The 67888-nt window shown below is 63.6% G+C and overlaps 3 protein-coding genes across 4 annotated transcripts in view; 2 read left to right on the forward strand and 1 right to left on the reverse strand.

The window, feature by feature from the left end:
• Positions 1 to 10198, forward strand: part of LOC122101656 (voltage-dependent L-type calcium channel subunit alpha-1C-like) — a gene marked incomplete at its 5' end in the record, with an annotated part of 12845 nt that extends 2647 nt beyond the window's left edge. Inside the window, 10 exon segments of the mRNA XM_042672121.1 lie at positions 558 to 649; positions 1717 to 1818; positions 2114 to 2215; positions 4045 to 4172; positions 4354 to 4488; positions 4644 to 5377; positions 6207 to 6313; positions 7399 to 7502; positions 9444 to 9779; positions 9896 to 10198. Coding sequence (XP_042528055.1) covers positions 558 to 649; positions 1717 to 1818; positions 2114 to 2215; positions 4045 to 4172; positions 4354 to 4488; positions 4644 to 5377; positions 6207 to 6313; positions 7399 to 7502; positions 9444 to 9779; positions 9896 to 10198 — 2143 coding nt within the window.
• A 10765-nt stretch (positions 10199 to 20963) lies between these two features.
• On the forward strand, positions 20964 to 39287 carry Il17ra (interleukin 17 receptor A). The gene is made up of 13 exons (XM_042672168.1): positions 20964 to 21101; positions 25746 to 25770; positions 27039 to 27185; positions 27675 to 27787; positions 28961 to 29087; positions 30362 to 30409; positions 31068 to 31231; positions 32367 to 32450; positions 33620 to 33704; positions 35194 to 35205; positions 35294 to 35395; positions 36738 to 36779; positions 37760 to 39287. Exons 1-13 carry the CDS (start codon positions 20964 to 20966, stop codon positions 39196 to 39198), a joined length of 2526 nt encoding a protein of 841 aa, XP_042528102.1. The 3' UTR covers positions 39199 to 39287.
• Positions 39288 to 48947: 9660 nt separating this feature from the next.
• Hdhd5 (haloacid dehalogenase like hydrolase domain containing 5) lies at positions 48948 to 60378 on the reverse strand. Of its 2 annotated transcripts, XM_042672169.1 has the most exons (9): positions 60241 to 60378; positions 57609 to 57812; positions 56990 to 57102; positions 55622 to 55715; positions 54365 to 54439; positions 53936 to 53969; positions 51055 to 51229; positions 49721 to 49909; positions 48948 to 49551 (listed from the first exon to the last, which is right to left on the reverse strand). In XM_042672169.1, the coding sequence occupies exons 1-9, from the start codon at positions 60376 to 60378 to the stop codon at positions 49221 to 49223; spliced, it is 1353 nt and encodes a 450-aa protein (XP_042528103.1). In that variant the 3' UTR covers positions 48948 to 49220. The 2 variants fall into 2 exon arrangements, with proteins under 2 accessions (XP_042528103.1, XP_042528104.1); XM_042672170.1 differs by lacking the exon at positions 54365 to 54439.
• Positions 60379 to 67888: the final 7510 nt, after the last annotated feature.

The following is a 67888-nucleotide window of genomic DNA, read 5'->3' on the forward strand; positions in this document are numbered from 1 at the left end:
CCACGCTGAGGGAGGACGGAGGGACAGACCCCACGCTGAGGGAGGACGGAGGGACAGACCCCACGCTGAGGGAGGACGGAGGGACAGACCCCACGCTGAGAGAGGACGGAGGGACAGACCCCACACTGAGGGAGGACGGAGGGACAGACCCCACGCTGAGGGGAGGACGGAGGGACAGACCCCACGCTGAGAGAGGACGGAGGGACAGACCCCACACTGAGGGAGGACGGAGGGACAGACCCCACACAGAGAGAGGACGGAGGGACAGACCCCATGCTGAGGGAGGACGGAGGGACAGACCCCACACTGAGGGAGGACGGAGGGACCACAGGTCCCAGAGGGGCCGGTTTGGGTCAGCCAGCTGGAGCCCTGGACCGCACAAGCCCAGGGTGGGGGTGCTGTACTCTGAGCCATTCCCCCGTCCCGCCCCACGATTGAGGACGTCCCGAGGGAGGGGGTGGGGTGCTGTCCTCTGAGCCATTCCCCTGTCCGCCCCACGATTGAGGACGTCCCGAGGGAGGGGCGGGAGACCACCGTGGCCTCTGCCCGTCCCCCAGGGGCCGGATCAAGCACCTGGACGTGGTGGCCCTCCTCCGGAGGATCCAGCCTCCGCTGGGCTTCGGGAAGCTGTGCCCTCACCGCGTGGCCTGCAAGGTGAGGCTGCCCACGCTGCGGAGGAAGAGGAGGAGGAGGAGGAGGAAGAGGGGGAGGAAGAGGAGGAGGAGTGGAGGAGGAAGAGGAGGAGGAGGAGGGGGAGGAAGAGGAGGAGGAGTGGGGAGGAGGAAGAGGAGGAGGAGCAGGAGCAGGAGGAGGAAGAGGAGGAGGAGCAGGAGGAGGGAGGAGGGGGGGAGGAGGGGAAGGAAGAGGGGGGAGGAGGGGGAGGAGGAGGGGAAGGAAGGAGGGAGGGGGAGGGGGGGAGGGGGGAGGGGGAGAAGGCGGGAGGAGGAGGAGGAGGGGGAGGAGGAGGGAGGGCTGCGGGCGGTGGGGCCCCCGTGGACAGCGCACTCGCGTGTGGACCATCCGCTCACGCGTGTGGACCATCCGCTCACGCGTGTGGACCATCCTCTCCCGTGGACCGTCCTCCTCCCGTGGACCGTCCATTCATGGAAGCAGAGAATGGGGGGAATGCAGGACGCCGCACCCACGGCTCTGTTTTACTCAGGCTTCTCTAACTCGGACCCCTCTCGCTTTATTCCACTTCCACAAGCGATTTTTCAGGTGCTTTCCAGGGTACAGGGAAATGTAAACGGGCTTTCTGATGGCACCGGGGTTTGAACTCAGGACCCCGTGCTCCCGAGGCTGGAGGGCAGAGCAGCCTGAGCTGGCTGTGGGAAAGGTTGAGAAGAGGCCGTGCTGGCCCAGGATTCCTCCTGGGGCGGGGCGGGGGGAACCCCACCGCAGGGCCCAGGGCTCAGCTACCCGGGAGGCAGAGATGGGGGACCCTGTCTCGAGGCCAGCCCAGGCCTAAAAGCTCATGAGATGCCATTTCCACAATGGCTGGACGCCTAACTTTCTAGAGACAAAGGGAAGACACAAACCAAGGCCCTCTCTCAAAGATCACCAACACAAAAAGGGATTGGAGGGGGGGAATGCATACATCAAGTGGTAGAGCACCCAGTCTGGCAAGCCCGAGGCCCTGAGTTCAAATCCCAGCACTGCCAGAAAAGAGAACAAAGAAAGAAGCAACGGCCTGCTGTCATCTCTCCCTCCCGCCAGCGCTGGTCTCCATGAACATGCCCTTGAACAGCGACGGCACCGTCATGTTCAACGCCACCCTGTTTGCCCTGGTCCGAACGGCCCTGAGGATCAAGACCGAAGGTAGGCCCAGCCCTCCTGGGGCCGCAGGGTGGAAGGGAGAGCTGGCCGGCGGTCGGGGGGTGCGTTGGCGTCCACCGAGCTGGGCTTGACCCCTCCCTGCTGCTGGCCCCAGGTGGTTGGGCCGGGCGGTCAGCCGGTCAGTGGTCAGCTGGCGGTTCCCTTCCCAGCCTCTGCGGTCCTTCAGCCTGCCAGGGAGGCGGAGGGGGAATTTGTGGGGCCAAGCCCCACCCCCGTGACCCACCCCTGGGACTGAGGCCGCCAGTGTCAACCACCCTCCCTCCCTCCCTCTCCTCAGGAAACCTAGAACAAGCTAATGAGGAGCTGCGGGCCATCATCAAAAAGATCTGGAAGCGGACCAGCATGAAGCTGCTGGACCAGGTGGTGCCCCCTGCCGGCGGTGAGTGCCGGCCGCACACCACGGTCCCGGTTCCCCAGCCGCCCAGCCGGCCGGGCCTGTGGGGTCTTCTCCTCCCCCACTCCCTGGGCCCTGAGACCTGGGTGGCACAGAGCCTGCTTCCTCCAGACCCCACTGTGGGTCCAGGGACCAGGGCCGCGTGGCCCACACAGGCCGGAGGCAGGGGCTTAGGGTTGGAAATCGGGTCCTGGGAAGCACATTCCAGTTGCCCTGGAATTGCTCTAGAAAAGAGGGAGAGCCGGGGCACCGGTGGCTCCTGAGATCTGAGGATCGCGGTTCAAAGCCAGCTGGGGAAGAAAGTCCACGAGACTCTGATCTCCAAGGAACCACCAGAAAACCAGAAGTGGCGCTGTGGCTCAAGCGGTAGAGCACCAGCCCTAAGCTGAAGAGCTGAGGGACAGCGTCCAGGCCCCGAGTTCAAACCCCATGACTGACTAAATAAATGAATGAATGAATAAATAAATAAAAGCAGGGACTCTTCACGCAGGGTCCTGAACTTTGATCACAGAATAGGAATTTCTGGACAAGTCTCAAGGATTAAGAAAACTGGGTGGAGCGATACTAAATAGGCAAATGAGCCAGCCGGCAAGCGAGCTTGCGTGCAGACACAGCTGCCGCCGCAGGGCAGAGCGAGGCTCTGACGGGGCTGGGGCTCTAACCGGGCTGGGGCTCTAACCAGGCTGGGGCTCTGACTGGCCTGGGGCTCTGACCGGGCTGGGGCTCTGACCGGGCTGGGGCTCTAATCAGGCTGGGGCTACAAAGGAGGGTCCCTGGGCTCTCCGGTATTTGCGTGTTAGAGACCAAGGGCTTGACTGTAAAGGGATTTGAAGCACGGTGTTTTATCTGTGCTCTAATGGTTCTCGGGGAGTGCTTTCTGGTTTCGGGTGTTGGGCCTCCTCTTCCTGGTCCGCACGCCTCCGGCCTTGAGATACGGAAAGCCTCGGTCGTCTGCGGTGGGGCCTGGAGGTGGCTTACGTGTTGGGGGCGCGTTTCTCTCCGGAAGGCCCCCATCCCGCCAGACACGTGCTCATTCTTGGGGGTGAGAGCGTGCATCTCTGGGGAAGGAACGCGTCCGGTGGCTTTTCTTGGGAGCACAGAGGGCGCTTCTGTTTTTAACTACCTGGTTTCCGAATTGCCTTCACCGGCGCCTCGGTTTCCCTAACTGATCCTACCACCCACCTCCCCCCTTCATCCCCCAACCCACCCTCCTCGGCCTCCAGCCCCTTGCCCTCCCTCCTTGCCCGCCCTCCTCTGGGCTTCTCGGAGGAACCTGCCACTGGAGGCTGGAAGAGAGTAAGAGTCAGGAGGAGATGGGTGGGGAATTTTGGGGGAGGTCTGTCATGGGTCTTGAACTCTGGGCCTGGGTGCTGTCCCTCAGCTCTTCAGCTCAAGGTGAGCACTCTGCCACTTGAGCCACAGTGCCACTTCTGGTTTTCTGGTGGTTCATTGGAGATCAGAGTCTCACAGACTTTGCTGCCCGGGCTGGCTTAGAACCACGATCCTCAGATCTCAGCCTCCTGAGTCGCTGGGATGACAGGCGTGAGCACCGGTGCCCAGCTAGGGAGATAATTTTAAAGAGCCCCTTTTTCTGTGGGAGGAGGGGAACAGCCAAGCATGGTGACACCTCACAGACGCCAGCCCCTCAGGAGGCTGGGGGGGCGCGCCCAGGCCGTGAGTTCAAGCCCCACCACCCCTAAGTCAATAACAAATGAACCAATAAATAAATAAGATAGAGGTTGAGGGGCTCAGTCGCAGTAAGGAAGCTGACCCCGGGCCTGCTCGGGCTCTTCTTCCCTCCGTGTGTGTCTCAGATGACGAGGTGACCGTTGGCAAGTTCTACGCCACCTTCCTGATCCAGGAGTACTTCCGGAAGTTCAAGAAGCGCAAGGAGCAGGGCCTGGTGGGCAAGCCCTCGCAGCGGAACGCGCTGTCGCTGCAGGTGAGGCCCGGGGCGACGGGAGGCGAGGGGGGCGGGGGGCGCTCGCCGTCCATCCTTCCATCCGCCTGCTTTCCCGGCCTTCCATGGCAACCCAGGTCCCCGCCCCTGCTCCTCTGGAGCCCAGGCCTGGCCTCGGGGCTTGGGGGTCGGGGGCCCGTCCTCACGCGCTCCCTGGTTCCAGGCTGGCTTGAGGACCCTCCACGACATCGGGCCTGAGATCCGACGGGCCATCTCCGGAGACCTGACGGCCGAGGAGGAGCTGGACAAGGCCGTGAAGGAGGCTGTGTCCGCCGCGTCCGAGGATGACATCTTCAGGGTAGGCCCGGCCCCTGGCACCCCCCGGCTGTGGCCCGTCGGAGCCCCCCCTCCCACCGCCGGCTTCCCGGCCACTCCAGCCCCCCCCCCCCCGCTCGGGGAAGGCCCCCCCACGCCGGGGGCCTCTCCTCCACCCATCCCTCCCTCCTGCTGCAGAGGGCCGGCGGCCTGTTTGGCAATCACGTCACCGCCTACTACCCAAGCGACAGCCGCAGCCCCTTCCCGCAGACCTTCACCGCACAGCGCCCGCTGCACATCAGCAAGACCGCTGGCGCCCCGGGGGACACCGAGTCCCCGTCCCACGAGAAGCTGGTGGACTCCACGTTCACCCCCAGCAGCTACTCCTCTGCAGGCTCCAACGCCAACATCAACAACGCCAACAACACGGCGCTGGGCCTCCTCCCGCGCCCCGGCGGCCACCCCGGCGCCCTGAGCACGGTGGAGAGCCACGGCGGCGGCGACCCCCTGGCTCCCGCCGGCCCCGGGCAGGACGCGGCCTGGACGCTGCTCCGCTCCAGGAGGTGAGCGGAGGTGTGGCCCGGGAAAGGGGGCAGGGAGGCTGGTGGCCCGGCTGTCCCGCGCCCCGACCCCGTCCAGTTTCACAGAGGGGGAAACTGAGGCGCAGCCGGGCTGAGGACATGCAGGTCACAGCGTGGGTCCCGCCCCTCAGAGCCCAGTGTGTCTGTGGTTCCGCGGAGGGCTGGATGGCCAGGCGGGCAGCCCGCAGCTCCTGATCGGTTTCTCCATCTTGGATGTGGCAGGAGTCGTTCTGGAGACAGCCAGCTGGCCATGGCCTGCCAGGAGGAGGCCGCCCAGGACACGGCCTACGACCGTCTGCGGACGCGCAACGTGGAGTACGGCAGCGAGCCCAGCCTGCTGGCCACAGAGATGTGCGTTCTGTGGGCCAGGCAGGGAGGAGGGCGTGGGGGCGGTGGGGGCCGAAGGGGGAGCCGTGGGCCCAGCCAGGGCCGCTGAGCTTCCCTGCACAGAATGTGCCGATCCGCTACGACCATGGCTCTGGGCGTGTGCACGCACACGCATGTGCCTGTCCTGGGGTTTGAACTCAGGGCCTAGGCGCTGTCCCTGAGCTTGATTTTCCCCTCTCAAGGCTAGCGCTCCACCACGTGAGCCACAGCTCCTTTGCTAGCTTCTTGGCGGTTCATTGGAGGTTAGAGTCCCATGGACGCTTTTCTGCCCGGGGCTGGCTTTGAACCGTGATCTTCAGATCGCACTCTCCTGAGTAGCTGGGGTGACAGGCGTTAGCTACTGGCGCCCTGCTGACCGTGACTTGTCACAAGATAAATAAATAAATGGAATGAAAACATAAGAAACCCTATGGAAAAGTAACTAAAAGCAAAACCAACAGAAGGCGTAGCACGGCTGACTGGTGATAAACAGCATGGGTGTGTGCAAAGATCGGGACCTTGCTGGTTCTTGAGTCTGAGGCCTAGGATTCTCCCACCTTCCTGTGTGCTTTGCAACGCCTCAGCTCAGAAGTGCCGGGCTGGGGCCGGGCACGGTGTAGCCTGGGTGGTTGAAACCAGCCTGGGCAGCACCCGAGGCAGCTGGGCGTGGGGGTTTCCGTCTGGGGGTCCTGACGCCCACGCGGCAGGGCGCCTTGGGCGGGAGGGCAGGCCCCTCCTCCTGGCGGCGGCAGGCTCGGCTTTCCCGGGGTGGCCCGTGCGGGTCTCAGGGACAAGCCCCGGCTCTCTGTCACAGCCTGCCCTCCCAGGATGACGAAAATCGACAACTCACACCCCCAGAGGAGGAGAAGAGGGACTTCCGGCAATCCCCGAAGAGAGGCTTCCTCCGCTCTGCCTCCCTGGGTAAGGGGCGCCTTGTTCCCTGATTCCCCGTGGACCGGGGCGGGAAGGTGGCCAACCGGGCGGATCCGAGCTCGGAAGGCCTCCGCGCACCGGCATTGCCACCCGACGGGGCTCCGGGGGAAGCCCAGTGCGCCGTCTGTCCTGCAGCTTTCCCACACGATGCCAAAATTGCCTTGGGGCAGTCACGTTTAAAAAGGGAGCCGAGAAACCGATTTTAACACCTGCCCAAAGGAGAGACAGAGGCTCCAGCCCCCAGTCCCCCGCGAGGCGGTGCCCGGGGCCTCAGGCTTCCCACCGGCCTCACCTCCTAAAGCGCCTGCCGCGTCCCAGTCCCCAACGCCGCACAGGGACCGGGCCTCGGGGCGGCAGCTGTGGCCGGGACAGGGCAACCGCGCGGGGACCGGGCCTCGGGGTGGTGGGGACGGGGCAGCCGCGCAGGGACCGGGCCTCGGGGTGGTGGGGACGGGGCAGCCGCGCGGGGACCGGGCCTCGGGGCGGCGGGGACGGGGCAGCCGCGCAGGGACCAGGCCCCGGGGCGGTGGGGACGGGGCAGCCGCGCAGGGACCGGGCCTCGGGGCAGCGGGGACGGGGCAGCCGCGCAGGGACCGGGCCTCGGGGCAGCAGGGACGGGGCAGCCGCGCAGGGACCGGGCCTCGGGGCGGCAGCTGTGGCAGGGACGGGGCAGCCGCACGGGGACCGGGCCTCGGGGCGGCAGGGACGGGGCAGCCGTGCGGGGACCGGGCCTCGGGGCGGCAGCTTTGGCCGGGACGGGGCAGCTGCGCGGGGACCGGGCCTCGGGGTGGTGGGGACGGGGCAGCCGCACAGGGACCGGCCGGGACAGGGCAGCCGCGCGGGGACCGGGCCTCGGGGCGGCAGGGACAGGGCAGCCGTGCGGGGACCGGGCCTCGGGGCGGCAGGGACGGGGCAGCCGTGCGGGGACCGGGCCTCGGGGCGGTGGGGACAGGGCGGGCCGCGCGGGGACCGGGCCTCGGGGCGGCAGCTCTGGCCGGGACAGGGCGGGCTGCGTCCTTGCCGGTGGCCTGACCTGGGTCATGGTCCCCCTCCCCCCCGCCCCCGCCTCGTAGGTCGAAGGGCATCCTTCCACCTAGAGTGTCTGAGGCGGCAGAAGAATCAAGCAGGAGACGTGGCTCAGAAGACGGTCCTGCCGCTGCACCTGGTCCACCACCAGGTACGCACCCGCGCCTCCGAGCAGCGCCGGGCACCCCGCGCCCGCCCTGGGGTCCCGGAGCTCCCGGGCAGCCCTGCCTGCGCCACCTCCAAGGCGGCCTCGCCCGCCCCAGACTGCCACGCTCACTTACACACCGCCCGCCACGCCTGCGCATCCCTTGCCCTGCTCTTTCACTGGCATTTGAACGCCAACCAAACCCCCAGGGCAGCACCAGGTGGCCAGAGGGGGCTGGGCTCCATCCCTCCCCGCGGCTCCGTCTCCCTGGGGACTGCGGTCCCAGGCCAGCCTGGGCGAAAAGCAAGACAGGGTCTCACAGCCGGGCACCAGGACTCCCGCCCGGCTTCCCAGCCACTCAGGAGGCTGAGATCTGAGGATCGCGGTTCAAAGCCAGCCAGGACAGGAAAATCCATGAGACTATGATCTCCAATGAACCACCAGAAAGCCAAAAGTGGAGCTGTGGCTCACGTGGTAGAGCGCTCACCTTGAGCAAAAAAAGGAAAAAGCCCAGGCCCCAAATTCAAGCCCTAGAACCAGCACACACACGCGCACACACACATGCACACACACACACATATACACGCATCCACACACATACACACGCATGTGCACACATACACAAGCACGCGCACACATGCACGCACAAACACACACGCGCACACATGCACGCACATATACACACACGCACACATGCACACACACATATACACACAGGTACGCACACACACATGCACGCACACACACACGCGCATACACACATGCACGCACACACATATACACACGCACACATACACGCACGAACACATACATACACACACATGCACGCACACATACATACACACGCATGCGCACACGTGCACGCACACACATGCACGCACACACACACTTATACACAGATGTGCACACACATGCGCACGCACACACATATACACACGTGCATGCACACGCGCACACACGCACACACACGCACTCACATGCACTCACACACATACACGCACGTGCACACACACACATATACACACATGCGTGCACGCACACATGCACACACATACACACGCACGCACACCTGCACGCACACACATACACACACGCACGCGTGCACACACACACGCACGCACAAGCTGGAGTGGGCGGGGCTCAAGCCTAGAGAGTCTACCAGAACTGAACCAAACAAAATATTTTTTTAACCCAGAATTTATCTTCACCCTTCTGGTTTGATCAAGACAGTGGGTGAGAAATTGTTTTTAGCGGGGCACCAGTGGCTCCCGCCCGTCATCCTAGCTACTCAGGAGGCTGAGGTCTGAGGATCAAGGTTCAAAACCAGCCCAGGTAGGAAAGTCCAAGAGACTCTGATCTCCAATAGACCAATAGAAAGCCGGAAGTGGCGCTGTGGCTCAAGTGGGAGAGCGCCCGCCTTGAGCTGAAGAGCTGAGGGACAGCGCCCAGAGCTCAGGCCCCACAACTGACAAAAAAAGAAAGAAATTGTTTTGTTTTGCCTCTCTGCCAACGCCCCGCCGCGCAGCGCCGCCCGCCCCTCCCTGCCTTTCCCACAATGCACTCTGCTCTCTCCCGCAAACGGGAGGCGCAGCACCTGACGCCGCGGCGGGCCACGGAGGCAGGCGGGAGAGGCCGTGGTCCTTGGCCTCCTCGGGACGGAGGGGCAAGGCGCCCGTGTTCATTACAACGCCGTGGCCCGGCCGCGTGTCGCGGGGCGGGCTGGGGTCTGCGTGGTGAGGCCCGGTGAGCCGCGTGGCTTCGGCCACGGCGGAGCAGGTTTGCAAAGCTAGCCGGTGGGGAAGCCGTCGCTGGGATGCCCCTCCAATGTCCCCGAGGTTGCTGAGCTGGACGCCGGGGCTCGGGGGGTGCGGACGGGGCCCGGGGGCAGCCACGTGGGCCTGGCCTGCGGGTGACCGCTGTCCCTTGTGTCCGTCCGTCTGTCCGCAGGCGTTGGCCGTGGCCGGCCTGAGCCCCCTGCTGCAGAGAAGCCATTCCCCGGGGGCGCCGCGGCCGTGCGCCACGCCCCCCGCCACGCCGGGCGGCCCACGCGGCTGGCCCCCCCGGCCCATCCCCACCGTGCGGCTGGAGGGCCCCGAGTCCGGCGAGAAACTCAACAGCAGCTTCCCGTCCATCCGCTGCGGCTCCTGGGCCGAGGTGACTGCGGAGGGCGCGGCGGGCGGCGCAGCCGTCCGGAGGTCGCGGCCCGTGTCCCTCACGGTGCCCAGCCCGGCCGGGGCGCCCGGCAGACAGCTCCACGGCAGCGCCAGCAGCCTGGTGGAGGCGGTACGTCGGCCCATGCGGGGCGGGGCGGGCGGGGGGCGGGGGGCCCGGCCCCGGCACACGCCGGTGGCTGCGGCGCGGCCCACGGAGCCCCAGTGACCGCCCCCCGCCCCCCTCAGGTCTTGATCTCCGAAGGACTGGGCCACTTCGCCCAAGACCCCAAGTTCCTGGAGGTGGCCACGCAGGAGCTGGCGGACGCCTGCGAGCTGACGGCGGAGGAGATGGACTGGGCGGCGGACAGCCTGCTCAGCGGGCGCGCGCAGCCCAGCGCCAACGGCCGGCTCCTGGCCTTCGTGAACTGCAGGGACCCGGGGCCGGCCCGGGGGGGCGGCCAGGGGGACCCCCGGGACGCGGGCCCGGCGGGCCCAGACGAGGAAGCCGCCGCCCCCGCCGGCAGCAGGGCGCAGCTCAGCAGCCTGTAGTCGCGGCTGGGGGGGCCGCCTGCGGGTCTTTCTGTCCTGTTCTGTTTTTAATTTGTCTCGATGTTCCTAATGGGTTCGTTTCAGAAGTGCCTCACTGTTCTCGTGACCTGGGGTTACCCGGAACAGCGTCTTCATCCGTTCTGTTGAGGGGGGAGTGGAGAGTTGGGGGCGTGGGGGGGGTGGGAGGTGGAGGCCAGTGGTGGGAGGCCCAGAAGGTGGAGGCCGCCAGGGCTGGAGGACCCGGGGCGCGCCACCCGTGTCTTCACTACGCTTGTAAAAACAAACTGTTTGCACATATTCTGTCGGGGCCTCTCAGGGCCTGCGGGCTGAAGGAAGGGAGGAGGGAGGGGGAGCTGCCGGGCCTGGAGTCCCCTCGGAGCCCCCCGCCCGCCCCCGGCCTGGGGTCCCCTCCGCGCCCCCCCCCGTGGTCCCCGGCTGCTCCCCTCCCCTCCCCCCCCCCCAATTTCTGGGATCGCATGCTGCTGCTCCCGTGAACATCACTGGGGTCTGGTTTTGTTTTTCATTCCATTTTATTTTCTGTCGCTTTCCCTCGGGAGGGGGGAGAAGGGCAGTTCCGTGCGCACAGGCCCCCCCTACTTCACCCCAGAGGGCAGGACGCGGTCAGGGCCCCGAGTTACCGGGTCTTCTTCCTTTCAGGTCGGGCTTGGGGTTACCACTTGCAGGTGGGGGGAGCGGGGGTGTGGGGGGGGGGCCTGCGTCTGTGTGCCATGCCCCTGGGGGCTGCGAGGATCCCCTGAGCACCCGCTGCTCCCGCGTGTGGAGATCCGGACCCCGGACCATTGGAAAGCAAAAACCAACCACAGTCTGCTTCTGAAACGAGAATCTAACCCAACTCTGCGTCTTCTGCCCCACAAGATATGCAAAAACAATGCAATAATATCCTTTTTTTTTTTTCAAAATACAATTGTGAGTTGTGTTGGCATTAAAACTGTATATAAACAATAACAAAAACCCACGGACATTGGAGGAGCAGGAGTCTGGAGCGGGCGTGGCGCTCGGTCCGCTCCGGGCGCGGCCGGCACCGGCTCCGCAGAGGGATGGATTACACTTGAATTCAGGTCAGTTTCCGCATTTTTCCACCATTTTTCAAGCGCTGACTTGCTGTTGTGCGAGACGGTGCGCGCCGCGTTTGTCTCTGGATCCTCTTCCTGTGCACAGCGCTGCCCCCACCCTTGGCATCCGGAGCACAGGCCGGGCGGTCCCTTCGTGGGAGGGTCACCGGTGACCGCCCGCGTGACTGTTTTGCATATCTTGTGTTTGTTTCCCTCCCGCTTCGATCCCCGCCCCCCAAATTCTGTGACGGGCGCCCCATCGGACCCCTTCCTTGCTTCGCGGGCTCCTCCGGCCCATAGTTAACCCGACAGCAATCCGCGTGGAGGAGGAAGAGGCCAGCTCTTGCGGTCGTTCTCAGCGTGGACTTCGGGCCTCTGGGGTTCATCGGCACGCTGCGGGCGTGGAGCGCGTGGCCTGGCGGGGGGGGGAGGGCGATCGCTCTGTTCAACCACAAGTCCCTCGGTGACCCCCCCCCCACTCGGGCCGCGCGTGGGCCTGGGCCTCTCCCCACCTTTGTTCCCTCGTGGGCTGCGTCATCGGAGGCGTGCGGCTGGTCGTGCGGGCCCACCCGGGTTCCGGGACGCCCCGGCCACCCAGGCCTCACCGTTCCCTCGGTGCCAGCCGAGGTGGCTTCGCGGCTCAGTTTCCCAGCGATGTCTGCCACGGTGCCGCTGTCTGTGGCCAGGACCGCCATCCTTTTCCACCGCCTGCACGCGGGTAGGAGCGGCCCTCCCCCAACAGCCGATCTGGGAGGCCCAGCCCCGTCCGTCCTCCACCTTCTGCAGGAGCACTCCAGCCGGCTCCTTTCTGCCTGATTCTAGAAGGTTCCTTGGGCCGTGTGGCGCAGAGACTTTTCCTAGGCCGTGGCTTGATTCGGACGCGGTGGGTAACCCCCCTCCAGGCCAGGGTGGAGGTGCTGGTGGGCCTCGATCCCCCGCTGCCTCCCGTGCTGGTCTGCGGTGCGACGTCCGGTCCATCTAGGGTCCCTGGCTGACGGCGGAAGGCAGGGCCGGCCGCCAGAGCACCCCGGCTCGGCCACAGTCACCCCGGGAGTCGGGGGCCCTGCCAGCTGCCAGCACCCCCCCCTCCTCTGAGGCCCGAGGACCGGAGCAGGACCCAGTCAGACCCTGTGCCCCGCTGCAGGGGTGAGGGCCGCGGCTGGGCTCCTGGGCTCTCAGACCCCAGGGGAGTCGGCAGCGGTGGCTGGTCTGTGAGGAACCGTAGGGAAATGGAGGCAGAGAGGAGGTGCTCCACCCCCCCGACGTGCCCGCCCCGTTCCTTGGCCAGCCAGGGTTCTCCAGGATTTGCTTTGGAAGAGGAGGAGAGATTCTAACCCGGGGCGGAACCAACCCGCCCGCGGGACCGGAGGCCGCTCCGAGCCGGGCCTGAGCCGCCCCCACGGCCGCCTCCCACAGCCGCGTGGAGGCCGGGGAGGGGAGCGCACGCGCAAGCCCCGCGGAGCTGCCCTGCCCCCCACTGTACCCCGCAGCCGAGCAGGAGCACACGGTGCCGTGGACTTGCTCTGGCTGCAGACTTGCTCTGGGCCTCATTACTTTAGTGTTCGCGGCGAGGAAACATGGTTTGTGGTTCCAGATAGCAGTGCGTGGGTCACTTCCTATTGCTGAAAGACTCCACACGCGCGCACACACACACACACACACAGTCCATGCACACATGCACACATGTACACGCACACACCTGTGTATGCAGACATGCACACGCACACACACACACACACACACACACACACACACAAAGTCCCAAGACTGAGCTCCCGTACAGGCCGCGGAAGCGACCTCGCGGGGCAGCGTCTGAACCTATTGTTCTCCTTGTCATGAAACAGATGCTTGAATCTACAATAGGAACAGACCGAGGCCTTGTCCCCGCTCCTCCGGCGGGGTCTGGATGTGGCGTAGCGTGGCGTGGCGTGGCGTGGGACGGCCGGAAGGTCCTCTCGCTTCGGCCGCATGCCGTGTGCCGCACACACAGCCAGAGCCAGACTTGGGGTTTTCCTGTGAGAATTCTTCGGACATCGAAACAAGACGGAGCCGAGGGACACACGCTGCCGGGTCACAGGGCCGGGGCTGGGTCCCCCCACCGCCCCGCCGGCCGCCCCGTCCTCCTCAGCTCAGTCTCTCAGGGGCCTGCCGGGCCGGGTGCACGGGGCAGTGTTCAGAATGCAAGCCTGAGTTGTGGGAAGCTTCTGGAATGGGTCCCATGTCACATCTGGCACTGCAGACTCGCCATCTGAGACAATCCCTCCTGCCCGACCCCCAGGTCCTGGGGAGTGGGGAGGGGGGGCGTGGAGGAGGGGCGTCCCTCGAGAGGAAGCCCCCTCCAGAGTTCCTGGGCTGGGGTCCTTAGAGCCCCAAGTTGCCCAGCAGCGGGGCGGGGGGGGGGGCGGGGTAAGAGGGGACGGGGGAGGTTCACCGCCTTGGAAGCCCCGGGGCAAAGTCTCTGCTGGGCCTTCGGCTCCCCCGGGAAGGCAGTGCGGTGGGCCAGGGGCTCCACCCAGACCCCTGCCACCCCAAGCCCGCCACGCTTCCCCAAACTTCCTCACCCGCCCGCCCCGCCCCTCCCTGCCCCACACAGGCCTTTCTCCCCCCAGAGAGTCAGAGACAGAGACAGTTACCAGGGTTTGGTTGAGAACAAGCTATGGACACAGTTCGCTGAGAAACGGGGCGGGGTCCCCACAGACGCCCACCATGGAACTGTTGATCCCTTCCAATCCACCAGAGCCACCAAGCAGAGGGTCTGGACGAAGCCCCCCCCTCCCCCGGCACAGAAAGACGGGAGCGCCCGCGGCCCCCCCCCACGCCTGCACCCCGGCCTGGCCCCCCAGGATCCACGACGCCGCAGTCCGACTGTTGTAAATACTGTTGTACAGTTTGTAACCGCCGGCGACCGGCCATCCAGGGTCCCGCCCGCCCAGCCGCGCTCTCCTGGCCAGGGAGCGAGGCCGGAACCGAGGAGGGAGAAGAAGGCTCCGGGCCTCTGTGTGAGACGCTATTGTATATTCATGTAAGATTGCATTTTTATCTAAGGAATGATGTTATTTAAAAAACAAACAAAACCCACAAAAAACAAGAATTGCAAATAAATTTCTTAACAATGTCTGTCTGGTGTGCTGCCCCTCTCCCCCGCCCAGCCCTTCTCCTCCCCCAGGGGCCCAGGGCCCGAGTTCAAACCCAGAGATCAGAAAACAAAACAGAACAGGCCCTCCCTTCGGGGCCCAAACTCCTGCGTCCACCCCAAACTGACCCACAGAAGGCAGCGCCCAGGACGGCCGATGGAGACCGGGGGCGGGGTGCTGTGCGCCCCAAACCCTGGACGGTGCAAAGCAGAGGAGGGCGCTCGGGCCCGGGGAGCCCTTCCCACACAACTGCTCCAACGGCGTCCAGACGCCGCAGAACCCAGGCAGGGGCGGCTCCCCAGGCAGCTCTGGTGTCTGGAGGGGGGGGTGGATTCTCAAAACTAGGGGCTGACGCAGAAACATCTCAACTGTACCTTACAAAAGCTGCCACAGCCAGGCGCCCGAGGCTCACGCCTGTGATTCCAGAGGCTGAGCTCTGAGGACCAAGGTTCAAAGCCAGCCCAGGCAACTACAAGAGATTCTTACCTCCAAGGAACCAACAAAAAGCCAGACGTGGAGCTGTGGCTTAAGCAGCAGGGCCAAGAGCCTTGAGTGAGAAAGCTCAGAGACAGTGCCCGGGCCCCGAGTTCAAGCCCCAGGACTGGCACAAGGGGGGGGACTATCAGGGAGTGGACACGTTTGCGTGTGGGTGTTCATGGGCAGGGATGGACAGACGGAGGCCTCACTGTGTGAATCCCAGCAGCTCAGGGACACTCGTGTGCGGGAAGGGCCGGGGTGCGCACTCGGGGGCCCTGCACGGCAGGCCTGTCTCACACCGAGGGGCACAGTGCCTGGGACGGCCTCGGTAAACCCATCAGCGGCCCGGGGGCCTCGGGCTGCCGGGAGGGGCCGCTCCCACGCTCACGCCCACCCACGGGGAGAGGCGACCCTAGCCCCAGAGAGAGAGAAGGGGCAGCAAGTGTTTATTTTAAAAAAGGGAGGGGGAGAGCAAGAGGTGGACGCCAAGCTAGACGTTCGGGGGGAAGGGCCTGGTGCCCCCCATCATGAACTTGGCGATGGACATGCCCTTGAGCAGGTAGTGGTGGATGCTGTAGGCGAAGAAGCCGAGGCAGAAGAGGATGATCATGAAGGACAGGGTGACCAGAGTGTAGATGGACATCCGCTTCTCCGTGGTGGCCCTGATAAGGCAGAGGAAGGGCCCCGGGCAGCCGGGCGTGCTGCAGGGGATGGGGGTCTGGCTCACCACGGGCAGGTGCTGGAAGAGCAGCAGCGCCAGGAAGACGCCCTGGATGGCCACCTGCAGGAGGAAGTAGAGCAGGTAGAGCAGCAGCAGCATCTTCTCGCGGTGGAAGTTCAGGAGCGACTTCTTCGGGGCATGGACGCGCTCCTGGATGGCCAGCATGGAGCCCTCCTCCGCCTCGCCCGCCAGGGCCTCGGCCGACTTCACCCGGACCTGCTTGTGCCGCATCTGGGCCATGAAGAACTCCATGAGGAAGAAGAGGGCCAGGAAGATGAAGTAGAAGAAGTACCAGGTCCCGGTCACGGGCCGGCTGAAGCTCCGCTCGAAGCACTCGATGCGGCAGGGGTAGGTGATGTTCCCGTGGCACCAGAAGTCCTCGTGCACGTGGGCCCAGGGCATGCGCACCACGTACACCACCACGCCGTACATGCCGATCAGGCCGAACCACAGCTGCCGCCCGATGTAGTAGCCGGATTTGTCGCCGGCCACCGAGTGCAGCACCGGGATCAGCCCGGCCACGGCTGCGGCTGCCATGATCGGGGGGGGGGGGGCTCGGCGCCCCTGGGGCCCAAGATCAGAACTCAGACGGCACCCTGGGAGGGAGAGCGAGGGACAGGGTCAGGCCAGGGACGTGGTGGCACCACTCCTGCGCCTGTCCGAGGAGGCTCTGCCCCACCGCTGCCCAGGAAAGCAGACACCCAGCCTCCCCACCCCCCACGCAGCCGGAGCCGGTACCAAAGCCAGGGCCCGGCCGCGCGTGCCCATCTCATTACCGGTTCATGTTTGGCACAGCACAGAAGGTTCTCCGCGCACCTGGCGATCCGAGACCGTCTTCGCTGAGAAATGGTCTGCAGCTGAGGAAGAAAGGCAGAGTGCTCCCTTAGTCCTCGGCCACCCAGTCACGGCACTCACCAACTCCCTTCCAGGCTGGTGTACCCGTCACCCTCATTTATTGACAGGAATGATCGTTCTGACCGTTACGAGCTGTGGATGGGTTGGTCGATCCATTGATTGATAGAGCAAGCCCCGGGGTACTAGGTAACTCTCTCCGCCAAAGACCAAACTACTTTCAATCTTTTGTCACTGTCCACGATCGTCCTTACGTGTAACATATTATTTTCCTGTGCTAGAACCCTGGTTTGAGCTTTGAGCCTTGCACTTGCTCCGTGGGCACTCGACCACACAAGCCACGCCTCCAGCCTGGCTTTTGCTGGATAATTGGAGTTGGAATCTTGCAGACTGTTCGGCCTGGGTTGGCTGTGAACCTCGGTGCTCTGGATCCCAGCCAAGGCACAGGGCCGAAGTCCAGTGTCCTGAGCGGCTGCCCCCGTGCTTCCCAGCAGACACTGCGTGTGCCCCCAGCACGCACAGATGCTCGTGGGACCTGGTTGTGCCACGGCTGTTTCATTAAAACTGGTCACAGCCAGTGCAGACCTGTCTCTCTACACACACGTCAGCCACGGTTTCAAATCACACCTAGACGCCACGTCGCATGGAAGCTAGTCAGCCACAGGGGCTGGAAGAGGAAGCCACCACGCACTGGGGGTGTGGGATGGGGAGGGGATGAGGGACGGGGATGAGGGATGGGGAGGGGATGAGGGACAGGGGAGGAGGGGATGAGGGACGGGGGAGGGGATGAGGGACGGGGGAGGGGATGAGGGACGGGGGAGGGGATGAGGGACAGGGGAGGGGATGAGGGACGGGGAGGGGATGAGGGACGGGGAGGGGATGAGGGACGGGGGAGGGGATGAGGGACGGGGGAGGGGATGAGGGACGGGGAGGGGATGAGGGACGGGGGAGGGGATGAGGGACGGGGGAGGGGATGAGGGAGGGAGAGGGGATGAGGGACAGGGAGGGGATGAGGGACAGGGAGGGGATGAGGGACGGGGAGGGGATGAGGGAGGGGGAGGGGATGAGGGACGGGGGAGGGGATGAGGGACGGGGAGTGGATGAGGGACAGGGGAGGGGATGAGGGACGGGGAGGGAGGATGGGGCAGGAGGACGGGCGGGGGGGGGGGGGGGGGGGGGCGGAGCCAGGGGGGACGGAGCCAGGGGGGACGGATGGGGGGGGACGGGCGGGGGGGGGGACGGGACGGGGGGAGGACGGGCCGGGGGGGGGAGGACGGGCCGGGGGGGGGACGGGCCGGGGGGGGACGGGCCGGGGGGGGACGGGCCGGGGGGGGACAGAGCCGGGGGGAGGACGGGCCGGGGAGGGGTGGAGCGGGGGGGGGGGGGGGACGGGCCGGGGGAGATTGGGGACGGAGGGGGGGGGGGACAGAGCCCGGTGGGGGGGACGGGCGGGGGGGCGGAGCCCGTGGGGGGGACGGGCCGGGGGGGGGGTACAGAGCCCGGTGGGGGGGGACGGGCGGGGGGGCGGAGCCCGGTGGGGGGGGACGGGCCGGGGGGGGGACGGGCGGGGGGGCGGAGCCCGTGGGGGGGACGGGCCGGGGGGGGGTACAGAGCCCGGTGGGGGGGACGGGCGGGGGGGGCGGAGCCCGGTGGGGGGGACGGGCCGGGGGGGGGCGGAGCCCGGTGGGGGGGGACGGGCGCCCGCGGCTCCGAGGACCCGGGGTCCGCTCGTCCGCAGACGGCCGGGACGGGCGCAGCCGCGTACCTGCGAGGCCGGCAGGGCCAGGCCCGAGCCTCCGCGGCCCGGCTCCGAGCCGCTTCTCCCTTCGCCAGCCCGAGGCGCCGCCGCGCCTTTCCGCTTCCCACCAACTGCCCGCGCCTCGGGCGCCCGGCTCGCGGCCCATTGGCCGCGCCGCCTGTCCGTCTCAGCGGGCTCCCGCCCATTGGCCGCGCCGCCCTCCGTCCTCCTGCCCATTGGCCGCGCCCCCTGCCCGTCTGGGCGGGCTCCACCAATCGTGGCGCTCGGGGCAGGTGCTCGGCAGGTGCGCCTTTGGGACGACGCCCCGGAAGGCCTCGTCCTCTCCCGGGGCCTCCGCGCGGCGCCGCTTTGCGTCCTCGATGAACGGCCGCCGCCGCCGCGCAGCTGCTTCGCCGCGGCCTCCCCGGGCCGGGGCGCGCGGGGCCTCCGCGCCCGGGCTGCGCGTGCGCACCGGCCGAGCCTGGAGGCTGAGGTCCGAGCATCGCCTCCCCGAGTTCGAGCCCAGCGCCCGGCACGGAGGGAACAGCGGCTTCTGTGCCTCCAAAGCCAGGGACGCACCGGCCGCGGCTGGCTCGTCAGCAAGAGAAGAGGAGGGGGGAGGGGGAGCAGGGGGGGGGACGGGGAGGGGGACAAGGGGGGAGGGCCGGGGGGGGAGGGCGCTCCCTGAGACCTGGAGCAGGGCCCAGGTCAGCTCCCAGGCCAGTGCCCAGGCCAGCGCCCAGGTCAGGGCCCAGGTCAGCTCCCAGATCAGGCCCCAGGCCAGGGCCCAGGTCAGCGCCCAGGTCAGGGCCCAGGTCAGCGCCCAGGCCAGCGCCCAGGCCAGCGCGCAGGCCAGCGCCCAGGTCAGCGCCCAGGCCAGCGCCCAGGTCAGCTCCCAGGTCAGCGTCCAGGTCAGGGCCCAGGTCAGCGCCCAGGCCAGCGCCCAGGTCAGCGCCCAGGTCAGGGCCCAGGTCAGCGCCCAGGCCAGCGCCCAGGTCAGCTCCCAGGTCAGCGCCCAGGTCAGGGCCCAGGTCAGGGCCCAGGTCAGCGCCCAGGCCAGCGCCCAGGTCAGCGCCCAGGCCAGCGCCCAGGTCAGGGCCCAGGTCAGGGCCCAGGTCAGCGCCCAGGCCAGCGCCCAGGTCAGCGCCCAGGTCAGGGCCCAGGTCAGCGCCCAGGTCAGCGCCCAGGCCAGCGCCCAGGTCAGCGCCCAGGTCAGGGCCCAGGTCAGCGCCCAGGCCAGGGCCCAGGTCAGCGCCCAGGTCAGGCCCCAGGCCAGGGCCCAGGTCAGGGCCCATGTCAGGGCCCAGGTCAGTGCCCAGGCCAGCGCCCAGGCCAGGGCCGCCGCTCACTCCGGTGCTGCCCCTGCCGCTGCCCTCGGCGTGCAGGCCCCAGCCCCCGATGGGTCAGCAGCCGTGGTCTGCCGGCTGCGAACCCAGAGCCTTCCCGCAGCCGCCCGCCGCGGTGTGGAGGGGGCTGGGGCGGTGGCCGGCGGTGGCCCGGGGGAGACCTGCGGCCTCCCTCCCTCTGCTAGCAGATCCCCGCCGAGATCCCCGCCGCACAGCCCGGGAACCCGCCGATCTCCGGGCGCCTTTGCTCTTCTCTGAAATGCCAGTGGCCACGGGGCTCTCGCAGGAGACCCGGGAACCGGCTCCAGGGCAGGGCCAGGGCCAGGGCCAGGGCGAGGCGCGGGGCTCGCTCAGGAGGCCATGGAACCAGGGCCAGGGCCAGGCGCGGGGCTGCCACGGCCTCCCCTCACCGCGCCCGGGCTCCTGTCGCTGGACGTGAAGCTCTGCTCACCAAACACTAGGGAAGATGGGGGGGTCAGGAAGAGGGGACAGGAGGGGGGCAGGGGGAGGAGGGGTCAGGGGTCAGGAGACAGAGCTGGGGGCAGACAGATGATGTAGATGTAGATGATGGGAGACATCGATGGATAGACTCGGGTGACAGGTGACAGCTGTGGGTGATCGATAGGTGATTGATAGTGATAGGTAGGCATAGATGATGGGCTGTAGATGTGGGTGACTGATAGGTCAGATAGATGCAGAGGTTCGGGTGACAGCTGTGCGTGATCACAGATGACTGATAACGGAGAGGTGGCGGGTGATTGATTGATAATAGAGAGGTGGCGGGTGATTGATAATAGAGAGGTTGCGGCTGGTACAGACACAGACAGCCGGCGGGACGTGGATGACTGATGGATGCCGGCTGGCCCCGTCCGGTGGGTTGGCTGGTGGGGGGGGGGGGTGTGCGCATGCGCGCGGCCCGGGACGCGAACTCGGGGCCGGCGCCGTCCCTGGGCTTCGGGCCGGGCGGGGCTCTGGCCCGGGAGCCGCGGCTCCACTCCCGGCTTTGGGGGCGGCGGCGGGGCCGACCGAGGTCCCGCCCGCGGGCCATCGCCGTCCCCGGGCTCCCGAAGGACGGCTCCCGCCCGGCCCGGGCGGCGCGGGCCCGGCCGTGCTCCGCGGGACGGCGCCGAGCCACCGGAAACGGCGCGAGGGGCGGGGCGGGGCCCGCGGCGGGGCGTGGCCTGGCGAGGGCGGGGGCGTGGCCTGGCGAGGGCGGGGGCGTGGCCTGGCGAGGGCGGGGCCCCACCTGGGCGCCCAGCCCTCGCACACCTGCTAGGCCCGGGGCGTGGTCACGGAGCGACACGCCCCTCGGCCCCGCCCACAAAGGCCCCGCCCCCGCGGCGGGAAGCCGGAAGCGAGGCGCAGGGCGCGCGCCGAGGCCCCGCGGAAGGCGACCAGGCGGCGGCTCCTCCGCGGCCGCGGCCATGGGGGCCCTGCTCCGCCCGCGGCCCGCGCCGCCGCCGCTGCCGCTGCTGCCGCTGCTGCTGCTCCTGAGCGCCCCCGCCCCGGGCCGCGCGGCCCCGCGGCTCCTCGACCGCCCGGCGCCGGCCTGCGCGCAGGAGGTGAGGGCGGGGGGGGGGGGGGGGGGGGGGGGGGAAGGAGACGCGGGGAGGGGGTACACAGGGACTGGGACAAGGGGCGTGGGAACCGGGAACGGAGTGGGGTCAGGGTCTGCACAGGACCAGGACAAGGGGCAGGACCAGGACCAGGACCAGGGGCAGGGACAGGGGCAGGACCAGGACCAGGACCAGGGGCAGGACCAGGACCAGGGGCAGGGACAGGGGCAGGACCAGGACCAGGACCAGGGGCAGGACCAGGGGCAGGACCAGGACCAGGACCAGGGGCAGGGGCAGGGGCAGGACCAGGACCGGGGGCAGGACCAGGGGCAGGACCAGGACCAGGGGCAGGACCAGGACCAGGACCAGGGGCAGGACCAGGACCAGGGGCAGGACCAGGACCAGGACCAGGGGCAGGGGCAGGACCAGGGGCAGGACCAGGACCAGGACCAGGGGCAGGACCAGGACCAGGACCAGGGGCAGGACCAGGGGCAGGACCAGGGGCAGGACCAGGACCCGGGGCAGGACCAGGACCAGGGGCAGGACCAGGACCAGGACCAGGGGCAGGGGCAGGACCAGGACCAGGGGCAGGACCAGGGGCAGGACCAGGGGCAGGACCAGGACCAGGGGCAGGACCAGGACCAGGGGCAGGACCAGGACCAGGGGCAGGACCAGGACCAGGGGCAGGACCAGGACCAGGGGCAGGACCAGGACCAGGGGCAGGACCAGGACCAGGGACAGGACCAGGACCAGGACCAGGGGCAGGACCAGGACCAGGACCAGGGACAGGACCAGGACCAGGACCAGGACCAGGGGCAGGACCAGGGGCAGGGGCAGGACCAGGGGCAGGACCAGGACCAGGGGCAGGACCAGGACCAGGGGCAGGACCAGGGGCAGGGGCAGGACCAGGGGCAGGGGCAGGGGCAGGGGCAGGCAGACTGTGAGGCTGGAGGCAGGGGGCAGGGGGCAGGGGCAGCAGGACCACTGTGGGGAGACTGAGGACCATTACCCATACCACCCCTACCCTGACCCCAACCCCACCCAGCAGCAAAACGCTGGACGCGGGTGTCTGCTGAGGTAGGGCCTTGCCCACTGTCTCCCTAGCCGGCCTCAACCCACTGATGTCTGGGTCCGAGGAGCTGGGATCACAGGTCTGATCCCCCAGGCCGGTCTGCCACGCCCCACACCCCATGCCCCACCACGCTGGTCTAGGAAGGGAAGCTGGCTGGGCGTGAGCAGTGGCCCTGCCTGTCAGGAGGGGCTCTGCCGCCACAGGAAGCGCCAGCTGCCTGGCGGTGCAACTCCTGCGGCCGGCGCAGTTTCTTCTTTAAAAAAAATAACTCACCCTGCCTCCCCCTTCCAGGAAAACACGCCCTCCGCTCCCTCTCTTCCACTTTCTGGGGGTCCCTGCCCAGCTCCCCTGTCCCCACACCGGCCAGGGAGGCCGCTTGGTCTCTGAGTCAGAGGATGTGACACAGAGGGACATTCCTCCTTAATCTAACGTTGTATGTGATCTGTCCAAAAGAAGGTGGAGGACAAAGTGACTCCCCGAAGAGAAGTGTGTTCAGGGTGCGGTGTTGAGAAATGTCCCCGGGCCCTTCCTGCTGCCCTCCAGAGGTCTTGAGGCCAGGGAGCCCCAGGGGTGCAGGTTGGGGGCACCGGCTGGCAGCCACAGCCTGGGGCAAGGGTTGGGTGGAGTCTGTGGTCGCAGCCTACAGGGAGGCTGGGCTAACGGGCCCTGAGGGCTCTTGCGGGTGGGGGGGGAGCTTGGGGCTCACACCTCCTGCTTCTGAGCCTCTCCCCCAGTGAAGCACTGATCCCTGAGCCACGCACTTCCACAGCCGGGACAGAGCTCGGTCTGCCGCCTCCTCCCCTCCCCCTCCCCTCAGCCTGCACCTGCTCTGGAGGCTGAGATCTGAGGGTCCTGGGTAGAGGCTAGGGAAAGTCTGTGAGACTTTCCAATTAACCACCAAAAAAACAAAAACAACAAAAGCCAGAAGTGGTGCTGTGGCTGTAGAGGTAGAGCTCTAGCCTTGAGCAAGGACAGAGCCCCAGACCCTGAACTCAAGTCCCAGGACCACACCAAAAATAAAACAAAAACCTCAGATTTCTCTTCCTCCTCTTCTAAGTGGGCACAAGATGAGGCAGGGAGGAAGGAGGTCAGAGGGCTTCCACCAGCCTCTCCACAGCGTGGAGGCGTGGTTGTGAGAAACGCCCCCTCTGACGCTGCACCCACAAGCAGGAAGCTGATACGTGCTCGGGCTATTTTTAAAGCTGGGTGGGTGGGTGGTTTTTTGTTTTTCTCCTTGTGGTTTTTATTTATTTAGCGATACTGAGAGTTGAGCTCGGAGCCATACCTGTGCCAAACAGGTGCTGTACCACCGAGCTACAGCTCTACCCCAAGAACAGGACCTTGGAAGCCGTTAGCCGTAACTCCTAGCCGTAACCACCAGAAAACCAGAGTGGCGCTGTGGCTCAAGCAGTAGAGCACCAGCCTTGAGCTGAAGAGCTGAGGGACAGCACCAGGCCCAGAGTTCAAGCCCCACGACCGACCAAAGTAAAGAAAAGAAATAACTGCTAAGGAAGAAATCTTGGACAGCACAAGACCTTCGCTAGTACCATCAAAATAAGTCATAAATATTTTCTTTGCATTATTTTAAGCTACCTGAGTGCAAATTCTGTGTTGGAATTAAATTCTAAAGAAAATGACCATGATTTTTTCCTCTGGGTCAATGTTTTTATCTCATTTTTTATCTATTTTTATTCATATTAACATCGTAGATAAGCCATCTCTTAAGTAGTTTTAATTTAATTTTTAATTACTTTTTTTTTTGCCAGTCCTGGGGCTTGAACTCTGGGCCTGGGCACTGTCCCTGTGCTTCTTTTGCTCAAGGCTAGCGCTCTACCACTTGAGCCACAACATCACTTCCAGCTTTTTCCGTGTAGGTGGTACTGAGGAATGGAACCCAGGGCCTCATGCATGCGAGGCAAGCACTCTACCACTGAGCCACCTTTCCAGCCCATGTAATTTCTTTTTTGTTGTTGGTGGTCATGTGGGTTGAACTCTGGGCCTGGGTGCTGTCCCTCATCTCTTCAGCTCAAGGCGAGCACTCTACCACTTGAGCCACTTCTGTTTTTCTGGCAATTTATTAGAGATAAGAGTCTCATGGACTTTTGTACCCGGGCTGACTTTGAACCATGATCTTCAGATCTCAGACTCCTGAGTAGCTAAGATTATAGGTGTGAGCCACCAGTGCCTGGCTTTAATTACCTTTTTAAGTACTAAAGTATTTTTTTTAAGCCTCACTCTAAATCTGCTCTCCTGATGTTGACCTCTAAATAAGCATGTGCGTATTTGTTTAATTCTCCAGTTGTCCAGTTTAGATATCATCTGCTGATGCTTCTGGGGGGCGGGGGAGGGAGGCAGTACTCAAAAGTTAACTCAGGGTCTACAGCTTGCTGGCCTTGTTCATTCTCCTGGCCAGCTCGCACTGAGTCACACCGCCAGTCCTGCTTTTTGCTGCCTATATTGGAGATGGTCTCACCATCCGCCCGGGCTGGGGCTGGCTTCAAACCTTGACCCTCCTGAGTACGATTACAGGCTGGAGCCGCCAGTGCCCACCATTACCTGCTGCCTTATGATAAATGACAGTTCTGCCTCGCCTCCTCCCATCCTGCCAAGGCATTCCCACGGGGGTCCAGTGCCCGCAAGGGTCCGCTGCAGGCTCCAGACCCCTGCAGGGGTCCACTGCCCGCAGGGGTCCGGTGCCTGTAGGGTGTCCACTGCCTGCAGGGGTCCAGTGCCCACAAGGGTCCAGTGCCTGCAGCAGTCCAGTGCCTGTAGGGGTCCACTGTCCGCAGGGGTCCAGTGCCTGCAGGGGTCCACTGCCCGCAGGGGTCCAGTGCCCGCAGGGGTCCAGTGCCTGCAGGGGTTCACTGCCCATAGGGGTCCAGTGCCCGCAGGGGTCCACTGCCCGCAGGGGTCCACTGCCCACAGGGGTCCACTGCCCGCAGGGGTCAACTGCCTGCAGGGGTCCACGGCCCGCAGGGGTCCAGTGCCTGCAGGGGTCCACTGCCCGCAGGGGTTCACCACCCATAGGGGTCCAGTGCCCGCAGGGGTCCACTGCCCGCAGGGGTCCAGTGCCCGCAGGGGTCCACTGCCCGCAGGGGTCCACTGCCTGCAAGGGTCCACTGCCCGCAGGGGTCCAGTGCCCACAGGGGTCCACTGCCCGCAGGGGTCCACTGCCCACAGGGGTCCACTGCCCACAGGGGTCCAGTGCCTGCAGTGGTCCAATACCCGCAGGGATCCACTGCCCGGAGGGGTCCAGTGCCTGCAGGGGTCCACTGCACACCCGGATCCACTGCCTGCTCCGAGTGTCCTGAGAAGTGAGCGGGCCTTGGGCCTCAAGGCCCGCAGCATGCTCTGGCCCTTAAGGCCCAGGTGGTTGGAGGGAGATCCTGAATCCAGGCTCTGCACCACCCCAAGAACTGTTAGCATTCCAACGTCCCCGGGACCCTCTCCTCGGCTGGGCAGAGGAAGGGTGTGGGAAGATGTCCCCAGAGTGAGCGGGTAGGCTGGGCTGCGGGCTGCTGCGTGGCTCTCCCTCCCGCGCTGCCTTCCCAGGTATTGACCACCTTCTCTTCCCACAGGGCCTGCGCTGCGCCGTGCAGAGCAGTAAGTTCTCCATTTCCTTCCCTTGTGCCTCAGGGACCCCGACAATGCCGCCCTTCCCTCCTGCACCCCGTCTCCACAGCATTTCCCCGGAACCCACCCCCAGCGCCCCGTGAACCCACCCCCAGCGCCCCCTGAACCCACCCCCAGCGCCCCCTGAACCCACCCCCAGCGCCCCCTGAACCCACCCCCCAGCACCCCCTGAACCCACAGAGCCCCGCCCCAGGATCCCTCCCCAGAACCCACCCCCAACGCCCCCTGAAGCCACAGAGCCCTGCCCCAGGGTCCTTCCCCAGAACCCACCCCCAGCGCCCCCTGAACCCACGGAGCCCCGCCCCAGGTCCCTCCCCAGAACCCATCCCCAGAATCCCCTGAAGCCACAGAGCCCTGCCCCAGGGTCCCTCCCCAGAACCCACCCCCAGCGCCCCCTGAACCCACGGAGCCCCGCCCCGGGGTCCCTCCCCAGAACCTACTCCCCAGCACCCCCTGAACCCACCCCCAGCACTCCCTGAACCCAACCCCAGCGCCCCCTGAACCCACAGAGCCCCGCCCCAGGGTCCCTCCCCAGAACCCACCCCCAGCGCCCCCTGAACCCACGGATCCCCGCCCTGGGATCCCTCCCCAGAACCCACCCCCAGCGCCCCCTGAACCCACGGAGCCCCGCCCCGGGGTCCCTCCCCAGAACCTACTCCCCAGCACCCCCTGAACCCACCCCCAGCGCCCCCTGAACCCACCCCCAGCGCCCCCTGAACCCACAGAGCCCCACCCCGGGGTCCCTCCCCAGAACCCACCCCCAGCGCCCCCTGAACCCACGGAGCCCCGCCCCGGGGTCCCTCCCCAGAACCTACTCCCCAGCACCCCCTGAACTCACCCCCAGCGCCCCCTGAACCCACCCCCAGCGCCCCCTGAACCCACCCCCAGCGCCCCCTGAACCCACCCCCAGCGCCCCCTGAACCCACAGAGCCCCGCCCTGGGATCCCTCCCCAGAACCCACCCCCAGCGCCCCCTGAACCCACGGAGCCCTGCCCCGGGGTCCCTCCCCAGAACCTACTCCCCAGCACCCCCTGAACCCACCCCCAGCGCCCCCTGAATCCACGGATCCCCGCCCTGGGATCCTTCCCCAGAACCCACCCTCAGCACCCCCTGAACCCACGGAGCCCTGCCCCGGGGTCCCTCCCCAGAACCTACTCCCCAGCACCCCCTGAAGCCACGCCAGCACAGTGGCCTCTGGGCACCGCCCTCAGCTGCGCGCCCTCCTCCCCGGCTCCCAGGTTCCTGCCTGGACGACAGCTGGGTCCATCCTCGGAACCTGACGCCCTCCTCCCCCAAGCTCATGAGGACCCAGCTGGGCGTGGCCCTCACTGGGCATGGAGACCGCGTCCCTGTGCTGCTCATCCAGTGGGCCCTGCAGACGGACGGTGAGTGGGGGCCAGCAGTCTGGGGCCTGTGGCTGCCACCGCCCACAGACAGACGGCGCGGCGGTTCTTCCGTCCAGACTGGGCCCTGGGCTGACTGAATCCACCACTGCAGTTGCAGCCGGCCCGTGTCCATCCCACGCCCCTCCACGGAACACCCCACATTTTAACCGCCACACTACGAACTCGGGAACCCGTTGGCTGCCCAGGGCGAGAACTTTCTGAGGCAACCCCGCGCCTCTCGGGCTGGGACCCAGGCTGTGTCCTGAGCCCGCGTGCTCACGCCCGCCCTGGTGTGGGGCCGCTGCCCTCCACGCGAGGACCCTGAGGACTGGCCCTCGGCCCCGGCCAGCCGAGCAGCCTCCGTCTGCAAAGCAGGGTCAGGGGAGCAGGCAGGACGGGAAGTGTGGGTGCAGGGACCGGGGCAGGGGGGGGGGGGCGAGGCCTGCCCGGTGCCGCGCGCGCGCGCTGACGCCCCTCCTCCACCTCCAGCCAGCATCCTCTACCTGGAGGGCACGGAGCTCTCCGTCCTGCAGCTGAGCACCAACGAGCAGCTGTGTGTCAAGTTCCAGTTCCTGTCCAGGCTGCAGCACCATCACAAGCGGGTACGGAGAGGGAAGCCTGGCGCAGGGCTGTAACCCAGCAACACGGGGAGGCACACGGGAAGACCTGAGCCCGGGCTGGCCAGGGCACAGAGCAAGACCTGACCTTGGGAGTCACAAGTGAGAAGGGACTGGGGCTGGCCCCGGTGGCTCACGCCTGTCACCTAGGTCTGAGGGTCAGAGTTCAAATCTGAAAGATTCTCATCTGAAAGAAGTGGAGCTGTGGCGCAAGTGGTAGAATGCCAGCCTTGAGCCAAAAACAGCTCAGAGGAGGCACCCAGGTCCTGAGTTCAAGGCCCACCTACCCGAGAAAAGGAAGCTGGAGTCTTCCGTACACGTCCACCTGGAAGATAACACACAGACGTGCCCACCTGCCTGCCTGCAGCACAGGTTCACACACGTGCACGCGCATGCACACACGCACACATGCACACGCGCACACGCACGCATACACACAAGCACGCACACATGCACACGCACGCACATGTGCACACATGCACATGCACGCTCACACACGCACGCACATGCACAAGCATGCACACATGCACACGTACAAGCACACGCACACATGCACAAGCACAGGCACGCACACACACATGCACAAGCACACACGCATGTGCGCACACGCATGCGCACATGCACACGCACGCACACATGCACGCACATGTGCACATACACATGCACACGCACGCATGCACACGCACGCACACATGCACACGCACGCACACATGCACACGCACGCACACATGCACATGCACGCTCTGGGACCTTCTCCGGAGCTGGAAGCACGCCCCACGGCTCCCCCTCCCCTCCATCCCCTCGCATCCCTCCTTCGCCTCAGATTTCAGTTTTCTCACTAGAAAGGCAATGAGACTCCATCTAGGGAGAAGAGAGGCATATTGTAGACAGTGCCCGCTCTGGGTGGGGTGGGGTCTCACTCCTGTTTTGGGGAGAGGTGGGGGGCTTATCCCATCTCCCTCCCTCCTTCCCTCCCCTCCCTGTCCCATCCTCCCTCTCTTCCCTCCTCCCTGCCCTCCCTTCTTCCCTACCCCCTCCTCCTTGCCCTCCCTTCTGCCCTCCCCCTCCCCCCTGCCCTCCTCCTCCTCCCTGCCTGCCCTCCTGCCCTCCCCCCTGCCCTCCCCTCTGCTCTCCCTCTCCCCCCTGCCCTCCCCACAGTGGCGGTTCAGCTTTGAGCACTTCGTGGTGGACCCTGCGGAGGAGTACGAGGTGACGGTGCACAACCTGCCCAAGCCCTTCCCTGACGGGGACCCCAACCATCAGTCCAGGAGAGTGGTGGTGCCTGGTAAGAGGCCCCGGACCCAGCCCAGGAGAGGCCTCCTCCGGGAGCTGCACCGGCCCCTGGGCCCCGCCCTCTGCCTCAGTCTACCCTGCCCCGTGCACACCGCCCGGGCCCTGCCCATCCCCGCTGCCCACACACAGGGCTGGCCTTGGGTCCACCTGTCGGTGAACACCCAGAGCCTTGCACGCGCGCCGGCCTGGCGCGAAAGGTGCCAGGAACGGTCCCTGCTCTGCCGTCTGCTGTGGTGTGGGGCGCAGGCTTCGCGTGCGCCCCGTGAGCGCTCACCCTGAGCCCGGGGACTCAGGCTGTGCTTGTCCCGACGGTGAACTGACCTGAAGCCCGCTCCCCAGCCGCTCAGCCGCCGCGTGGCCCGCAGCGCGCTGCCGCTCACACCAGCGCCCTCCCCCCCGCCCCAGCGCCCTCCCCCCCGCCCCGCGTGCTGCTCACACCAGCGCCCTCCCCCCCGCCCCAGCGTCGTCCCCCCCGCCCCGCCTGCTGCTCACACCAGCGCCCTCCCCCCGCCCCGCGTGCTGCTCACACCAGCGTCCTCCCCCCGCCCCGCGTGCTGCTCACACCAGCGCCCGCCCCCCACCCCAGCGTCCTCCCCCCGCCCCGCGTGCTGCCGCTCACACCAGCGCCCTCCCCCCACCCCAGCGTCCTCCCCCCGCCCCGCGTGCTGCTCACACCAGCGCCCCGCCCCCCACCCCAGCGTCCTCCCCCCCGCCCCGCGTGCTGCTCACACCAGCGCCCTCCCCCCACCCCAGCGCCCTCCCCCCGCCCCGCGTGCTGCTCACACCAGCGCCCTCCCCCCCGCCCCAGCGTCCTCCCCCCCGCCCCGCGTGCTGCTCACACCAGCGCCCTCCCCCCGCCCCAGCGTCCTCCCCCCCCGCCCCGCGTGCTGCTCACACCAGCGCCCTCCCCCCGCCCCGCGTGCTGCCGCTCACACCAGCGCCCTCCCCCCGCCCCGCGTGCTGCCGCTCACACCAGCGCCCTCCCCCCCGCCCCGTGTGCTGCCGCTCACACCAGCGCCCTCCCCCCGCCCCACGTGCTGCTCACACCAGCGCCCTCCCCCCCGCCCCGTGTGCTGCCGCTCACACCAGCGTCCTCCCCCCGCCTGGGCGTCCAGGCCGCAGAGGAGGCTTCCGTGCCTCCCCCCTCGCCTGGTGACGCCCTGTCCCGTCCCCGCCGCGGGCCTCCACTGTCCTGGCTCTGGCCGGGCTGCGCGGGGTGCCGGCCGCAGCGGGGACTCAACGCCGCCCCCTGCTGGGTGTTTGCAGGCTGCCAGGACTCCATGATGAAGACAACCACACCCTGTGTGAGCGCAGGCAAGTGCTGCCCAGAGACCCTTCCCTGTGCCCAGAGACCCTTCCCTGAGCCCAGAGACCCTTCCCCGCTCCCAGAGACCCTTCCCCACGCCCAGAGACCCTTCCCCGTGCCCAGAGACCCTTCCCCCGCGCCCAGAGACCCTTCCCCGTGCCCAGAGACCCTTCCCCGAGCCCAGAGACCCTTCCCCGCGCCCAGAGACCCTTCCCCGCCCAGAGACCCTTCCCCGCGCCCAGAGACCCTTCCCCGCGCCCAGAGACCCTTCCCCGTGCCCAGAGACCCTTCCCTGAGCCCAGAGACCCTTCCCTGTACCCAGAGACCCTTCCCCGTGCCCAGAGACCCTTCCCTGCGCCCAGAGACCCTTCCCTGCGCGCCCAGAGACCCTTCCCTGCGCCCAGAGACCCTTCCCTGCGCCGAGACCCTTCCCTGCGCCCAGAGACCCTTCCCTGCGCGCCCGCGCTCCCACATACCTGCAGGTCTGCGGAGACCTCCCACCCACCCCCCCCCACACACACACACCCGCGGGTCTGTGGGGTGAGATGTGGGTCTGTGGGGTGAGATCACACCCGCGGGTCTGTGGGGTGAGACCCCCCCCCCCCCGGGCACGCCCGCGGGTCTGCGGACACCTCACCCCCCACCCCGCGCCCGTGTCCCCGGCAGGCAGCCTGTGGGACCCCGGCATCACCGTGGAGATCCTGGAGGCCGGGCAGCTGCGGGTGGGCTTCACCCTGTGGAACGAGTCCACCCCGTACCATGTCCTGCTCAGAAGCCTTCCCGGCTCGGAGAACCAGAGCTGCGGGGAGCAAGGACAGCCGGTGCCCGCGGTAACCACAAAGCGGATCCCAGCCCCCTCCCCCACACCCGGCCCCTCCCCCACACCCAGGCCCTCCCCCACACCCTGCCCCTCTCCCCCACCCAAACCCCTCCCCTACACCCGGCCCCGCCCCATACCCAGGCCCTCCCCCACACCCAGCCCCCTCCCCCACACCCGGCCCCTCCTGAGCCCTGGTCGCGTCCCCATTTCCGGCTCCTCAGGGTTCCTTGCTGTGGGTGGAGCAGCTGGTTGGGCCCGGCCCCCTCCGCGGCCCCTGCCGCCCCAGCCCTGCGCCCCCACCGCCCCAGCCCCGCGCCCCCCGCCCTGTCTGTGTGGCTGTGTCTGTTCTACTTGCCTTTTCTCTGTTGCTTATTTTTGGCAGATGGGGATTGCACTGGGGGCCTGGGCTTGCTCCGAAGCTGCTCTACCGCTTGAGCCACACCCCCAGCCCATTGAACTCGGCCTGGGTGCTGTCCCAGGCTAATGCTCTACCGCTTCAGCCACAGCACAACTTGTAGCTTTGTTGTTGTTGTTGGCTGTTTCTCAGGGTAGGGCCTGTCTCTGTGCCCTGACTGGCTTGGACAGTGATCCCCCTGCTTGCGCTTCCCTGTGGCTGGACGCAGGCCTGTGCACTCCCCAGCCAGGGATGGAGATGAGTCCTGCAGGCCTCAGGGAGAGATCCTCCGTCTCTGCCTTGCTTTGCCACCTGACCTGGCTAATTTGCCCCACTTCTAAAAAAGGACTTACAGATCTAACACTGAAACTTGGAGACGTAAGAGGAGGATGAGTCTAGTTAGTGCCGTGCTTCTCACACCCCTATGTGTCAGACCCAAGGCCCGGGCCTCCCCCCTGCCCCAGGCCTGGGACTGACAGCTCCTACACCTGCCTCCTCCCGTGCCCGCCTCGTGCCCACACCTTTCCCCCTCCGGCCTCCTGTGGGCCAGGTGGTCTGTGAGGGGGCCCATCCCCACGGAGAGCCCGTCCCCACTGAGGGCCCGTCCCCACAGAGGGCCTGTCCCCACGGAGGCCTGTCCCCACGGAGGGCCTGTCCCCACGGAGGGCCTGACCCCCATGACTTCCTTGTGCATGTCCCCAGCAAGCAAGCTCTGACCCACTGAGAACTTTACACTCCTCCTCTCCTCCAGCCCAGACAAGAGCAGTTCCACCAGCGAAGCAATGTCACCTTCGCTCTGTCCGACGTCCAACGGTGCTGTCTCCACCAGGTCCAGGTGGGTGTGCACGGGTGTGGGGGTGTGCACGGGTGTGGGGGGTGTGCATGGTGGGGATGTGCACGGGTGTGGGGCTGTGCACGGGTGTGGGGGTGTGCACAGGCGCGGAAGCGTGCACAGGCATGGGGGCGTGCATGGGCGTGGGGGTGTGCACGGGTGTTGGGAGTATGCATGGTGGGGGTGTGCATGGGTGTGGGGGTGTGCATGGGTGTCGGGGGTGTGCATGGGTGTCGGGGGTGTGCATGGGTGTCGGGGGTGTGCATGGTGGGGGTGTGCATGGTGGGGATGTGTACGGGCGTGGGGGTGTGCATGGTGGGGGTGTGCATGCTGGGGGCGTGTATGGTGGGGGTGTGCATGGTGAGGGTGTGCACGGGCGTGGGGGTGTGCATGGTGGGGGTGTGCACAGGCGTGGGGGTGTGCATGGTGGGGGTGTGCACGGGCGTGGGGGTGTGCATGGTGGGGGTGTGCACAGGCGTGGGGGTGTGCATGGTGGGGGTGTGCGTGGTGGGGGTGTGCACGGGCGTGGGGGGTGTGCATGGTGAGGGCGTGCACAGGCATGGGGGTGTGCACAGGCGTGGGGGCGTGCACGGGTGAGGGCGGTGTTCACACTGCAGAGTGAAGTCGCAGGGAAGGCCCACAGCCAGGTGCCCCACAGCCAGCTCCCCTGGCCGCCCCTCTCCTGGGGCCTCGTGTGGACCGGACCCCAGTCCAGCAGCCACGGCGTGGGGGGGGGGGGTCTTGGTCTTAGGCCTTTGGGAAAGTCTGGGGTTTGAACACAGCGTCTCTGACTTGCTAGTCAGGCGCTCTGTCCCCTGAGCCACGCCGTTGTCTCTCCCTGTGTTGCTTTAGTTGCTTTTCAGTTAGGGCAGCCTGGGCCATGGTCTTCCCTATGTGTACCTCCCATGCAGCCGGAACCACAGACGTGCACCCCTACGCCTGGCTTGCTGGTTGAGATAAGGTTTCACTAGCCTTTTTCCCAGGCTGGCCTTGAACCCCCGGCAGCCGGGATCCCAGGTGCCATCTGCCCTGGCCGCCTTTCTGCACAGCGTTGCTCCGGCTGTGCTGAAATCGGGCTCAAGCAGCCCCACTGCCTCGGCCTCCAGAGTTACTGAACCACAGGCGTCACCACCACAGCCCAGCCTCTTGACACCCGGCCTCCCCTCCCCCAGATCCAGCCCTTCTTCAGCAGCTGCCAGACCGACTGCTTGAGACACGCAGTGACGGTGCCCTGCCCCGAGCCCCCGCCCACCCCAGGTAGGAGCCCTGTCCATCCCAAGCCCCCGCCCACCCCAGGTAGGAGCCCTGTCCATCCCAAGCCCCCACCCACCCCAGGTAGGAGCCCTGTCCGACCCGACCCGAGCCCCCGCCCACCCCAGGTAGGAGCCCTGTCCATCCCGAGCCCCCGCCCACCCCAGGTAGGAGCCCTGTACCTCCTGAACCCCCACCCACCCCAGGTAGGAGCCCTGTCCATCCCGAGCCCCCGCCCACCCAGGTAGGCGCCCTGTCCATCCCAACCCGAGCCCCCACCCACCCAGGTAGGAGCCCTGTCCATCCGGAGCCCCCGCCCACCCCAGGTAGCCCTGTCCATCCTGATCCCTCCCCCACCCCAGGTAGGAGCCCTGTCCATCCCGAGCCCCCCCCCACCCCAGGTAGGAGCCCTGTCCATCCCGAGCCCCCCCACTCCAGGTAGGAGCCCTGTCCATCCCGAGCCCCCCCCACCCCAGGTAGGAGCCCTGTCCATCCCGAGCCCCCCCCACCCCAGGTAGGAGCCCTGTCCATCCCGAGCCCCCGCCCACCCCAGGTAGGAGCCCTGTCCATCCCAAGCCCCCACCCACCCCAGGTAGGAGCCCTGTCCATCCCTGCCCCGAGCCCCCGCCCACTCAGGTAGGAACCCTGTCCATCCCTGCCCCAAGCTCCCGCCCACTCAGGTAGGAACCTTGTCCATCCCTGCCCCGAGCTCCCGCCCACTCAGGTAGGAGCCCTGTCCCTCCCGAGCCCCCGCCCACCCCAGGTAGGAGCCCTGTCCATCCCGAGCCCCCGCCCACCCCAGGTAGGAGCCCTGTCCATCCCGAGCCCCCCCCACCCCAGGTAGGAGCCCTGTCCATCCCGAGCCCCCGCCCACCCCAGGTAGGAGCCCTGTCCATCCCGAGCCCCCACCCACCCCAGGTAGGAGCCCTGTCCATCCCTGCCCCGAGCCCCCGCCCACTCAGGTAGGAACCCTGTCCATCCCTGCCCCAAGCTCCCGCCCACTCAGGTAGGAACCTTGTCCATCCCTGCCCCGAGCTCCCGCCCACTCAGGTAGGAGCCCTGTCCCTCCCGAGCCCTGTCCATCCCGAGCCCCCGCCCACCCCAGGTAGGAGTCCTGTCCATCCCAAGCCCCCCCCACCCCAGGTAGGAGCCCTGTCCATCCCGAGCCCCCGCCCACCCCAGGTAGGAGCCCTGTCGGTCCCTGACCGCGGGGGACGTCACATGGCCTGCCCGGGCCCTCATGGCGGGCCAGGCCCTGCTGGAGCGTGTGGGGGATGAGTGCACGCTTCCCCCTTCCTCCTCAGTCATGGGAGACCGCGGCGGCAGGAAACCCCCTCCCTCCCCCCTGGCCCCGGGCAGAGGGAGGCCTCCCTCCGAGGCTCAAGGGCTCTGTGGACACTTGGGTCTGGTCAGCGGAGGTCTGAGGAGAGGGCCGGGCTGCGGTCCTGCTGATACTCAAGAGCAATATTCCCCCTCCCCCCCCATGCTGTTGCAGAGTCCTTTGCAGGTAAGCGCGGGGGGGGGGGGGGGGGGGGGAGGGGAGCCTGCAGGGGTGCAGGCTGCCGGAGCGCGCTCACTCTCTCCTCCTACCGCAGACCGCGTCCCCCTGTGGGTGTACGGCCTCATCACGGGCACCGCTGTGCTGCTGGTGGCCTCCGTCCTCCTGCTGGCCGTCTGCATGACCTGGAAGCTCTCGGGTAAGGCACAGAGGCGGGAGCACATGACCAGGCCGCCCGCCCGCCCGCCCGCCCGCCCGCCCACGCAGCCCTGCCGGCCCAGCCCAGCCCGCCCACCTGCGCAGCCCTGCCACACGCCCAGGCCACCCTCCCGCGCAGCCCTGCCGGCCCAGCCCAGCGTGGACCAGGCCCTGCTCGCGTAGCTCAGCCAGCGTCACTAAGACCAGCGGTGCGAGGATCCCCCTGGCATGAACAGCCCCTTCCTGAACCCCAGACTTGTCTATCCCAGATCAGAGGGGACAGCCGCATGTGGTGGAGAGGGTCGGGTCCAGACCCGCATCTCACCCATGTGGCCCCCGGCCCCACCTCCCTGGCTTTGCAGCCATGGGACGATTCTCTAACAAACCTTAGGTTCTGTCTTCTGTGAGATTGGGGGACAGGGCCCCCCCCCCAGGGCAGAGGCAGGGCTGTAGGTTCCTGGCACCCCCCACACCATGACGGTTAGGTGTGAATCATTAGGGATTGCTGTGTGTCTCAGGGTCGGTGTGAATCATTGGGGATTGATGCATGTCTACGGGATCTAGTGTGAATCATTGGGGATTGCTGTGTGTCCCAGGATCAGGTGTGAATCATTGGAGGCTGTTGTGTGTCCACAGGATAGGGTGTGAATTGTTGTTGGAGATTGCTGTGTGTCCTGGGGTCCAGTGTGAATCATTGGAGATTGCTGTGTGTCCACAGCTGCTTTCGGAGCCGCGGCGCTCCCTGGCCGCCTGCCGGGTCTCGCAGGGGCCAGAGGACGCCTGGTGTCGGCCAGGTGGTCTTGGCCCGCCGACGGATGCCCAGTGTCAGCTGGGTGGTCTTAGCCCGCCAGAGGACGCCGGTGTCGGCCGGGTGGTCTCGCAGGGGCCGGAGACGCCGGTGTCGGCCGGTGGTCTCTCTTGGCCCGCTGGAGGCGCCGGTGTCGGCCGAGTGGTCTCGCAGGGGCCGGAGGACGCTGGTGTCGGCCAGGTGGTCTCTCTCTGCCCGCCGGAGGATGCCGGTGTCGGCCGGGTGGTCCCGGCCCGCCGGAGGACGCCGGTGTCAGCCGGGTGGTCTCTCTCGGCCTGCCAGAGGCGCCGGTGTCGGCCGGGTGGTCTCTCTTGGCCCGCTGGAGGCGCCGGTGTCGGCCGAGTGGTCTCGCAGGGGCCGGAGGATACCGGTGTCTGCCGGGTGGTCTCGCAGGGGCCGGAGGATGCCGGTGTCGGCCAGGTGGTCTCGCAGGGGCCGGAGACGCTGGTGTCGGCCGGGTGGTCTCTCTCGGCCCGCCGGAGGACGCCCGGCCCTGTCTCCGCAGCCTCTCCCCAGTGGGTTCTTTCTTCCACAGGGTCTCACCACGGGAAGCACGGTGACCAGAGCAAGCGCACAGGTCAGTGCCCTGGCCACGCGGGGCGGAGCGGGGTCCACGCAGAGGACACGGAGCAGACGCGAGGGGTGTACCGGACCCCATCTCTACCCCATGGTGGGGAGGGTCAGCGAGCACTGCGTGCAGAGGACGCAGGCCTCACAGACAGCCCTGTGCCTTGGCTGACGCCCGTGCGGGTGGCTCAGCATGGAATCCCAGCTGCTCGGGAGGCTGAGATTTGAGGATCGCGGTTCAGAGCCAGCCCCAGCAGCAAAGTCTGTGAGACTCAACTCCAGTGAGCCACGAGAAAACCAGAAGTAGTGCTGTGGCTCAAGTGGTAGAACGCTCGCCTTGAGCTGAAGAGCTCAGGGACAGCGTCCAGGCCCTGAGTTCAAGACCCACAGTTGACAAAAAAGAAAGCACCTGTCTTGAGGCTTAGCTCAAATGGTAAAGCACCCTCAATGAGCCAGCCCCCAGAGGGGGGGGCCCCAGAAACAGCACAAAGCAAATTCATCTACATACAGCCAGGGGTCAGGTGGGAAATGGAGGGTGCTTTTCACACAAGGCAGAGACTGGGTTTTCTCAGGCAGGGCAGGCAGCGCCCAGCAGCAGCTTCTAGCCCAGTCTAGCTCCGTCTAGCTCCGTCTAGCTCCGTGTAGCCCCGTCCAGCTCCATCTAGCCCCGTCCAGCCCCGTCTAGCCCCGTCCAGCCCCGTCTAGCCCCGTCCAGCCCCGTCTAGCTCCGTCTAGCCCCGTCCAGTCCCGTCTAGCCCCGTATAGCTCCATGTAGCCCCGTCCAGCCCCATCTAGTCCCGTCTAGCTTCGTCTAGCTCTATCTAGACCCGTCCAGCTCCGTCTAGCCCCGTCTAGCCTCGTCTAGCCCCGTCCAGTCCCATCTAGCCCGGTCTAGCCCTTGTAGGAGGCTGCCTGCTCTCCCCGCCCTGGGGCCGGCCAGCAGCGCAGAGGGCCCTGGGTGTGAGTCCACCTGCTCCCCTGTCTCCACAGACGTCCAGCCCGCCGTGGACCTGACCCCGCGGCTGCTGAAGCCCAGGAAGGTCTGGATCGTCTACTCGGCCGACCACCCCCTCTACGTGGACGTGGTCCTCAAGTTCGCCCAGTTCCTGCTCACGGTCTGCGGCACCGAGGTGGCCCTGGACCTCCTGGAGGAGCAGACCATCTCGGAGGTGGGGGTGCTGAGCTGGGTGGGGCGCCAGAAGCAGGAGGCGGCCGAGGGCGGCTCCAAGATCATCATCCTGTGCTCCCGAGGCTCCAGGGCCAAGTGGCAGGCCATGCTGGGCGGGGCAGGGCCGGCCGTGCAGCTGCGCTGCGAGCACCAGCGGCCGGCCGGAGACCTCTTCACAGCCGCCATGAACGTCATCCTGCCCGACTTCAAGAAGCCGGCCTGCTTCGGCGCCTACATCATCTGCTACTTCAGCGACCTCAGCGGGGAGCAGGACGTGCCGGACCCATTCCGCATCACCTCCAGGTACCCGCTCATGGCCGGCTTCGAGGACGTCTACTTCCGCATCCAGGACCTGGAGATGTTCGAGCCGGGCCGCATGAACCGCGTCGGGGAGCTGGCCGGGGACAACTACCTGCGGAGCCCCAGCGGCCAGCAGCTGGCCCAGGCTGTGGAGCGCTTCCGCAGGTGGCAGGCCCGGTGCCCGGGCTGGTTTGAGCGGGAGAGCCTCTGCGTGTCCGACGGTGCGGAGGTGGACGCGGACCCGTGGCTGGACGCAGACACGGACCCGTGGCTGGACGCGGAGCTGTGTGGAGGGCCGCCGCCGCCCGGGCCCGCCGTGGTCAAGCAGACGCCGCTGGCACGGGAGCCGGCCCCCGCGGGCGGCCTGGCCCTGGCCCTCCACCTGCCCCCCGCGGGGCGGGGCCCGGCCAGGCTGGAGCCCCGGCTGCCGCCCGAGGGGACGCCGGCCGCCCAGGCCCTGCGGGCCTCAGTGCTCCCCGTGGAGGGGGTCCCCGCGGCCCACACGGTGGAGCCCCTGCCCCCCGCCACCACCACCTATGCAGCCCGCCGGCTGGCCGGGCTAGGGGACCCCGAGGCCCACCCCCTCCTCCCGGTGGCCACCCCGGACCGGCCCCTGGAGGGGGAGGACGTGCGGGAGCAGCTGGAGAGCCTGAGGCTGGCCCTGCTGTGCGGCTGGGCCCCGGGGGACCCCTCCGAGGAGGAGCAGCGGCAGTCCCTGCAGTCCGACCAGGGCTACATCTCCAGGAGCTCGCCGCAGCCCCCGGACGGGCTCCTGGACATGGAGGAGCCGGGCCCGGGCCCGGGCACGCCCGCCCCACCGCTCTCGGCCGAAGACCTGCAGAGCCTGCGGCACCTGCAGCAGCAGCTGCTCTTCCAAGAGCTGAGCAAGAGCCGGGGCTGGGGCAGCGCGGGGGCCCAGAGGCCAGAGGCCGGGGACAGCCCCGTCCCGCCCCCACCCTGAGAGGACACACAGCCCCCCCCCCCACCCTGACAGGACACACGGACAGCCCCGCCCCACCCTGAGAGGACACACGGACAGCCCCGCCCCGCCCCCACCCTGACAGGACACACGGACAGCCCCGCCCCGCCCCCACCCTGACAGGACACACAGACAGCCCCGGCCCGCCCCCACCCTGACAGGACACACGGACAGCCCCGGCCCACCCCCACCCTGACAGGACACACGGACAGCCCCGCCCCGCCCCCACCCTGACAGGACACACGGACAGCCCCGCCCCCACCCTGAGAGGACACACGGACAGCCCGCCCCGCCCCCACCCTGACAGGACACACGGACAGCCCCGCCCCGCCCCCACCCTGACAGGACACACGGACAGCCCCGCCCCACCCTGACAGGACACACGGACAGCTCCGCCCCACCCTGACAGGACACACGGACAGCCCCGCCCCACCCTGACAGGACACACGGACAGCTCCGCCCCACCCTGACAGGACACACGGACAGCCCCGCCCCACCCTGACAGGACACACGGACAGCCCCGCCCCCACCCTGACAGGACACACGGACAGCCCCGCCCCCACCCTGACAGGACACACGGACAGCTCCGCCCCGCCCCCACCCTGACAGGACACACGGACAGCCCCCACCTCCGTCCCCACCCTGACAGGACACATGGACAGCCCCGCCCTGAGAGGATACACAGACAGCCCCCCACACCCTGACAGGACACATGGACAGCCCCCCCCATCCTGACAGGACACACGGACAGCCCCGCCCCCCGTCCCCACCTCGAGAGGCAGGGTGCACACATGGTGGATGCCTGTGGTCCCAGCCCGGGGGAGGCTGAGTCAGGAGTTTGAGCCATGAGCAGGTTCTGAGGGGCAGAGCCAGGCTCAGGGAAGGACAGATGGCCTCTGTCACCTCCTTCCATTCTGACCCAGCCCTGTAAGAAGCCACCAGCTCGTGTCTTACAGGGGGGTTGTCCCAGCCCCTGCCAGGCTCGGCAGGCCAGCCCTGCTCCCCGCCACTCTCCACCCGCTCTGTCCCGGCCGCTCCCCGCCCACTCTGCCCTGGCCAGCTCCCTGCCCGCTCTGCCCCGGCTGCTCCCCGCCCACTCTGTCTTGGCCAGCTCCCTGTCCGCTCTGTCCTGGACAGCTCCCTGCTTGCTCTGCCCTGGACAGCTCCCTGCCCGCTCTGCCCTGGCCGCTCCCTGCCCGCTCTGCCCTGGACAGCTCCCTGCTTGCTCTTCCTCCCTCTTTGCCTCCTCCTGGCAGGCGTAGGTGTGGCCACTGCATCACACAGGAGGGAAACCGCCCACACGGGCCAGGTGGCCGCCACAGACCCAGCAGCCTGGGGCTCAGGCTCCTCCTCCCGAGGCCCAGGTCTCGGTCCTCGCTGGGACTGCGTGGAAGGCCGGCGGCCAGGCCGGGCCTCCTCAGCCTCCGGGAGCCCCATCCCTTCTAGCATCCCACCCAGCCAGGTCCCCGCCTCCCTCGCTCTGCTGTCTTCCCTGCTTCAGGGTGGCCATGCTCCAAGGCTCCTGCAGTATTCCCCACAAGGAATCTGACTTCCTCACTGTGCCTTTTAAGAACTCACACCTATCATCCCAGAGACTCAGGAGGCTGAGATCTGAGGATCACGGCTCAAAGCCAGCCCTGGCGGGAAAGTCCAAGAGACTCTGATCTCCAGTGAACTACGAGAAAACTAGAAGTGGCGCTGTGGCTCAAGTGGTAGAACGCCCGCCTTGAGCTGAAGAACTCAGGGATAGCGCCCAGGCCCAGAGTTCAACACCTACAACCAACAACAACAAAGGACCAGTACATAACTCAGTAAATCTCTTTGATGACAAACCCGGGCTAGCCTGGTGTGGTCTATAATCCCAGCTACTCTGGAGATGAGCATGGGGAAGGTCATGGTTTGAGGCCAGTTGGGGCCGAGAGTTGTTGAGACCCCATCTTCACAAAACCAGACAAGTGGCGTGGTGTGAATCTGTCATCCCGGCTGCGTAGAGGATCCCTGTCCGGACTGCCCCAGGCCAAAAGCAAAAGCCAACCCAAAACAGCAGCCTGCCGCCGCCAGGGCGTAACTGGAGCGGTAGGGCTCCAGACCAGCAAGCGTGAGGCCCCGAGTTCAAACCCCACCTCACCATGGTGATTTCAGATCCGCTGGGGTTGATGCTTCGGCTGGAGCGGGAGTGACAGAGTGGAGGACAGCTCAGCACTCGCCGAAGTCCCCCTACGCGGAGGGACATCACTCGAGCTCCAGTCGGGTTTGAGACCAGCCCGGGCACCCTCGCTGGGCTTCGCCTCCAGCAGGGAAGCCGGCGCAGTGCTGTCCCCTGGGGTCAGCTGAGCCGCGGATGCCCACGCGCCGGGCGTCAGCCCCGGCAGCAGTCCCCTCTCCCGCAGCGCTGGCAGACGCCGCCCACCCAACGCAAGGACCCAGGGTGGAAGCCAGGATGGGAACGATCGTAAACCACACAGGAAGCTTGTCACAGGTCCCAAATTTGGGGGGATGCTTCCCCCCCCCCCAGAAAAGTCTGGCTTTATTTTTAAAAAGAGAAAGGAGGAGGAAAGTGTGATAAAGGCGTGAGATGCACGTCAGCCCTGCCAGCCTTCTCCATCAAAAAAAACACATCCGACTGCCAGGGCCTTGCGGGACCCGCGCACGTCTGAAATCTCAGTCCCTCGGGAGGCTGAGGCGGGAGCATCACTGGAGCCCAGGAGCTCAGGACCAGCCTGGACCAGACCGTGCGTCCCAGACGCCTCTGACAGCAAACACCCCGGGGGCCGGTCCAGAGGAGCAGGTCGGGTGGGGGCTGGCTTGGCGGTGAGCATTTGCCTGGCATGCAGGAGGCCCTGGGTCCCGTCCCAGCACCTCACGGAGGAGATGGTGACCCCTCTGGACGACGCCTTAAAAATAACGAAACGGCTTTTAAAAGTAAAACCAGATCAAAGTTGGGGCTCAGATAAAGACCCCCCTCTTCCATGCCGAAATGCTGCGAGCAGATGGTGGCCCCCCCCACTCACAAGACCCTGTCCTGAAAACTCTAGAAAGTCAGGGAAAGAGGTCTTCAGGGCCATTTCTTACCGTGAGAGGGACTGGCGGGGGGGGGGGGGGGGGCGGCTAGGTGGAGTTCTCCCACAGTGCAGAGAGGGTGCCCAGGCAGCTGGGCCTCAGTTGGCCCTGTAGCAAGGCCGCAGCTCCCCCACCACCAGACAGCACTGTGGGGGGGATCCCCGGGGGCGGACGGGCATGGCTCAGATGACACGTCACAGTCTGACATTAGGTAGTAGAGAGACAGTAAAGCTGGAGAGAGGATCTGAGAACAACGCAAGCAGCTGCGGGCCCCAGAACCTGGCACGGAACTGGACCCCAGGCAGAGCGAGAACCAGGTCTCGGGCTGGGCAGGTGGCTCAGCGGTAGCGCGCTTGCCTTGCATGCCTGAGGCCCTGGGTTCAATTCCTCAGCACCACATAAGCAAAAAGAAAAAAGCCGGAAGTGACACTGTGGCTCAAGTGGTAGAGCGCTAGCCTTGAGCTAAAGAGCTGAGGGACAGCGCCCAGGCCCAGGCCCAGAGTTCAGGCCCCACGACCAGACCCCCCCCCCAAAAAAAAGAACCCAGGTCTTCTGGTACCTTCCAGGGTTTACTACAACACAGAAGATCTCACACAGAGGAAAGGAGAAAGGGAACGAAAATCCCTAAGGTTTCACCCCACCGCAGGTGGGGGGGGGCACCTCTGGCCTGGCTTCCTGCCCCCTGCCTCCCTGAAAAACACCCGCCTCAGATTCCAGAAGTGGCATCCAGATGTCACTGGATGGATGTCACCTGTCACCAAGGCAGGACACGGAGAAGGGCCAGGAGGGCCGAGGCTCAGCAAACTCCAGAAGCCAAGCCGAGAAAGGCCCCTTAACTCCCTCCCATGCACACCAGACTTCCCAGAGCCCCACAGAAGGGGAATTAGGTACCCTGCTCCCCGACGGCCCCCCAGAAGATCCAGCTTCCTGTCCATCCACCCAAGCCGTTTCTCCAAGCGTCGTTCTGGCCCAGCCCTGGCACGAAGCGGCGGTTGGGATGCATTCCTCTGGAGGCGGAAGGCCTGGCTGGCTGGCACTCACAGACCCTATAACCGGCACCAAACCCCACTGGGGGTGGCGGCCATGTCGGACGCAGCTGGAGTGCGTGGCCACGTTGTGCAAGCTGCATCAGCGCATGGTGTGAGGATTGCTGGGAGCAGGAGGTGGAAATGCTTGCCCACCCCAGAAAGAGAGCCGAGGAGGCAGGGACAGGATGAGGAAGGCCCGGGAAAGCCGCTCCCTCGGAGGAGAGCCACCGGGGGCGGCCAGAGTGCCACCCCCCCCAGGATTCACGGCTGTAAATCCACGCAGGGAAGGGAGGGGGTGGCACATGGGGGTGGGAGACAGCACCCCGGATTGCAGACAGACACAAGGTCACTGCACCAAGACCAGCACCCCGCCTGGACGCGTCCACCCGGGATGGGGCATGCGTGAGGACGCGGGAGGAGCCGTGGCTCGCAGGCCGCCCAGCCCCTGGGAGGTCAGGGCCTGGAGGGGACAGAGGAAAGGACACCGGGTGAGCTGCCCACCTCCCCACCCGCCCTGTCCTGTGTGTTGGGGTGCAGAGGGACACAGGGCGTCCCCCCTGCTTCATGGGATCTCTTCATCCGGACGCCTGGCTGGTCTGGGGGAGGGAGGCCGGGGAAGGAAGGCCGGTCCGGGCCCCTCAGTTCTGCCAGGCCAGGGCCAGGGTGTTGACGTAGCCGTGGGGCTCCCTGGAGCCTCGGGGCGGCCCTCCAGGCCCTCCAGGCTGCGGCAGCCCAGGAGGAAGGCGTTCTTGAGATGAAGAGCGAGGTAGTGGGCCAGCACCAGGCCGCACAGCAGCAGCGCCGACAGCGCGTGCGCATACATCAGCCAGGCCAGGTGGGCAAAGGCCGGGACCCGGCCCCGCCTTGGCCCCAGCGGACCCCGGCCCCGCCCCGCACCTGTCCCGCGCCGCCAACACCGCCGCCCCTAGCGAAGAAGAGCGCCCAGCCGGTGCCACCGCCAGGTTAGTGGCCACCCAAGAGCTCCGGGACACGTCGGTGCTGGCTATGAGGTACAGGTCCAGCTGGCCGCCCTGCGCCACAGCAGTGCCTGGGACCCGTGGCCGCCCCCCCCAGGGGAGCCTGGGGGGGCCGTGGGCCTGGGGGGGCCGTGGACCTGGGGGTGGGGGGCCGTGGGCCTGGGGGTGGCGGGCCGTGGGCCTGGAGGGGCCATGGGCCTGGGAGGGCCGTGGGCCTGGGGGTGGGGGGCCGTGGGCCTGGGAGGGCCGTGGGCCTGGGGGTGGGGGGCCGTGGGCCTGGGGGTGGAGGGCCGTGGGCCTGGGAGGGCCGTGGGCCTGGGGGGGGAGGGCCGTGGGCCTGGGAGGGCCGTGGGCCTGGGGGTGGGGGGCCGTGGGCCTGGGGGTGGGGGGCCGTGGGCCTGGGGGGTTGTATGCTTGGGGGAGCTGTGGGTCAGGGTATGAGAGCTGGCAGGTACCCAGCTCAAGAGGATGGGCAGAAGGCCCCCCCGCCCTGGAGGAGCTGCTGGGGTATAGGCCGGGCTGGGCGTAGCCCCGACCTGTGCACTAGCCTGGCCTACGGCATGGGTTCAGATTTCTACACCTGGCCGGCCAGCACCAGGGGCAGGCAGAGACTGGGCAGCCATCGGGAAGAGCCCTCCTCAGACCCGGAAAACAAATGCAGGGGTCAGACCATACTGATGAGAAGAAAGGAGGGAGGGAGAGAGGGAGGGAGGGAGGATGGGAGGGAGTATCAAGGAACCCCCAGGTGATGTCACACATCCACCTCCAGCAGATGGAGCAGCTCTCTGAACGCATGTGCTAGGTGAACGCTGGGTCCCCAAGGCTTGGGAATGAGGCACACATCTAAGACCCCGGCACTCAGAGGCCAAGGCAGGATGGCCTTAGCTAGACGCTGTTTCAGAATCGGGATGCGGGGGCCTTAGGCTGGGTAATGCCTGCGTGCCCAGACCGTACCCCTGAATCTGCCTTGCAGTGTGAGTTCTGACCAACCTGCTTTCTCCAGCCTGTCAGAACTCATGCTCAACTATGCATGGTCCGGTGGCCTCAGGACCCTGGCACAGACAGGCAGCACTGGAACGTTCTGCTTCCAGCCGTCTTGAAAGGCAGCGGTGGGAAGAGGCTTGGGGGCTGAGCTCCACCACTGGGCAGCTGGGTGTGGGCAGCCTAGTCCTCGGCCGCTGGGCTCTGGGCCTCAGCTTTTCTGCTGGTCAGTATGTATGACAGGATTGATGCTTTCTGGAACACACAGGAGCTTGTGTGTGTGTCTGTGTGTGGGGGGGGGGGGGGGGGGTTGGCTCAGGGCGTGCTGGGCTGCAGGAAGCTGACCCTACCTTAGCCTCTGAGGCTAAGGTGTCCTTCTGTCCAGGATTCCTTCCGGAAGCCAGGGTCTGCTTCCATCAGTCAGTGCCGGGCAACAAACAGAGCAGCCTTAATTCTTGGAGCTGGGCTTCACAGGCCTCAGCTGGGGGCCATGGATGGCAGCCTTGTGGACCTGGCTCCTGTGTGCATCGGAGCTGGTCCAGCAGAGGTCAGGGCTGAGCTGGGGAGCTGCCAAGTAACAGGCGTGATTCTAGCCGGCCTCGCTGGCTCCCGGAGTGTGCGCTAGCACCAGACTTACCCCGTGGTGTGAGAGGAGAGGCCCAAGAACCCACTTGGGCATGGCCTCCCCAGCCATTTCTACGCTTGGTGACCAGCTGTTGCTCATTCCGGAAGGTGCTGAGCCGCACGGGACCACCCTGAAGACGCAGCCTGCTGCCGGAAGGAGGACATTCCTCCTGGAAGATTGGCGTGGTCCCGGGAATTCCTGCTCAGGTAGCACGGCAGCCCTCCCTTTTTGTTAAGGGAAATGGTCGGCATTTTACCCATGACCTGAACTGGGGGAGGCAGACTCAGGCCTGCTCTGGCAGGGACTGGTGGGGAAGGGGTTGGGGAGGGGAGGACCCGTTCCAGCAGAGGGTCCTGACACAGGCCAGGGCAGTGGTAAGGGGCTCTTCGTACGCGTCGAGGACTCAGTTTGTATACAACCTCGTGGCATCATTCATTTCTTTCATGGGGGCGGGGAGGGGCAGGTTTGGGGAGCCATAGGCCCCCAGCCCTGGACGCTCGCTCTCTCTGGCAGCTGACAGGTGATCAAACAACTTCCTCCCAAAAGGTTATCACCGCATGCTGTGCTCTGCGATGGGGCCGCCACACTGGTACGCTCATCCTTGGCTGCTGGCACTGAGCATGTCATTAGGAGTGCTTGTTCCGACTTCAGAGCCCGTTTCTGCACATCTCCTCCAGTCTCTTCTGATCTCCAGTACTCCCCCAGAGGACCAGCGGGCAGGGAGTGGGGCCGCTCCTTTTGAAGGATTGTCTCCGTACCCACCATGCACGTCAGAGGTAAGGGACACCGTCTCCTGGCAGCCCCCTGCCCTTTTCCAGGGTTTCTGCAAGATTCTGCGTGTCAGCCATAATGCCCCACCTCAGGTGAGCCACAATAATTTTTAGTAAGACACCAATAATCAGGATGAGAAATCAGGGTAAAGATCAGGTTGGTGACCAGAGCACTGTATACACACACAGGCACACAGCCATAACTTAGCCTTGAAAGGGCAGTGTCTCACGGGATCCGCGACCTCCAGGGACAAAGGCAAAGTCCCTGCAGCAGTGCCAGACCCTGGGCCTCGTGCTGGGCCTGAGATGGGAGGAGAAAGCAAGCTGTCCTTGGGAGGAGCAAAGTAGATGAGCAGCAAGGCACAACAGAGGGGTGAACATATAAGCCTGCATACTGCTCGCGTCTGTGACCCGTGCAAGGGCCCGCCCAGGGCCTGGACAGCCATGAACTCCAAGACAGGTGTCCCTCCTGGTTCTCAGAAGGCGGTGCTTGTCGACGCGACAACAGGTTCTTCTTTCAGGCGGTTTATTCAGGACCTTTTACAACATCTTCTCTCCCGCTTCTTCTGCCCGCTTCTCTTGCCCTGTGCCACCCCCCCCCTCCAGTTATAAGCCTCCTGGATGGCCAATCCCGAAGCGCCACGTGGCATAGACCGATAGGGCTGCAAACACGGAAGCAAACTAGGAGCCAAGTCATAACCATATAAGGAGTTGTTTTTTACAGAGAGTACTCGTCACCGGGAAGACGGAAGGCGGGAGCCAGCGCCATCTTTGGTCGCAGCCGCTCCGTGCGGCCGCGCCGTTTTTGCGGCCGCGCCTTACGGCCACGCCGTCTTTGGTCGCGGCTCTCGCAGCTCTCCACAGGTGCTAACAGTTCCTAGTTAGGAAAGGGATGACACCAACGAGGAAACCGACGCCGAAGAGGGAGGCAGACAGGAAGGGAGGGCTGGACCCCAACGGCCAGGTTTCGGGAAGAGTGGGAAGAGGTGAGGCGCGCTTCAAGCTCCCGTCTCTCCTTCCCCTGCGAGATCATGATGCTGTGGAATGGAGAGCTCGCTGACCTCCAGCCCCCAGGAGCCCCTGGCGGGGGCTCAGCCCAGCCACCTGAGAGGCGGCAGCAGCAGCGGCGGGAAACAGAGGAAGTGACAGTGTTGTCAAAAAAAAAACCCAAACTCTCCCAGCTGAGATATTTTAGAATTCCACCCACCCTCGAGGCGGCATCTGGCTACCACGGCAACCTCTCACGTACACACCCACTGCGCTGCCTCCCGCCAGAGGAGACGCGGGGAAGGACCCTGTTCAGACTGCAAAGCAGTGGCGTTCGCCACCACACCAGCGAAGGAAAAAAGGTTACTTAAAAACAAAAAGACAGCCGGGCGCTGGTGGCTCATCCCAGCTCATCCCAGCTGCTCTGGAGGCTGAGATCTGAGGATCCCAGATCAAAACCAGCCCGGGCAGGAAAGTCTGTGAGACTCATCTTCAATGAACCACCAAAAAGCCAGAAGTGGAGGCATGGCACTAGCAGTAAAGCACTAGCCCTTTGTGAAAAAAAGTACAAGGCAAGAGTCTAAGGCCCTGAGTTCAAGCCCAGTACTAACAGTCAAAACTAAAGGAAAAAAAAAAGGACACCAGCCAGGCCTGGGCTGCGGCCTGGTCACAGAGGCCTTCCCAGGCCTCAGCCCCTGGCACCATCCCGGGGGCTCAGTTCCTTCTGCACACCAGTCTCTGGAGTGGATGCTGCCTGCCCAGTACCCAGTACCCAGTACCAAGCTTTGTCTGGACAGACCTGTCCTCACCGCTGAGGGTGGCTGGGTGACCCCGATGGCGGGCACCCCAACCAACGGGACGTCTGGCAGCTTCTGAACCCGCTGTGTGTGCCGCTGCCGCTGGTGGTGGCTCATGTTCCGAAGCCCTTGGCCATGAACATGGGGAAGAGCCGGAGTCACCTCGTCCTCTCAAGGACATGCCCCAATGGCCTAACTTCCTCCCGAGAGGTTCCACACGGCTTCGGGGCACACCCTGGATCCAGACTAGCGCAGAACACCCCAGGGGAGGTGGGGGGAGACGCAGGTCCTCCAGGACGGCCGTGGTGCTGAGGGCCCTGACCACACGGCTCTGTTCCCTTGCATCAACCCTGTGACAGATACTCAGTCACAGCCCAGCGTGGCGTGGGCTGGGGGAGCCTCCGCCCGGGGGCTGAGACGCACAGGCCTCTGCGCCCCCAGGGAGGCTACCACCGCCCGCCCTCTGCGCCTGTGGGCTTTCTGGGTACGTGCCACACAATGATAGCACAATTCATATCTGTTAGGATCATTTTAATTTAAAAAAATAAGACCCAGAGTCTCTGGGCAATAAAGTAAAATACAGTAAAAACCTTGCTGTCATGCAGTGGCTGCTTCCGTGAGAGCCAAGCCTCCAGAAGCTTCCGCAGGACTCCAGAAGTCCCTCCTGAAGAGAGGAGGGACCCGAGGCACGGAGGTGAGGTCAGACTGCGCAGAGCGGTGCTCGGGGTTTCACCGGCAGGTGCGGCGGGCGGCTGCCGCCCCGGGGCCCCGCGGTCCGGCTACGCGGCCCAGCCCTCCTGCCGGAGCACCAGCCGAACGGCCTCGCCCACGTCGCTCACCACGTGCGCCGCCTCCATCAGCCCCGGGCTGAAGCCGAAGTCCCGGTGCCCGTGGTACCGAGGCTCCGTGCCCGCACCCAGCTCTGCGGGCCCCGGGTCGCACGGGCTGTACACGCCGGTGCACACCAGGATGGAGGTGACGCTCCGGGCCGCCGAGGGCTGCCGCCGCCACAGGCCCCCGGCCCCCGGCTCCGGTGTCCGGCCCCGCCTCACCATCTGCAGGTGCCGGTGGAACAGGTTGGCGCCGTAGATGTCAGACATAGGGTTATCGCTGCAAAGAGGAGACCGGGCTCAGCGTCACGGTGGAGGATGGAGGTCGGCTGTGGGGACGGGTGTGGGGCGGTGATGGAGGCCCGAGGGGAGGGACTGTGAAAGGGGGCCGGGGGCGGGGCAAGGGGCAGGGGGGCCGGAATAGGGGCACGGAGACGCCTGGGCCTCACCCCACGGCGTAGAGCTTCCGGATGGGGGCGGCCCAACCCCGCCGCTCTGCCTGCTGCCTGATCAGGTCCTCTGCGTACTGGTAGGTAAGGATGCTGGGTTTGCCCATCAGGCCCTCGTATCGCAGCTCCTTGCCCGTCACTTTCCGGTAGATGGTTTCCAGGCAAAGCAGGAAGGTGCCGTGGCCAAACCTGCCCAAAAAGAGCTCAGTGGCCGGCCCTCTCGGCCACCGCCGCGCCCTCGGCAGGCCCAGACCCCCGACCCAGGGCCCCGGGACCGTGGACCGCGGCTAAAGTACTTGTAGGAGAAGCGAACACCAATCGACGTCTTCCCGCACAGGAACAGTTTTTAACAGCTAACTTTTGGGAAAATCCTAGTCACTGCAACTCAGGAGGCTGAGATCTGAGGATGGCGGGTCACAAGCCAGCCTGGGCAGGGAAGTCTGTGAGTCACTTTTTTTGGTCAGTTGGGGGGCTTGAACTTAGAGCCTGGGTCTATCCCTGAGCTTTTGCACTCAAGACTAGTGTTCTACCACTTTGAGCCACAGCACCACTTCTGCCCTTCTGGTGGTGAACTGGAGACTCACGGACTTTCCTACCCAGGCTGGCTTTGAACGGCGATCTTCAGACCTCAGCCTCCTAAGTAGCTAGGATTACAGGCATGAGCCACCAGTGCCAGCTTGAGACTCTTACCTCTAATTAACCACCAGAAAACTGGAAGTGGGGCTATGGCTCAAAGTGGTAGAGCACTAGCCTTGTGTGAAAGAGCTTGGGGTCTGTGCCTAGAGTCCCATGACTGACAAAAAAAAAAAAAAGTGATGGAAGAAAACCCGTCTCCACGAGATCACCGAGTCACAGGACCTAAGGCAGCCTGGGGCTCTGCCCGTTCTCCTCGACCATGCTCTCCACAGGCCTCCGTGCAATGGGAGAGGCCTCCGGAAGGCTGGCTGCCACCGGCCTGAAGGGCAGGGAAGGGCAGCCGAGCAGGGAGGAGGCCTGTTCCGAGTCCACAGGGCACCAGTGTGTCTACAGCACAGTGGTTCAGGCTGTCCCTGCCCTGCGTCTCAAGGGTAACCGCTAACGACAGACAGGCTGAAGGACAGGAGGAAACAGCATGTGAACAATTCACGCTGATACACCTCAACGTTGTCTGTGAAGGGCGTAAGGACACAGCACACATAATCCATTAAAGGGCCCGGCCCCTGGAGGCCCCCCACCCCCAGGGGCCAGGTTAGGGTGGCAGCTGTAGAGGTTGGACTAACAGGTGGGAAGCTGCCTGCACGCGTCCCGGGCAGCAGCTGCCCGTGGATGGGCCCAGGGCCCGTCCGCGGCCTCACCTGGGCATCTTGGCTTCCGCCATCCACAGGAGGTCCATGTTGCTGGCCAGGACTGGAAGGTGGGGGTAGGGGGCCCTCAGCGGGTCAGCCCCTGGGCTCCCGTTGCTAAGAAGGACGTCCATGATCAGCTGCAGGCTTGTCTCCCAGCGGACTGGCTCTCCGAGGAGGAGCACCCCTTCAAGGCAGAGGTGCGGGAGTGAGGTGGGTAGGGACAGGGGCAGGGGGGCCCAGAGCCCGGGGAGCACCGGTCCACCAGGGAGAACAGAGCAGGGAGCACCCAAGACCCATCTTCACTCGTGTCCACTGTAGTCACAGACAGGCCAAAACCTGAAAGCAGCAAGTCCCAGTGGCTTCCTCCTATCCCTGGGGCTTGGTCCCACAAACCTGCCTCCGCCGTGCACCACTGAGGCCCAGGGACTGGTACAGCCAATGGGCAGAGGGCCCGGCCTCCCCCGTGTACCACTGAGGCCTAGGGACCCGTGCAGCCAATAGGCAGAGGGCCCGGCCTCCCCCGTTCACCACTGAGGCCCAGGGACCCGTGCAGCCAATGGGCAGAGGGCCCAGCCTCCCCCGTGCACCACTGAGGCCCAGGGACCCGTGCAGCCAATGGGCAGAGGGCCAGGCCTCCCCCATGCAACACTGAGGCCCAGGGACCCGTGCAGCCAATGGGCAGAGGGCCCGGCCTCCCCAGTGCACTGCTGAGGCCCAGGGACTGGTGCAGCCAATGGGCAGAGGGCCCGGCCTCCCCCGTGCACCGCTGAGGCCCAGGGACTGGTATGGCCCATAGGCCTGAGTGGACTGAGAGTCCCGAAGGGCTACAGCAGTGCCATGCCTCTGAGCCTGTTTCCTCACCAGTAACAGCCCACTCAGTGCTGTGAGCAGGAACAGGAAACACAGAAGGCACTGACCCAGGGCGGGACAGGGCGAGTACTCAGCAAACAGCAGCTGCCACTGCTGATCACACCAGTGAACTGAACCAAAATAGCAGTGGGGAAGTGCCAAGGCCTGGGAAAGGGGCCTGGCTAGCAACGGGAGGCGCAGCACCGTCAGCGGCGCTGGCCTGGCATGGCAGGATGTTGAGGTTTGTCCTCAGCAACACAGGAAATGAGGCAGGATTCATTTTGTTGTTGTTGTTGGTCATGGGACTTAAATTCTGGGTCTGGGCGCTCTACCACTTGAGCCACAGTGTAACTTCACGTTTTCTGGTAGTTAACTAGAGATAAGAGGCTCACAGGGCTGGGAAGGTAGCTCAGTGGTTCGATTCCTCAGCACCACATAAGCAAAAAGGAAAAAGCCAGAAGTGGCGCCGTGGCTCAAGTGGTAGAGCGCTAGCCTTGAGCTGAAGAGCTGAGGGACAGCGCCCAGGCCCAGAGTTCAGGCCCCGCGACTGGACCCAAAAAAAAAAAAAAGGCTCACAGACTTTCCTGGCCAGGCTGGCTTTGAACCTCAATCCTCAGATCTCAGCCTCCTGAGTAGCTAGGATGACAGGTGTGAGCCACCAGCGCCCGGCTAGGATACATTTTAATGGTCACAAGGACAGACGTAGCAAGTGAGGACAGTCCTGCACAATCAAAATTGCCCTAAGTTGGCTGGGAAGGTGGCTCAGTGGTAGCGTGCTTGACTTGCATGCATGAGGCCCTGGGTTCAATTCCTCAGCACCACATAAGCAGAAAAAGCCGGAAGTGGGGCTGACACTCAAGTGGTAGAGTGCTAGCCTTCAGCTGAAGAGCTGAGGGACAGCACCCAGGCCCAGAGTTCAGGCCCCATGACTGACCCAAAAAAAAAAAAAAATTGCCCTAAGTTCACGAGACTCTATCTCCAAATAACTAGCGAAACACAGGGCTGGCAGAGTGGCTCAAGTGGTACAGCACCAGCCCAGCAAACATGAGGCTCTGAGTTCAAATCCCAGTACCAGCAAAAGAACACCAGCACGTGAACACTCAGTTACTTAAGCCATTTTATGTACAAAGTATCTTCATAGTTTCAATTTATTTTTTCTAAAAACAGAATCTTCATGTTAAGAGTAAAGAATCCTATTTCTTGAAACGTTACCAAGACTAGTTCACTGGTGGCAGTGCTCCAGTGCCCAGTGCCAGGCCCCAGTGTCTCAGGACAGCATCTCCCTTGAGGGATGGATGCCGTGTTCGGTGACACCGGGTTACTTCCCAGGTAATTATTTTAGACAGAAATATGTTACGACATTCTTTGCGAATGTTTTCCTTGTATTTCTTCGTTACAGTTAGGGTTTTATGCTGTACTGTTGCTTTTCACATCCATATTTGGAGAAGTTACGTTGCCTGAGAATTTCATTTCGGGGTGGTATTTTGGTTATGGGTGTGAGTACGGGCCCTAGGTCTTGAACTCAAGGCCTGGGCTCTGCCCCGTGTCTCTCCGTGCTCAGAGCTAGTGATCTACCACTTGCAGCTTTTTCTGTATGTGGTACTGAGGAATTGAAAGCAGGGTCTCACGCTTGCTAGGGAAGCTCTCTACCACTGGGCCACATTCCTAGCCCTGTCCTGCTCATTACTATTGCCCTACCACCTGAGCCACAACTCCACTTCTGGCTTTCTGGTTTTAAATTAGAGCTAAGAGTATCAGACTTTCTTGCTCAGGCTAGCTTTGAACTACGATCCTCAGGTCTCAGCCTCTTGAGACGCTGGGCCGGATTGTCTCTGAACACCTTTCCACTAGAGGGGTTTCTAGCGACCCCTTTTCTAAGAGTGGTGTGTGTAACCTATGCTGCAGAAGCAGTGAGGAGGCCAGGCGCCAGCTGTGCAGTGCCCCCCCCCCCCCCGCCACTCAGGCAGACTGAGCAGGCACACGGAAGGAGGAAGGAGCAAAGACCCCAGACCCACAGGGTAGTAGGGAGGGCGTCCTTTACCTTCAATGGCCGGGAAGTCACTCCTCTGAGGGGGCTGCGAGAGACAGAGAAGAGGCCCATCAGTGACACGTCTCGGTGCCCCTCTGGAGCAAGAACAGAGGTGGGGGGAGCAAAGACAGGGTGCACACAGCCCAGAGACCACCCCATCGCCAGCGCACAGCACGGAAAAGCTGACAGGAAGGAGAGCCACAGAAGAAGGGGAAAAGGCACGACCAGCGTAGCCCACCATGGAAGGAGGGCTACAAGTGAGGCCAGCGGGAAGAAGGCAGGGGGAGGACTTTCTCCAGCCGGGATAGAAAGCAAGATGTCACGCCCTCACAGAGAGGCCTGAGGCCAGTGGACTGAAGGGAAGGCAGCCTAGGAAGAGCAAGGAGCAGCAAGGTGTGAGCGGCCCTGTCACCATGTCAGTCTGGGAGGCAGGACCTGCACCTTTCCAGCCTCCTGGGGTCCATTTTCCTCCGGCCCTGGCAATTTGGCTCGGCCACCAAACGGCTCTTCTGAGATCTGCCCACAGAATTTGCATGCGTCTAAAAGAAAACGCCTTCCGCCGCAGCAGCCGCTAGAGAAGGGCCACAGCGGCTCTGCACTGGCCCACGGCCGTGGCCGTGGCCTCAAGGCCACCAGGCAACCAAGAATGTGTGCGAGCCGAGTTATGCCTGCCGCTGCCACCGCTGCTGCCACCACCGCTGCCACTTCACCAAACACACCAGCCCAGGCGGGATACGACCCACGCGGCGTCAGGTGTCCGAGCGGCACGCCACAGGGTCCTTGGACAAACGGGCCCTCAGATTCACATGCAAGAGGAAGCAGGGAGCTGAGCGGCATGCTGGCCGCCACGAGGAAGGCCACCGCCGCGGGGGGAGGGGAGGGCGGACGGAGGCCCCACTGTCCCCAGGTAAGTCTCTGTTCCCCTCAAAAACAAAAACAAAAAACTCTCCAAGAAGATGTGCTCTGTAACTAACTACAGCACTGGGGAAGGTGAAGGTATCCAAATAGACACAAGTAAGCCTGTGTGTAAGTATATTTCACGGAATCCCGAGGGCGGTCTGACTCAATAAGCAAGTTATATGATCGGTACACAGTTCACATGCTGCACAGAAGCAACAGAGGCCTGTTCACCAGGAAAGAAATCCCGGGCTGGGGTCACATTCAGCAGCAGAGCACTGCCTACCACATCCACAGCCCAGGGTCCAGTCCCAGAAATCAAGCTGCTGCTTCCGAGAGGAGCTGAACCCGGAAGGCTGCCTGTTTTGTCTTGTTCTGTTTACACCAGTCCTGGGCACTACTCCTGAGCTTTTCTGCACAAGGTTAGGCATTCTCCCACTTGAGCCACAGCTCTATTTCCAGCTTTTTGTGGTTAGTCTGGCCCAGGCAGGCTTTGAACTGCAATCCTCAGATCTCAGCCTCCTTAGTAGCTAAGATTACTAAGCTAAGCTATCAGCACCTGGCCAAGACAACGGCTTCTCACGAGAACGAGCTAGTAAATACATTCCAGCAGATGGAAGAGATGCTCTGGCTCTGAAAGCGTTCCTAGCTAACTACAAATAGGCTTCAAGCCGCTGCTCCTTGGGGCTGTTCTTACCTAGCCAGGGAACAATCCCTGCCAGGAGTCTCCACCACAGCACACAGAGAACACAGCTCTCAGCAGGAGGGAGGAGGAGCCCTGGAGTGAGAGGAGTGCATTACCGTGGTCTTTGGCCGCCGCTCCAGGTCTACCATGTCCAGCACTGGGAAGGCCGTGCGAAGCTCATCCACTGTAACCACGTTCTGGAAGCCCAGTCTGGTTGGCGCATGGTCAGGAAGGCACAGCTGGACAGGACAGGGGCACGGGGCCTCCCCAAATGCATGGAGCAAGGAGACCACGCTGGCCTGGCCACGCCGGGTGGCGGGCAGTCCTAACTCCTGGGGGGCCAGTCGGCAGGCTGTGGCAGTACAGACAGACTGCACACAGGGACTCCAGAACAACTCCCCAGCGGCCCGCGGGCACATTCCTGGCTCCAGGCCTTACGCCGGCCCAACCCTGGTTTCAAGGAGCTTGCAGCGTGCACAGACCACAGCACAAGACAGAGCTGCTGTGAACAGCTGGACGCATTTCCCAGGAAGGACTCCCTCCGATCCACCAGCAGCAGTGGAGCCCACACTGAGCTCACTCAGGCAAGGTTCCCTTCCCCAGCCCACTTTCCCTGTCCTCCAGTCACCCGCTATTCCGTGCCAACCTTCAACCTGCCCTGCCTGCCGGGGAGCCTGAACAAGCTCCGGGGTACAGCCGGACCCTCCATGATGTTCCGGGCCAGTCCTGCCCCAGGCCAGTCCTCTAACACTTAGAATCTTTCTTCTTTTTGCCAGTACGTGGGCTTGAACTCAGGGCCTGGGAGCTGTCCCTGAGCTGCTTTTGCTCAGGGCTAGTGCTCTACCACTTGAGCCACAGCACCACTTCCAGCTTTTTCTGTGTCTGTGGTACTGAGGAATGGAACCCAGGATTTCATGCATGCTGGGCAAGCACTCTACCACGGAGCCACATTCCCAGCCCAGGAATCTCTCTTTCTTGGTGTCCTCCGCTACTAGACCATCTCTTTTTCTTTGAGGTGCCAGGGCCCCGAACAAGGGCCTTATTAGGTCCTCCACCACTTCAGAGCGCACAGTCCAACACGGTGTGCAGGAAGGGTCCGCACAGAGGAACAAGCCGTCTGAGACCAGGGAACCACATCCTGCCCTCTGTGTGCCCGAAGGGACAGCTAACAAGCGGTTGAGCACCCAAGCAGGAGAGCGTCCTAGAATCGCAGTGTCGTTTAAATACGGATTCCTGATCCTTCCCTAGACCTAGGCAGGGGCTGGGGCAGAAGACCGTGACAGCAGCACTGGCCTGGCTTCCGGGAGCCACTGTGCACGAGGGCGCACTACACGCACTACACACGCTCCCCCTGAGCCCACCGAGCACCCACGTGCCTCTGCGGGGCACCCCGCACCCTGCACGCTGGGTCCCCCTGGCCGAGCGAGGGAGCCCCCCGTCCTGCCCCTTCCTCTCTAACCACAGCAACGAAATAAAAAGGATACGCCTGGGCAATTTCCACCACAGGGCCCTGGCCGGACACCAGCATCCGCTTGCTGTGGAACTGCCAAAAGAGCCTCATGGGGCTGTGAGCGAGAATGACTTGGTCCGGATCCACCTGGAGGGACAGCCGAGAGGAAGGAAGGCACAGGGTTGAGAGAAGGTAACGCAGTAGCAACAGATGCTTTCATCTATGAAGGTTTAAAAAAAAAAAAAAACGACAGATGCCAGTGGCTCACGCCCGTCATCCCAGCTGCTCAGGAGGCTGAGATCTGAGGATCGAGGTTCAAATCCAGCTCAGGCAGGAACATCCGTGAGACTCTGATCTCCAATAAACCACCAGAAAATGGGAAGTGGCGCTGTGGCTCAAGTGGTAGAGCGCCCGCCTTGAGCAAAAAAATGCGGGATAATACTTAGGCCCTGAGTTCAAGCCACAGATCTGGCACAAAAGAAAAGAAAACCCAAACTTCAGGTTATTTTTCCCAAAGAATTAAAAGACTCCCACTGACCCAACCTGCCATGACCCAAGGTCTGTCAATGACGTGACGCCCTGACCCAGAAATGGGCTGTAGAAGGGTTTGGGGTTTGATGAGGAGTGCCATCATTGCTGTCAATGCTTCCTACCTTGAATCTCAGCAGAGCTGACAGTTCCTGGGCTTTGCTGTGTTGTAAGATGTTCCCGGCGTTGGTGACGAAAACCACAGGAACCCGCAGCTGCCCCTGTGGGTCCAGCAGCCTGGCGAAGGCATCCAGCGCAGCCGGAATGACTTTGTGGCCCCGAACCAGCACACCATCGACGTCTAACAGGAACCCAAAGGTCGGGGGGCTCTGCGCAGCGGGAGAAATCACCATGAGGCGAGAAGCAGGAGAAGGAGGAAGAAAAAGAAACAACCTTCCCACTCAAGTCACCCAGCATCCTTGAGAAATGACATCAGAAATAACAAAATGCTGGAATGGAGGTATGACTGAAGGGGCAGAGGACCAGCCTTCACTGAAAAAGCCAGGCAAAAACTTAAGGCTCTGCTCAAGCCTAGTAACAGCTCACACACTCACACACAATGGGGGAAAGCAAAGGAAGCGGTTACTGGAGCTGGGAAGGTGGCTCAGTGGTAGAGCACTTGACTTGCATGAATGAAACCCTGGGTTTCATTCCTCAGCACCACATAAGCAAAAAGAAAAAAGCCGGAAGTGGCGCTGTGGCTCAAGTGGTAGTGCTAGCCTTAAGCTGAAGGGCTGAGGGACAGCGCCCAGGCCCAGAGTTCAGGCTCACGACTGTAATCCTAGCTACGCAGGAGGCTGAGATCTAAGGGTCACAGCTCGAAGCCAGCCCCGGGCAGAAAAAGTATGTGAGACTCTTATCTCCAATAAACTACTCAGAAAAAGCCAGAAGTAGGCCTATGGCTCAAGTGATAGAGCACTAGCCTTGAGCAGAGAGGCTCAGGGACAGCATCCCTTAAGTTCAAGCCTCAGGACTGGCAAAAAAGAAAAGAAAAAGTCATTTCTGACCAGCAGAAGGCCAGGGAACAGCCAGTGAGAAACTCACCAGGCCCCTCACACCACATAGGAAATGCCCACACAAACAGTGCCAAAGGCTCTGTGCCCCAACCTGTTTTGCCCAGCCTGGGAGACTGTCCTGGGCACTAAGCCAGCACCGTAACAAAGGGATTTTTATTTATTCTTTGTATCAAAGTTCTGAGGAGGTGTCTTTATCTCCAAATGGATTACCTAACAAAAAACGAACAATAGGTAAGAAAAACAGCAATGGCTAGTGAGAAATATATTCAGACAGATAAAAACCAACCTCAAGGCAGTTCAGTGGGGAGCACCAGCCCAGCATGCTTGTGGTTCTGGTTCCATCCCCAGCACCTCAAAAAAAAGGGGGGACTGGGAAGGTGGCTCAGTGGTAGAGCGCTTGCCTTGCACGCATGAGACCCTAGGTTTGATTCCTCAGCACCACATAAGCAGAAAAAGCTGAAGTGGTGCTGTGGCTCAAGTGGTAGAGCTCTCGCCTTGAGCTGAAGAGCTGAGGAACAGCGCCCAGGCCCAGAGTTCAGGCCCCACAACAGGCAAAAAAAAAAAAAAAAGGTGCTGGCCTGGTGAGTTTCTCACTGGCTGTTCTCTGGCTTTCTGGTGGTCAGAAATGACTTTTTCTTTTCTTTTTTGCCAGTCCTGAGGCTTGAACTTAGGGCCTGGGCGCTGTCCCTGAGCCTCTCTGCTCAAGGCTAGCACTCGACCACTTGAGCCACCTTCCCACCCCCCATCCCCAGCCCCTGCCCTGTCACCTTCTCAAAAGGACTAGCACACAGGTCTGTAGGGATGAGGGGACATGACCTGCCCATAGGCAGGCGGTGTGCTGACCCTCACAAGTGTTCCACAAAAGCTGGCTGGGTGCTGAATGACCCAAAGAATGAATAGTTAGGGACCTATTCCCCCTGGGACACACATCCCAAAAGATAAGGAACTATCCCATGAGCTTGTACTGCTAGGGACACGTGGACTTTGAGGCAGATTTTAAATGCCCTACATTTTAAGTGGCATTAAGTGCTTACTAACCTTTAAGTGTGATGCTGACATCGTAGTTCAGCTCAAAATACCCTTATTTTCTCAGAGGTATGAGAACTAGAATTGAAATGAGGAACCGGGGATCTACTTTAAAATAAAGTAAGAATCCGTCTGGCTCCGGTGGCTCACGCCTGTCATCCTAGCTACTCAGAGGGCGGAGACCTGAGGATCAACTTCTAAGATGGCTGGAGCAGGAAAAGTCCAAGAGACTCTCATCTCCAATTAACCACAAAAGAAAAAAGGCCAGAAGTGGAGCCAGGGGTCAGGTGTTAAGAGCGCCAGCCTTGAGCTAAGGAGTTTATGCATGTGTGGGGCCGCCTAGGCCCCTAATTCAGGCCCCAGGATGACATATATGTGTATATGTGTGTGTATACACACACACACACACACACACACACACACACATATATTCTTAGGTAAGATTAAAAGGAAGAAAGTGGTCTTCCAGGCAGATAAATCCTTTGGGACTCTAATCTCCAAAAAGACTGGAAGTTGAGGCTCAAGTGAAAAGAAGTGGAAACTGCGAGGCCCCGGGTTCAAGTCCCAGCACCCCCGAAGTGCGGTGTGGGGGTGTGGGGGGACCCCGGAAGGGCGAGCGCCGCGGGCCTGCCCAGCCCGGGGCCCCGCCTGGCCGCGACCCGGCGGACCCTCCCCGGCCCCCGCCGCCCCGCCCCGCGGAGCACGTGCGCCTCACCTCGGCGCGGCCCGGGACGTAGCCCCTGCGGGGTCCCCCCAGGCCCCGCAACCCCGCGGCCGAGCGCGCCGTCCGCCCGCGGAGCCCGCGGAGCCCACGGAGCCCGCGCAGCGCCACCGACCCCACGAGCGCAGCCATCGGTCGCCGGCCGCGCGCGTGCGCAGACGCGCAGCGGTCACTCCCCCCCACACACCCCCGCTTCGCCCCGCCCCCTCCACTCGACCAATCAGCGGTCGCCCGCGCGCAAGGCCGCTCGGGAGTTGTAGTCCGGAGCTCTGACAGGAGGGTGGCGCCGAGCGCCCTGAGGCGCCGGGCTCCCCCGCACCCCGCTCTGGCGGGGAGCACGCACTGCCACCGGGGCTCCAGTCCCGGCGGTGACTCGGCGTGTGTCCGCCGGGAGCCGTGAGGAAGGAGCGCGGCGCGGACGGAGGCGGGCGGTGGGTGTGAGTTCTCCGGCGCGCCGTCGGTGCGGAGGCCCCGCGCGGGCGTCCCGTGACGGGCGTCACGCGACACTGTGTTGGCTACGGCGTGTCCGGGCGCCTGGCGGCTCCGCCACGGGTCCGGGAGGGGGAGCGGGGCCCGGGGGGGGGGCGGGGAGCCGGGACCGGGCCGGGCCCCGAGACCCGCGGCGCCCGCCGTCCCGCGCGCGGCCGCCAGGGGGCAGCCGCCGCCCGGGTGACCCGGCCTGGCCCCGCCCCCGGCCCCGCCCCTCAGCCCCGGTGACCCGGCGCGGCCCCGCCCTCAGGCCCCAGCCCCGCCCCCGGTGACCCAGCCCCGCCCCCTGGCCACGGCCCCGCCCCCAGCCCCTGTGACCCGGGCTGGCTCCGCCCCCTGGCCCCGGCCCCGCCCCCTCGCCCCAGCCCCGCCCCCCAGCCCCGGTGACCCGGCGCGGCCCCGCCCCCTGGCCCTGCCCCCTCCCCTCCCCCCCCCCCCCCCCCCCCCCCCCGGCCCCGTCGCCATTTGCCGTCCACACGGCCGGCGTCCCCGCGGCGGTCGCGGCCGGGCCCCGGCCCGGGACAAAGGGCGGCGTCCGGGACTGAGGCCCAGGGCGGCCGGGGGGGCGGTGGCGGGAGACGGAGCGGCTTCCGGGGCCGGCTCACCCGGGGTCAGAGGAGGGGTCAGCGTGCCGGAAGGAGGTCTCTGGGGCCGGGGGGTCCCCGCAGGCCCCGTGCGGGACGGGGCAGCCCGGAAACCGGAGCCCCAGACCGGGAGGGGGAAGAGCAGCCGGACCCGGGCCACATGCGGGGACTAGCGGGGCGGGGGGGGGGGGGGCACTGACCTCCTCTGCGCCCTGACCCAGCCGTCCGAGCCCAGAGGGCAGCTGAGAGGGGCTTCAGACCTGGATCTGAAATGCTGCCCCCCCATCCTCATCCCCGCCAGGCCTGACTCCAGGGGGCTGGCTGCCCTGCACGGTGCCGCCTCTGGACAGCTCCCCAGCCAAGGGGCCGCCGCCCCGAGCGGGAGGAGGAAGAGGGCATAGTGCGCCCGAAGCCGGTGGAACCGTGGTACCCCCCCACCCGGAAGCCCCGGGCCCCATGCTGCTCCCAAATGTGCTGTTTACACCCTTCCCACTCGCAGAAGGGACAAGGGAGGGCAGGCTATTTTTAGGGCAACTGCTATTTGAGGTAACATACTACAGTGTGTGAAAATATTCATGGCTCAGTGGCAAAGCGTTGGCCTGGCCGTGTGGGAAGACCTGGCTTCATTCACCGCACCACAAAAACCAAGTCCCCACCCCGGAGAAGAGATAATTTTGGAATTCTGGAATGGGTGATTAAGTTGGGTTACAGAATCCTAGTCTGATAAATTTTAAAAATTAAATAGAAGGCGCTGGTAGCTCATACCTCTAAGCATAGTTACTCAGGAGGCTGAGACCTGAGGATCTCCACTCAACGCCAACCCAGGCAGGAAAGCCTGTGAAAGTTGAGACTCTTACCTCGAATTAACTATGTGCCAAGAAGGCGGAAGTGGAGCTATGACCTTGGGCAAAAAAGAAAAAAAAGCTCCTGGACAGTGCCCAGGCCCTGAGTTCAAGCCCTAGGACCCGCATAAATAAACAAGACATTGGTCAGGTACTGGTGGCTTATACCTGTCATCCTAACTACTCAAGAGACTGAGATCTGAGGGTCACAGTTCAAAACCAGCCTAGGCAGAAAAGTTCGGAGATTTCTGTCTCTGGTTAACCATCAAAAAGCCAAAAGTAAAGCTGTGGCTCAGGTGGTAGAATGCTAGCCTTGAGCAAAAAATCTCAGAGACTGTACCCAGGCCCTGAGTTGAAGCCCCAGCACTAGGACAAAACAAAACATAAGAATGAAAGCAAAAAGGGCTGGAGGTGTCTCAGGTAGTAGAGTGCCTGTCTAGCAAGCACAAGGTCCTGAATCAAATCCCAGTAACATTATTTTTTAAGGCAAATCTTCCTGAGAAATCTTGAGGAAGAGAAAGCTATTCTTTTTTTTTTTTTTTTTTTTTGGGGGGGGGGTCTGGTCATGGGCCTGAACTCTGGGCCTGGGCGCTGTCCCTCAGCTCTTCAGCTCAAGGCTAGCGCTCTACCACTGAGCCACAGCACCACTTCCAGTTTTCTGGTGGTTCATTGGAGATAAGAGTCTCTCGGACTTTCCTGCCCAGGTTGGCTTTGAACTATGATCCCTAGATCTCAACCTCCTGAGTAGCTAGGATGACAGGCATGAGCTACCGGTACCTGGTGCCCACTATTTCTTATTCCTTGTTTCTTATGGAGAGAAATTAAGTGTTAACCTATACTTGGGACAGAGGCTTTTTTTTTTCTTTTTTGACTGATCAGCTGCCCAGCTATCTAAAATTCTTGGGCTCAATCTACCCTCTTATCTCAGCCTCCTGAATAACTGGGACTATAGGTGCCCACCACAGCCCCTAGATGTGAAGAGATTTCCTAATTTAAAAAAAAAAAAAAAAGATTAACAAAAATGAAACAGGCCTGGGGGAAGAGGGTATTGTTAATGCACAATAGTAGAACGACACAGCTTAAAGATATTACCTGACTTTTATCATCAATTGTAAAATCTTACTCCCTAAAACAAGAGTGTTTGCAGGAGGATGTTAAATTAAAGGCTTGAAGAAAGCAGACACAAAATCCCAAACTGGATGGGTCACTGGGAAGTCACTTTCCATGGAACAATAAGGAATGACTGATTGGTTGGGGTCAGGTGGCTTCAGGTTACCTTTTTGTGTGAGGATTAAGGCCTGGGGAACTTCATTATCATAGCAATGGAACTGGCGAAGTTGAGAAATTTGGCTGTTACCTCTCTAATCCCGATGTACTGGAGCTCCATTTGGTCTGTTTGTGAACTTCAGGGCCAGCGACTCCATTTTGATTTTGATTTTTTTTTTTTTTTTTAGCCTGGTGTGTCGAGGTTCAGGGTAGCACTTTCGTCCAAAACAGTAGCCTCCTCTGGTTTCCTATGAAAGCTGAACCTGCACTGCATTAACCCCTACCTCTAAAAAGCCTGTGGTTTTCATTTGTATTCATCCATTTTCCTGGACCGCAGGAAAGAGGCTGGGTAATGTCTGAATAAATCCACCTGCTCACAGTCCTGGAGGTTCAGGCCAAGGCACTCAGGTTAGCTTGGCTCAGGTAATGGCCCAAGGCCTATTCATATGCAGAAGTGGAGAACTAATTCAGGATCTTACCATAATCCCTTCCAAATGACCTTAACACGGCCTGGCTGGACACCAGGCTTCCAACACACAGCCACTTGGGGGCACACATTCAAAATTTCCCCCAGCTTCCCACCCCCTCCCCCTTCCTCTCCTCTCCATTTCCCCCTTCTTCCCAGCTTGAAGCCAGCCAGGGCAGAAAAGTCCCTGTAAGACATGAATCTTCAATTAACCAGCAGAAAGCCAGAACTGGAGGTGTGACTCACGTGGGAAAGCACCAGCCTTGAGTGGAAAAAGCTAGGGGGACAGCACCCAGGCCTTGAGTTCAAGCCCCAGTACCCCATGTGCGCATGTGCACACGCGCGTACACACACACACACACACACACACACACACGGGAGAGAGCCCACAGAGACAGAATCCAGGACCCAGGGAGCGAGCAAGAGGCCTCACTCAGGACTCCCCACAAGCACCCTGCCCATCAGCACAGACCCTGTCTCTGACCCACTTCCTCAGCTGGGACATGAAGAGCAGCAGCAACCAAAATCACGAGGCCACGTTTGCCCCTGGGGCTCTGGAGCTGTGTGCCAGGAGGAAGGGCGACAGGGTGCCGAAGGAGCTTCTTCAGCATGCCAGCTTGGGTTGGGGGATGAGAGGGGACATGGAAGATATGGCCTGATTTTATCCTGAAACACATAGTGGATATTCCAGGTAATAGAATGGATTATAGACTTGAAAGGAATGGAGGTTGTACGTGGATCTTTCTGATTTTCCCTTCTTGATTCCCGACTTCTTAGAGGTCTTGTTCATTAGGGTATCCAAATCTCTGTGGGAAAACCAGTTTAGTTTGACGCTGGTGGCACATGCCTGTCATCCTAGCTACTCAGGAGGCTGAGATCTGAGGATTGTAGTTCAAAGCTAGCTCAGGCAGGAAAGTCTGTGAGACTCAATGAACCACTAGAAAACGGGAAGTGCTGCTGTGGCTCAAGTAGTAGAGTGCTGGCCTTGACTGAAGAGCTGAGGGACAGCACCCAGAGTTCAAGCCCCATGACCGACATTAAAAAAAAAAAAAAAAAAGAATCTTACCTGCCCAGATTCCAGAGTGGCTTTGAACCAGGATTCCCAGATCTCTACCTCCTGAGTAGCTAGGACTACACGTGTGAGCCACTCGAGCCCGGCCCTTGTCTACTTTTCTTTGCAGGATGGATTAACAGGGAATCCCAGGGATCCCGGGAAAGAAGCGCGGTACTGAAATGGCTCTGCAGACAGAACCTGAGGTCACAGCCAACTTTATGGATCTGTCGGAAGAGAAGAAAAAAGAAGAAAGAGGTAGGAGATGGTACCACTGGGCCAGAGCAGAATGGGCAAATGCATAGCCACCTTCCAGAGTACTGACCCCCGGCTCTAGCCAACCACACCACCGCTGGCCAGTGCCCTAGAGTCTACTCTGAGAGCACTTCAGCAGCCCTGAGGAAAGCTCTCTTGGCCTACATTGGTTCTCGTGAGGCAAAATGGCCAATGCCCCTGTGAGGTACAGGGTAGACTTGGGTGCTGGGATGCCTACCTGACACCCACATAGCCACCAAGGAGGGCAGCAGGGCCCTCGGCACCTCAGAGAGCGAAAACATCTGCTCCCCTCTCTCCCTTCAAGCCCAGGGTTGGGATGAGGCCACTAGCTAACCACAGAAACACCAGGTGATGGAAGACTGTGTAACCCCCTGCCACGACACTGCCCAGCCACTGGGTCGCCTGTTTCCATCCTTCCAGCCATGGCCTCCCCTGCAGAGCTCAGCCCTGTGAGCATAGGTAGGAGCTGCTGGCCTCAGGGAGCCACAGAGCATGCAGCCACAGCTGTCCTGAGACCCAGGCTTCACAAGTCAGGCTCTGCCCCTGCAGCTCCGACCCTGTGGGAGAGGAAAGGCTCCGGGAAACCTGGGGACTCTCCAGAGGCTGGATGCCCACTGTGCCCAGTGCCCTGAGTCAGAGGGCCAGCCATCCCCGAGGTTGTGGACAGGTCATAGCCACAGACTGGATCATGAGCAGGCAGTTTTTGTTGTTGTTCTAGAGCTGATATACAGGGGGTTGCACTCCCATGAGCCTGGTAATGAGTACATTTCCTCTCCAACCGAGTCCTCTGTTCCCTGACTCTCTCCCGGTCCCTCCCGCCCATCTCCACCCTGGAGTTCGTTGTACATACAGTTCGCTTGCATCGTGTCCTGTGAGCTCCCCCGCTGTGCCTTTCCATCTTTTCCCCTGCAGTTCTGGGCCCTCCCCCCTTGCCCTTCTGAAGAGGCACTCTTGAGTACACCACACATAAAGAAGACAGAATCATCGAAAACTGAAAAACGAAACAAAGAGAAAGGGTGGGGGAGTCTCTTGTGTCCATATCTGGGAGTTTGTTTCAGTATGTCTGTTATTTTATATACATATGAAGAGGCATGTGGGCATCGCACCTTTGTGTTTGAGAAGGCAAATTTAGTGAAGCTTTCTGGGTTTGCTGGGGGAGACAGGAGTCTCCCTCCCTCTCCCCCCACCCCCGGCCAGGCCACCCACAGGGCTGCAGTGGCATCTGCACGCGTAGACCCCTAGCAGCCTTCTCAGGGCCACACCCCACTGCACATGGGCAGAACCCCACTGGCACGGGGAAGCACAGCTTTCAGGCAAAAGCACCACACCCTTTAGGGAGTCACCCAGGCCAGTGTGACCTATTGCCTCAAATTATCTGGAAAAGGATCCTGGCTTTTTCATTTCAGTTTGGCTGTGGAGACAGATGGGACTAGACAGGACTACTACAGGTGGGCACTGATATAGAGAAACTCAGCATGATCTGCATGGGGAGACCTGAGTTCCATCCAGCAACAGACAGACAGGCAGACGGACAGGCAGGCAGGCGCGCGCGCGCACACACACACACACACACAGAGTTCCACAAAGTCTACCTGGCATGTTGCTACTGGATAGTCCAGTTGCCATTTTGGCATAAGGATTATGAGCTGGAGGGAACTACTATTCTGGCAAGGGAAGGCAGCAGCATTGGTGTACCTCCTCCTGTCCCTAACCCTGAGAACAGGTCTCCTGTGAGGAGACCACTCAGACTCACCAGGATGAACCTGCCCCCGGGTGCCCGGCCTCAGAGGGAGAAAGAGGGAGCAGGATTATTCTAATAAGCCCTATGGTACACACACAAAGTCAGGTGCAGGTAGCTCACACCTGCAATCCTGGCTACTCAGGAGGCTGAGATTTAAGGATCACAGTTCAAAGCCACTCAGCTCCAGAAAGTCCATGAGACTCTTAATTCCAATAAAAGTATAAGTAGAGGTGTGGCTCAAATGGTAGAGGGTCAGCCTGGAGCAGAAAAGAAGACAAGCAAGCGCACAAGGACTTATATGCAAGCCCGGTGCCGGCATTAAACAAGAGAGAACCGAATTTAGGCACCTGTGGCTCTTGTCTATAATCCTAACTACTCAGGAGGCTGAGATCTGAGGATCCCAGTTTGAAGCTAGCCTGGGCAGGAAAGTCTTGAGATTCTTATCTACAATTCACCACCAAAAAGCCAGAGGTGGAGCTGTGGCTTAAGTGGTAGAGCGCTAGCCTTAAACACAGCAGCTCAGGGACAGTGAGTGCCCAGGCCCTGATTCCAAGCCCCAGAATGGGCAGAGAGAGTGAGTGGGAAACCAGCAAATTAAACATGGGGAGGTATGCAAATGACACACCCAGGCCCCCACGTGGGACTCGCACACATGACTGGCTTCAAGTACCCAGCCTGCATTGCTGAACACGTCCCTGCCCGCCAAGGCTCATGCACACAGAGCTTTCTGGCTGCCAGGAAGGTCACCCCAACCCAAGCCGCCCTGGATCTGGAAGCTCAGCAGCACCCCACTGCAGGGACCGGAGGCCCCCTCCCCCAGAACTGGGTGGGGAGACCTGCCTGCTTCACATCTGGTGTGGACAGGCTGTTAACGAGCTAGCAGGTGGGGAAGGGCTCAGCTGGTTTGGGGTGTCCCGTGGGCCTTCC

The sequence above is a fragment of the Dipodomys spectabilis genome, unplaced genomic scaffold (genome assembly GCF_019054845.1).
Source record: "Dipodomys spectabilis isolate Male_0828 unplaced genomic scaffold, ASM1905484v1 ptg000671l, whole genome shotgun sequence".
In the NCBI taxonomy this organism is placed as follows: Eukaryota; Metazoa; Chordata; class Mammalia; order Rodentia; family Heteromyidae; genus Dipodomys; species Dipodomys spectabilis.

Excerpts from the sequence above, each read along its gene's own strand:
- Il17ra (XM_042672168.1), top strand. The coding sequence starts at position 20,964 with ATGGGGGCCCTGCTCCGCCCGCGGCCCGCGCCGCCGCCGCTGCCGCTG. Across the intron at positions 21,102-25,745 it reads CGCCGGCCTGCGCGCAGGAG|GGCCTGCGCTGCGCCGTGCA; the intron begins GTGAGGGCGGGG and ends CTCTTCCCACAG. Across the intron at positions 31,232-32,366 it reads AAGGACAGCCGGTGCCCGCG|CCCAGACAAGAGCAGTTCCA; the intron begins GTAACCACAAAG and ends CCTCTCCTCCAG.
- Hdhd5 (XM_042672169.1), bottom strand. The coding sequence starts at position 60,378 with ATGGCTGCGCTCGTGGGGTCGGTGGCGCTGCGCGGGCTCCGTGGGCTC. Across the intron at positions 57,103-57,608 it reads CAGCTCTGCTGAGATTCAAG|GTGGATCCGGACCAAGTCAT; the intron begins GTAGGAAGCATT and ends CTGTCCCTCCAG. Across the intron at positions 49,910-51,054 it reads GCGGAAGCCAAGATGCCCAG|GTTTGGCCACGGCACCTTCC; the intron begins GTGAGGCCGCGG and ends CTTTTTGGGCAG.